The 72,089-nt window shown below is 38.5% G+C and overlaps 1 protein-coding gene and 1 long non-coding RNA gene across 2 annotated transcripts; one reads left to right on the top strand and one right to left on the bottom strand.

The window, feature by feature from the left end:
- Positions 1 to 11,468: 11,468 nt before the first annotated feature.
- Positions 11,469 to 12,104, top strand: LOC119797240. The gene is made up of 3 exons (XR_005282565.1): positions 11,469 to 11,616; positions 11,714 to 11,952; positions 12,034 to 12,104. It is a non-coding gene; the product is annotated as an uncharacterized LOC119797240 (long non-coding RNA).
- A 22,185-nt stretch (positions 12,105 to 34,289) lies between these two features.
- tmtc2b (transmembrane O-mannosyltransferase targeting cadherins 2b) lies at positions 34,290 to 66,447 on the bottom strand. The gene is made up of 10 exons (XM_038306213.1): positions 65,589 to 66,447; positions 62,868 to 62,982; positions 62,392 to 62,477; positions 59,789 to 59,973; positions 58,697 to 58,775; positions 55,642 to 55,763; positions 49,764 to 49,845; positions 48,029 to 48,143; positions 45,037 to 45,100; positions 34,290 to 37,078 (listed from the first exon to the last, which is right to left on the bottom strand). Exons 1-10 carry the CDS (start codon positions 66,352 to 66,354, stop codon positions 36,899 to 36,901), a joined length of 1,794 nt encoding a protein of 597 aa, XP_038162141.1. The 5' UTR covers positions 66,355 to 66,447; the 3' UTR covers positions 34,290 to 36,898.
- Between the last annotated feature and the right edge of the window lie 5,642 nt (positions 66,448 to 72,089).

Below are 72,089 nucleotides of genomic sequence, written 5' to 3'. Positions count from 1 at the left end.
CTCCTGCAGCTACCTCATATCTGTATCTTGCCTTATGTTTCTCTCTAAGGAGGTAATACTGTTAGAACGGGGTAAATAAAGGTTTTGTTTTCCAATTTCTTTACTGACTTCTTGTCAGATTGGATTTCCCTACTTCAACTGCCTATTTATGCTTTCCCAGTAGAAATAGACCTTAATTTTTGACAGCCAGAGTACTCTCCATTTATTATTCCTAACACAAGCTCACCACCACACACCCAATTCCTTTTCAGTCGTTGCCTCCTGACTTGCTTAACAAACCCATGTGTTTATGGTTGGAAAGCCCCACTTGCAATTGTTAGAAATAGGTTGGCTATTGGAAAGAGACATCTTCTTTGTACGGCTCATCTGGCTTTTAAGCAGGAGGCCTTCTGTGTGGACAAAGGTGGAGTTGCAGCATGTTGTAGGCTCTAGCATTGAGTTTAATCACCTTTTACCTCTGCAGTTTCTCTTCTGGACTGAGTTCAGTGTGACGCCAAATATAGTATTTGTCATGCCGTCGAGCATAGTTTGTTGGGTTACTCTTTGTTGATTGATGTTCAAAGGCTAAGGGGAGGTTTAATGCTTTTTCTGTTTATGGATTAATTAGCTGGGTTGGATCTAATCTTGCTTTAGGAATGGCGTACCACTTAATGTCTCTTGCTTTGTGAACTACGGACGACTTAATCTATCCTTTGTAAGAACAATCTACTAAATGTTGTTGGTATAATTAAAGTTAAAACCACACATTGTATGGCTAATTTTAATTATTAAGATGGTGAACGGGTAAAGAATGCAGGCATCGATACATTTTCCTGTTGCTAGGAAAGCCTTCCCTACCAGAAAATCATTAAGAACAAGTATTTCATAAAATGAAAGTAATGCAGCTGAACATAGACATTTTGTATGAAACAGGTGTGAGCAAATGTGCCATTATGAAAACCTGATAGATTGGAAATAATGTCTTGATTTCTCATTTCTTTGACTTTAAAGCCGAGGAATTGACAATGAGCTCAAATAACCATGGAGTGCTGACTCTGCATGTGAAACACATTGAAAGCCTTAGATTAAATGAAAGTAAAGTGTGTTGTGTCACCTACATAGTTGTTCATTGGAGAATGCAGGCATCGATCCCGCTACCTCTTGCACGCTAAGCAAGCGCTCTACCATTTGAGCTAATTCCCCCATATGATCGAACACAAAGAGGCCTCAAAAAACGACTTCTACTGATAAGGGTGGAAGTCAGGACTTCCGTCTTCTTTAATCGTTCTAGGGTCTCTCTTTGATGTCCTCATGGCGAGAACAATGACGAGGTGGCCGAGATGTTAAGGCGATTGACTGCAAATATATTGTGCTCTGCACATGCGGGTTAGAATCCCATCCTTGTTAAAATGCTGCATTCTTAGATTAGCTGTGAACTCAAACTGATCTTTCTTATACATACAACTTCACATCTCCTGCAGCTACCTCATATCTGTATCTTGCCTTATGTTTCTCTCTAAGGAGGTAATACTGTTAGAACGGGGTAAATAAAGGTTTTTTTCTCTCAGCTCCTTGAGATCCTGTTTTGAGTCTTGCCATTTAGTATTTGTTGGTCTGAATTGTAAAGAAGTTTTAGACAGAATAACTTATATTGTAGTCACAATCTATCCTTTTCTCAGTTTGTTTGTGTTTTCAGCAGCTCCCATATTCAGAGGTCACCATAACATGTCATAGCTTAGAGCCTTGTCAAATTCTTTTCACATCAGGTAACCTTCTTGATACTAAGGGACTTGAACCATATCCCCTTCAAATCATGCAGAGACCTGGGGCCTGTTTCAGAAAGGAGGTTAAGTGAAAACTCTGAGTTTGTTAACCCTGAAATGAGGGAAACTCTGGGTTGTCTGTTTCAGAAAGGGAGGTAAGTTAAACCTGAGAAAGCAGAGTAAGTCAAGCCCGTTTCTGAAAGAGAGGTAACTTATACTCAGAGTCAGTTACCATGGCAATTTACTCTGTGAACCTAACCTGGTCGGGAGCAGGTTTTCTTCAGAAAATCCAGAGTTTATTTTGGTCTCCTCCCCTTTTTTAAAGAGGAAGTGGTGTTTAAACACCTCATTGATTCTTTGGGGACATATTCATGGCTTAGTAGAAGTCAAATGAGAATGAACATTTAGACCTATGTCAAAAATGCTGCTGCACTGCTAGACACTGAATGCCATTTAGTCATTTAATATGTCAAATGTTTGTAAAGCCAGGTAGCTACTCTACTCCCATGATGTGCTCAAGGCTTACCTGCTTGAAGTATGTTTTTATATTTCATTTTCAGCTGCTGCCATGTTCTTTTGATGCCTGCAGGATTGCACCTATCCATGAAAACTAAATTAGGTTTAATAAAATACTGTTCTTCCAGTTTCACCTCTGATATTATAACAGTTGGGTAAGTTACTCTAAAATATTTCTTAATTACTAACTACAAATTTTATCTTCAACAAGTCTAATTAGATTAATGTACCGTAATAATTACTGTCTCTAGAAAGTATTGGTCTACTTACTAATTTGTTTTACTTGCTTATTAATTACTTTCTAAATCCCAAATCACCCTCAACCACTTGAACAATACAAGGAGAGACAAGAAACTGCACTTCTAATGCTTTCAAATAAACAATATTCAATTGTATGAATTAATCTTAAATTGACCAAAGTGTGTAACTAGAGGGAGAAAGTTCAAATCAAAATATACCTTTTAAAATTTGATATTAAATCCACTATTGTTTTATAGTCTTTAATTTAATTACAGTATTTATATGACTTAAGTAACTTAATTCATTACACCCAACACTGTATAAAAGTAATTAAAATGTAAACTTACGCATTGACTCTAGCAGCTATTTTCACCCAAGCTAACTCTCTCTCCTTCGCCGCTGCAGCCATGTTGCTTTTTTTTAAAATACATGTTCAGATTCTGCATATGCTTGCATAAGCACATCCAGTTCTGCTGGTGAGAAATATGCACACCTTTTTTTGTCTGACGCTGTTGCCATGGTGACTCGTAATATCTGTGCTCCATTGATAATGGCTTTTTATAGTTGTGGTGCACGCGCTTAACTCAGAGTCAGTCAATTTAGAGTTGATTGAACTAACTCATTTCAGCTGTTCTGAAACCCAAAACTCAGAGTTTCCAATCTCAGGATAAGTCAACTCAGAGTTCAAGTTTTAATTCAGAGTTGGTTGAACTTCCTTATTGAAACAGGCCCCTGCCCCGACTTACCATTGTAAATAAATGCTGATTTGGAAATAAAAATCACTTGCACTTTCTGGATAAAACCATAGCAATAACTTTTGTGGTCTGACATTTTTAATGCAACTTGGTATTTTCCATGCTAGAAATGTATGAAGTAGAAATGAAAGATTCTAATCAGGATTTAATAATAATAATAAAAAAAATACAGCCTTTACTTTAAAAGTATTTCTAATAACAACAGTGTTTTTTAAAGGATTGATGCAGTTGTATTTTTTTACACCAGAGGCCTGTTTCAGAAAGGAGGTTAAGTGAAAACTCTGAGTGTGTTAACCCTGAAATGAGGGAAACTCTGGGTTTTCTGTTTCAGAAAGGGAGGTAAGTTAAACCTTAGAAAGCAGAGTTAGTCAAGCCCGTTTCTGAAAGAGAGGTAACTTATACTCAGAGTCAGTTACCATGGCAATTTACTCTGTGAACCTAACCTGGTCGGGAGCAGGTTTTCTTCAGAAAATCCGGAGTTTATTTTGGTCTCCTCCCCTTTTTTAAAGAGGAAGTGGTGTTTAAACACCTCATTGATTCTTTGGGGACATACAGTATTCATTGCAAACATTTCAGTCACGTAGAGCGCATCAAAGGGAATGAAATGGCATGTCCTTTTATAAAGCCAGGTAGCTACTCTACTCCCATGATGTGCTCAAGGCTTACCTGCTTGAAGTATGTTTTTATATTTCATTTTCAGCTGCTGCCATGTTCTTTTGATGCCTGCAGGATTGCACCTATCCATGAAAACTAAATTAGGTTTAATAAAATACTGTTCTTCCAGTTTCACCTCTGATATTATAACAGTTGGGTAAGTTACTCTAAAATAGTTCTTAATTACTAACTACAAATTTTATCTTCAACAAGTCTAATTAGATTAATGTAATAATTACTGTCTCTAATAAGTATTGGTCTACTTACTAATTTGTTTTACTTACTTATTAATTACTTTCTAAATCCCAAATCAACCTCAACCACTTGAACAATACAAGGAGAGACAAGAAACTGCACTTCTAATGCTTTCAAATAAACAATATTCAATTGCATGAATTAATCTTAAATTGACCAAAGTGTGTAACTAGAGGGAGAAAGTTCAAATCAAAATATACCTTTTAAAAATTTGATATTAAATCCACTATTTTTTATAGTCTTTAATTTAATTACAGTATTTATATGACTTAAGTAACTTAATTCATTACACCCAACACTGTATAAAAGTAATTAAAATGTAAACTTACGCATTGACTCTAGCAGCTATTTTCACCCAAGCTAACTCTCTCTCCTTCGCCGCTGCAGCCATGTTGCTTTTTTTTTAAATACATATTCAGATTCTGCATATGCTTGCATAAGCACATCCAGTTCTGCTGGTGAGAAATATGCACACCTTTTTTTGTCTGACGCTGTTGCCATGGTGACTCGTAATACCTGTGCTCCATTGATAATGGCTTTTTATAGTTGTGGTGCACGCGCTTAACTCAGAGTCAGTCAATTTAGAGTTGATTGAACTAAATAATTTCAGCTGATCTGAAACCCAACACTCAGAGTTTCCAATCTCAGGATAAGTCAACTCAGAGTTCAAGTTTTAACTCAGAGTTGGTTGAACTTCCTTATTGAAACAGGCCCCTGGACATGATTGTTTCCACAAGGTGCTTATCATGGGAATTTAAAATGATAATACTGCAGAAATGTGATAGAATGTACAGCGGATGTATAAACAGTAGGAGGCATGGCAAATGGGCTGTGTTAAATAATATGTATTTAATGCTCTGAACTTCCATATCAATGCATTTTTGCACCATGTTTTTTGTTTATATTTGATCACTGCTGCACTTTAAGAAATAAAAAAATATCATGAAAGCTGTACAAAATGAAGTTTTCTTTTGTATACACTCTGTGTATACAAAATCACAACAAAAGTTGTCTTAGTCTAAGTCTACAGTATAATAGAGAAATAGAATTAGCTTCTTTATCAGAATTTAGCCCTATGAAAACTGAAGACGTTTCAGAGCATATAAGATGATGATTAATTTTCTGTCCACCTCTAGCTTTCATTAAGTCCAGCATGAAAAGGTTCCCACTTCTTCACAGGGAAGCACAAAGACACACAGGACAAACCCCCATGCCCACACACTCACAGCTAAGGGCAGTTTAGAGAGAGACCTAACAGTCTATGTTTTTGGACTGTCAGGGAAAGACTAATCATACCTCAAGGCAAAGCAACCCAGGATAGACGATGAATGCAACAGTAAGCAGTTAACCACCAATTGAATCTCTGGTTGTTTTCAGAATGCATGTAAAGAAAACACACTAAATCCCCTGATGTGATGACTGATATGACAAATAAAAAACTGTTATAGCTCCAAACTTCTCAGTTAGAGGTTTACAAAGTTTCTCTGGGGGAAGATATAAAGCGTTTACTCTTGACATTATGAAAAATTTGCCTCTCAGGAACTGTATAATGTTAACATTGTGGCTGTGACTGTTTAGAAGCTGTTTACAAACTTTTGCGTTAAAAAACCTTTTACCCGAGCAGCGTATCCTGTTTCTGGGATTTTTCTTCTAACACCAAAGACCTGTAGTCTCAAGAAGATTGAAGAAGAGAGGAGAAAACTACTAATGATGCCAAAACAATATTTGGATGCCATGTTGTGCAATGTTGGAGCCCCTGAAGGAATAAACTCCCCCTGCGTATGAAATGAGCTCCAATGCTGATGTATTTAAGTCCCATTTAAAGTACGTCAAAGTTGTTATTGCATTAACATTGAAATAAACTAATTAGATACTGAGTTCTGTTATATGCTAATTCAAGTGACACTGATGAAAATGTAACTCACAGAGGTGTTTGTATTTTATCTGCAGTCTTACTGATTATAATTCTTTCTCAGATATTCGGAACAGCAGAATCATCATCTAAAAAATCTAGAACAGGAGTTCTGAGAGATGAGGTTGATTGAAGGGATCTGCTTGTAATACCAAAATGAGAGGACTTCTATTTCAATCTGAATATTGAAGAAACTTGATACTTGTATGGGTCAATCAGGTCTAAAAAATTATTGCCATGGAAGCATGGAAAAATACGTAAACACACAATCTCATACACAAACACACATATGTCAAACTTAGGTAAGAAAACCTTCTGATCTGTGACCTGTTGCTCCTTTCAACCCCCCACCCCCACACACCCCCGAGTCAAATTTCAGTATTTTTCTTTTCTTTTTTTAAGCAAATGTCCATGGCTGTTAGCAGCAGACCCTCTTATAGGTTTTTGACAACTGGGGGCAGTAAAGCAGATAATAGTAGACTTAAATGTGGTTTCCCTGTTCCAGATTTGCATGATGGATAGTTGTTGTGGTTGAATGGGACAGGTTGCCCGCTGTAACGTGTCTCCAAGGAACTTCATCAGCCATTGCTACTGTTACAGAAAACTAACAACCTAGGCAACTCTGCTGTATAAGAGCTGACTAAGGCCAAGTAAACAATTTAAGAAAGAAGATGGATTTTCTAATATTATTGATAGAAAATTGTATGACTCAATAAAAACCTATTTTGAACAAAATTTATTTTTCCTGTGAAATTTTATGTAAAATAAGCAACATGTAAATCAGTTCACTAGGGTTGTCAGCAATGTACCATCTTGCGATCCTATTTTATCTCACAGTAAAAACCCAATGGCTGCAGGAACTACATCTCCTTTTGACTAATATTGGTTTATTTGGAATTATGAACACATTGAGATCACGAGGACATAACATAAAAAAAAAAAAGGGTTGATTATTTTAACTGGGGAACATGCAATTCTGTAACGCATTACCCTAAGTGCTAAATAATTTCATATTCAGAAAACCCAAATGGAAACTGGAAAACTGTAAAAATAGATACAGTCCTGCACTGCTGAATACAACAGTGTGTCAGGTTATGTGGAGGCTTACACACAACCTGACGGAATGAAGAGTAACCAGCAAACAGTAACTGCAAGGAAGGAGAATAAATGGCAAACAGAACAAAGAATGTAGTAATCAACTGATTGGGAGCAGTTGCGGACAGAAGGATTTAGAAGGGAGGAAGGGGAAAGTAGGCTAACACAAGGGGGCAACAAAGAGTAAACAAGAAATACACTATGACTCAAATACAACCAGAAGAACAACTAGAATGACACAAAATGGAAATCAAACGAATTACCTAGAAAACACAGAATGACATAAATCAGAGTGTAACTGAAAACTCAAAAAGAAACAAACAGAACCAGAATGCCCAGAAAGAGCTGAATCATGATACAGTGAACACAGTAACGTTGATCAACAAAAACTACCAAATGTCTGTGTAAATGTAATTAAATGTGTGTGAAGGTGTGAAAGTAATTGCAGGGTAAATGTGTCTATTTTTAATGCATCTTAGCAAAACAGTATCTTTTACAGATGTGCTGCACAAACAATCATACACAGCCTGATTTTATATACAGTATAGTAATATCACTGTTTAGATTTTTACAAGCTTGTTTATCTACTATATTTGGTAATTACATTTTAGTTGCAAAATGCTTCCAGCACAGTGTAACTCAGGTGTGAAAACCGGCCTTAACTTAAAGCTGGTTAATAGTGAATGATTTCTACATAGCAGTATACGTATACACACAGTATACAAGTATACGTGTGTTATAAGGTTTGTATTTTGCAAGCATATTCAATGCTAATTTTTTTTTTTTTACAACTAATTATTTCTTTATTAACATTTCATGTTTATATTGAGAAAAAAATGACTTTTTATGTTAAGTCACTCAGGTTAATCAAGCAGAGTTAATGTACACATGTAACCAATTAGATATCACCTTCAGCTCACTGAAATGACATTGTTTGCACACAAACTTTCTACTTCCTTTTTTCCATCTTAAGCTGAGCACAGAAATGCTTATTTAGGCTACAAACAACTATGAATGGTGCAGAACGGGAGCCGCAGGTGAGTTTCAGAACGTCAGTGTTTGGGGCTCTGTGGGAGGAAAGAGGAAACTGGTTAAAACTAAGAAAGTTAGGAGAATCTGCGTAGTTGCTGATTTAAGCGGGGGACTGAGCAGCACCACAGCGGAGGTAGGTTCGAGGAGCAGCTGAAGAAATCAGCGTGAGTCCAGGAAAGGGGTTCCCTTGTCCAGCTCGGTAATACCCAGGGGGCTTGAGGGGAACGCTTGTGCAAAATCTGAGCAGTAGGGATTCAGAGACCAGTCTTCAGAGCACGAAAACAGATGGAAGAGCAATCCAGAGCACAACAAACTGAGGGAGGCAGGAGATAGGTTAGAAGCAGGAATCCAAAACATCAGGTTAACGAAGATCTATCGACTGGACAGAGGCCTAGGCGTCTCTCTTTGGCGTCTTTCAGCTGACTCCTCTTAAGCTCCCGCTGAGCAGCCCCAACGAGCCACAGGTGCAGGCCCACGCCCATCTGTCAACAACAGTCACCTGTGGGAGAAAATCAGCAGAGCACAGAACACAGTACCCTGACAGAAATATGCTGTTACATTTCTATAATGACAAATCTTTCCAATAAATCAGCTCTCTTGTATCTGTGTTTTCATTGTGTCTGTTTGAGTTAAATAAATTGAGCTCTGTTCGGATTTATTTTAGTAATACATCCATGTGGTGATTCAGAGGTTGGTTAAAAACAGCTTTTCCCCTAACTGACAATGTGACTTTGTGCCCCTAATGATTTACTGTAGAAAAATTGGGCTTTAATGTCATTTATATTGACTAATTATGCTAAATGCTTTTGGAAATGCCATTTTGTTTGTTGGTTGGTTCATCCTTGGTTACATTTTTGCATGGTTAGAGTGAACCTTACAACTTGTGTCATCCTAATTAGTACTGATACGAGTGAAAGTTGGGGTTGGAAAATTTTGATTTCTCTTATTTCATATATTAATTTATCCTATTTACTCACTATAAAAGTCTTCACTCAGTCTGTTTCACCTGCAAGGCCAAACAATTCCCCTGCGTGAGGGTGTTTGTAGACAAGGCATAGCTTCTTCCCAAAAACAAGCCAGATTCTTTCTCAAGGATTATTCATAACATGTTACTGTTTAACCAAAGTGTCTGTAATTAGTTTTGACTCTGACTAAGTACAGTGCTGTAAAAAAGTCTTTGCTCCGGTACAGATTTCTTCTATTTTCCATTTCATTAAACACATTTTGACATCCAATAAAGGATAATGTAAATATTAAAACTATTTTTGACAGATAACTCTATCCATTGAGGAAAAAACAATCACAACCAAAATTAATTACATCCTAATATAAGAAAACTGGTTGTTGTAACCTTGGTAGTAAAAGACATCAAGACTTTCTGATATTTGTTTATCATTATTGATTTTGCTTTAATCTAGTTCAGCAACATGTAGGGTTTTTTTTCCCCCAGCATGACTTTTCTGTTAATTCACCATTTCAAAATGTCTGTACTTTGACTGTCCCAATTTGTATGTTTTAGTTTTCTAAAGACTTTTTTTTGTGTGAGCTCTAAATTTCCTCACCACTAGGTTTGATGAGGGATTTGATGGCCTGAATTTTACATCAGACCTATTAGGATTTACAATTCCCTGAAATGTCCCATACTGTTTTTATACTCTTTATTCATATATAGTTTATATTAAATAGTTGCTAATGTGAGACTTGCCTTTGTGTTGTTTTGGGTCAGCAGTGGTTCTAGATGTGGACCTCTCCTAAAAAGCCCATTTCTGACCAGTTATTTTCTCATTGTTGTTTCATTACCTTTGAACCTACAGTGAGACCTGTGGAGCATCAAATGTTGCTCTGCATATTTCTGAGACCTCCTTAACTAGTTGATGATGAGTTCTTTGAGAAATTTTGTTAGGTTGGTCACTCCAGGGAAGGTTTTGCACTGTTAAGGATATGATCGACTGGATCTAATTCAATAATGAGATAATCCCCCCCCCCCCCCCCCCCCCCCAACACTGTTGCCAGTGTTTATGTTTGTATTTGACACTGTCTTTATTTCATAGTCCTGGTAATTTTGGAGCCCAAAATGGAACTGAACTCTCAGAAAACATTTGATTACAGCTAATCCAGGATTTTTATTATTGATGTGGGTCAGATCAGTTTGGCTAGCTTTTGTCTCTTGAAAAATGAAAGTATTATTTTAACACTGCTGCTTGTATTTAGCTATTTTTGATAGACACTTTTCAACCTTTCTGTATTTATTCTGAAATTTACCAGCAAATTCATCTTTTGCAGAGCACGTGGCAAACAGATAGTGATTAAAGAATTCCTTGTTTTTCTGTCTGCACGGCTGCATGTCTTTTGGGGTTGTTTTGCTGAAGAATTTATGCAATCAGCCAACTATGTTAGAAGTACAGCATCAGAAGTGACTGCAACCTTCACACAGTCCTGTTTACATAAGCATGAGACAAAATATCGTAAACATGTCAAACTCAAGCTGTGTTTAGGAAATCACAGAAGCTCCGGGAGATAAACAGAGTTACAACTGCACAGAACACAGCCGTGACTGTGACTACAAACACTTCAATGGTTGACATTTTCTGTTTGGTTTGCTTTTTGGCTTTTCAGAATGACAGCATCTGTTTTAGACAACATACCAGGCTTAGCCAGTGAGTCAGAGAATGTGAGAGATTTTTAATTAAGTTTGTCTTGTCTTGTACATGTGGAGAGGAGTTAAGATGGTACAAGCTCTTCAAAATGTTTGACAAATGGAAACATGTCCATGTTTTTTGTTTTGTCGTGTTCTAAATCTTTAGAACAAGAAAGTGTGGGAAACAAATGTGCTCTGCTCTAATATTTTTTTTGGACTGTATCTATCATCTGTTTTAAATATGTATCTTCTTAAGTTACTAAAACTAACCCTTTCACAAGTCAAATATGAATTAGCTATCTCTATATTTATGCTGCTATAGGCTTAGACTTCTGGAGGACATAGGGACCCCTATTTAATCCTTCTGCTTCATTCTATCTCTAATCTCCCACTCTGCAAAATCTGTTAGTTCAATCTCTAACATTATGCTCCCTCTGCTTTTTCTCATGGTAGATTCGCCTCGTCTGCTCCTGTTTGGCTGTGACACCATCAGCTGTTCTGCTGCCATCAACACCTTTGTTTATAGATGCGCAAGATTGGCCTGTTTTTCATTGTAGTCTTGTTTCTCTGACTGTGACTGGCTGGATGTGCTCTCTTCGTCCTCTGACGGTTTGGAATCCAGTTTGTGTGGGTTGTTTGTGTGTTTTTCTCTCCCTACTACCAGGTGGTGCCCTGTCCTCGTCGGGCCTCACTGCACACCTGTGGCTCGTTGGATCATTACTGGAGGAGTATTTGAGCAGTGGTCTGTCACTACCTCGACGCCAGAGTGTTTGCCAGGTTTGGGTACTCTAGCCAAGCTGAGATTAGCAGAATCTAACCTAAGCTTTGTTTCTCTGAGTCTTATCTAGTTTTTTTTCTTTTTGCTCTTCGGCAGGAAGCCTTCCTGAGTAACTGGATACCGGGAAGTTCTCCCCCTGGAAGGATTAACTGAGTATACACTAAGCAGGAGAAAACCTCCACATGATCCGTTCAAGTCCTCATCGGAAATCCAAGTGACAGTCCGATCCTTTAGTCCTCTGGGTCCAACGCGTGTCTGTCTGCCCTCCAAGTTCCCTCTTCTGTGAATTAACCTCCACAAGTTGGATTCAATAATTGACTAGAGCCCCCTCTAACGTGAGTACCTCTCCAATAATATTCAAGCCTCAGTCAAATTTCCTACGGTCCCTGAACTGATCACGGTGATCTCCCCTTCAGACTTTCCAGTTCGGGTTCACCAGTCCGCTGAGTTCCCGATCCAACTTCTGTTATTCATCTACATTTAATAAACCTGTTAAACTTTTCCCTTGGTCTCTGAGTGGTTCTCTGCATGTGGGTCAGATTGCTTAAACCAATCATGACACTGACATGGGAGCTGGCTCAGAGCTCGTCTGCCTGGCTGTGTGTTTCCTGGATGGGGCTGCCTTTTACAGTTGCCTTTTGTATCTCTGCTTCTGTGTCCTTGAACCCCAATCAGCCTTGGCAAATGGCCGCTCACACTGAGCCTTGTTCTCCTGGAGGTTTCTTCCTGTTAAAAGGGAGTGTTTCCTCTCCACTGTCGCTACAAGCATGGTTAGTGTGAGGGATTGCATTCGAGTCAATGAGTCGATGCAATTAACTGGTTTTCTTTAGATAGAAAACATTGAATCAATTTGATTGTATGATCTGGTAAACTGTAAAGTGCCTTGAGATGACATATGTTGTGAATTGGCGCAATATAAATAAAATTAATTTAATTCAAAGTCTAACATACAAGATAAAGGCAATGAGAAATCCAATATGTAAATTGAAGATATTAAGAATAAGAATCCATTTCTGATCAATATATTGTATCTTTAGTTGGTGGTTTCCTTCACCTTAGCTTATTACTAGCTTATTTTTTGTTTTGTTTTTCCATTTTCCTTTCAAAGGCAGCTAAAACTCTCTAAGAGATATTTATTAAACCCATAAAAAGATTTAGGTTTTGTTAAACTCCTTGTTGCAGAAGCAATGTTGGAGGGCTTAAAAGGAGATTTTAGGAGTAAAAGGGGTTATTTCCCCCTCCAAATAATAGTTGATTGAGAATGCAACACGTGCTCTCACAGCCTAAGGATGAAAGAGAACAGATAGAAGTAGCTGCAGCAATGATCAGGAACTCTGCTGAGCAGAGATGGTGAGAAAAGAAAATAACTTTAGCCGTCACCAACACCATCCATCGATCTTATGTTGCTTATCTGTCCGGGTCAGGGTGGACTAGAGCCTTTCTCTAGCAGTTTATGGGCAAAAGGCCGGGTGCACCCTGGATAGATCGCCGGCCCATTGCAGAGTCTGTCACCAAATTAATTTTTCAAAAGAATTAGAACTGATATTATACAGCAGTAATATATCATGTACCTGATAATAAAAACATTTACCAATTTTTCTTTTTCAAAACACCAGTAAGGACCTAAGAATGAGCTAAGGTTTTAGGATGAAAAAGTACCTCCCTGTAGTTAGAAATTGACATACACTCATCAGCCAGATTGTCCTGATTTTGTGATTAGTACACAGAAATGCTCATCTTTTTACCTCTGTTAGAAAATCATTCAATAAGTTTTTATCTTCACACATAATCAAAAGAAAAAACACCATTCAAATAACCAACCAGAATTATTCTAGGAGTCTGGAACTTGTCGCTGCTTGGTTGACTTCTCTTGCCTGCGCCATTTTCTTAGAGATACTATGTAAATATACCGCTCTTGCCACAGACACTGTCACAGTGTCTTCAAAGCTGTAAAATCTTTAGTGTATGTGTGCTCATATTCTCCACTATGTCATAATATCAAAGTGGATGAGAATTAATTAGGCTCATTAGGAGTTTACAATACATTAGCAAGATCAAGGGCTACAGATGTCATATTTTAGGGATAAAAAAAAGTATCAGTCATTGTTTGTTGATACAAAACAGAAGAGAAGACAGATGAAGGTCTGGAGACCAAGAATCTTGACCTATGCTTTCCCAGGCTGGGGCTCCAGCTCTGGTCTTTATGCCTCTGTCTTGATCTCATTTTGTTGGGCCTTGACAAATTATATCAAGGCCGGTTCAAGACGAAGAAGTATTGTTAGGAAAAAATTATAATGATACAAAATCTAATTCCCTTTATCTTTTTCTGCAGATGCACATTGCATTGAAAGGGAATAAAAAACATCATGGGTCAGAGCTCTGCTGGATCCTGCTATCTCAGACAAAATACATAAATTTTGCTCGTGATGACCATAAAGTCTAACCGTGAGAATTTTTACAACCCCATGGTATTTGGTTCTTTGATTATTTCCGCATTTGATCCATTGTTTTATAAAAGCAAACATTTACATGCAGTCTTGGCTTCACTAGGAACACACCTGCTGTCTCACCATCGGACACGTCCTCAGTTTCAAAATGATCAAATATGCTTTTCACCCTTAGGATTTTTTATTTTATCTTTCTATTATCTTTGTCATGGTTTTGGTTATGTTGTGCTTTACTTTGCTCCATGTTTCCTAGTTTTATCGGTTTAATTCTTATTTTGTTGTAGTTCCTAGATTTATGTTAGTTCTCAGGTTTTTCTGTTGTTTTCCTCTGTTGCACTCTTGTGAGAGTTCCTTTCCCCTTGGCTCCCTCGTTGTCTCCTTACACCTGCTCCTTGTCAGCTCGTTAGCCCTGCCATTGTCTCAGTCAGCAACATACTCTCCCTCTGCAGTCACTCCTTGTTGTTGCTGGTCCTGTCGTTGCTGCTTTCTTCTTACCTCGTCTCTCCCTGGCTCCTTGTGATTATTTTCCCCTGATGTCTCCATGGTTCTGGTTTGTGTTAAATATTAAGTTGAATTTTGGACCCCTGCCTTTTTTTAAATTTTTCCTCTCATTAAAACTACAAGAACTCACATCTGACTCCCTGCCTCTGCATTTGGATCCTCTAAACCAGGCATCCCCAACCTTGGTCCTCTAGGCCCGCTGTCCTGCAGGTTTTAGAGGTTTCCTTGCTCCAACACAGCTGATTTTAATTGAAAGCTGATTAACAGGCTTTTGGTCTATTGCAATCATTATAATCAACTGTGCTAAAGCAGGGAAACCTCTAAAACCTGCAGGAAAGCGGGCCTTGTGGACCGAGGTTGGGGATGCCTGCTCTAAACCACAACCTAGACGTGACAATCTTTAGCTGAATCCATATATTATATGTGTATATATATATATATATATATATATATATATATATATATATATATGAACTCAGGTATTTTCTATTGTGTTCAGGAAATGCTCACTCAGACTTCTGCACCTGTTGACTCGTATGTTCATGGGCAAAAACACTTTAATTTGTCTGGGACAGTTTTTTAAAAATCTTTTTTTAACTTCTAAATCGATATTTTATTTTAAAAATAATAATTTTGTACATTTCTATTTGTTATAAAAAAAAAATGTCATGTTTTTTTTTCAATTCAATTTATATAGTGTCAGATTCACCACACGTCATCTTAAGGCACCTTAGAGAGACAATTCAACCTGATCTTCAAGTCAGATTGGTTAATAGTTTTCTAACGCAAACCAGTTGATTGCATCGACTCATTGACCTGACAGCTATTTAAATACTAGTGTGAATTTTCTTTAATAGGAGGGTATGTAAACGTTCAACCACAAATGTATATTACAAAAAGAATGTTGTTTTTCTGATGGATCAGTCAGGTCAAGGTTACAGGTAGAAAAACAATCTACAGCATTGCACCTATGGCATGGCAGAATAAATGTAGAACATAAACAGCAGTGACAAAGAGGAAACTTGATATTTCCTAAGACCGGATAGAAACTAGTAGGGGAGGGTGCCACTTCCATATTGGTTGTTGTATGTATGAATTATTTTAGATGATCTCCTTTAAGGTAAAGTGTATGATTTATGTTTATCATTATTTTGTATGACACTGATCTCCTGAAGGCTCCAGGTTAAAGCCTTAAAGTAATTGAGAAACTCTGCTGGTTCTCACAAGACTTATCTTCAAATACTTTCCATTGGCCTTCTGTTTCTCTCTCAATGCAAACAAAACATGCTGTCTAACTGGGAATCCAGCTGTCATGGGAAGAGATGGTTTCTTTGACATTTCACCAGTGTTTTTCACATCTAGCCTCTGGAACTAATCGATTATGCTTTCTTGATATGCAGAGGAGGCACCTGCTTCCTAACACATGTATATGTGTGTATATATGTACATGTATATATTCAGATGTATATGCAAGATAAATACTGCAATGTTCCAGTTTTGATGTTTATTGCTTCACAGAGAGAGGGAAGACAAAGTGCATTCTGTCCATGTGAACGGAAAAAAAAGTTGCCATATCCTGAAAAGTGTTTTGCGCCCAAAGGCCCCTGGGCTTTTCCTGTTAATAGAGCACTGTAAATCCTCAGACATGGCCATTTTCAACGGATGGGGATCTGGCTTGTGTCTTTTACTGCCTTTTCTGCTGACGAAGGACACCTGTATAAGCATGCCCAGCCATCCATGCAGGATCAAACCCAAGCAAGGACGCTTGTTTATAACAGAAGCTGTTATATAAGGCAATAAATTCAGAAATGAGGAAATAAAAGTCATGAAGCAGATCTCCAGCAGTTAGTCAGAACCTTTAATGGGTGTTGGTATATTTTGAGAAGTCAAGCATAGGAACTTGAGGTCAGAGCTTTGAATTAGTAGCGACAGTTCAGACTTCTCACATCATGTTTTTAAGCATATTGAACATGTCATGTGCTGGAGTAAAAGCTACAAACCAAATGTAGAATATTATGTTTACAAGAGGGTTGATGGTCTGGAGTACAGAGACAAACATTTAAAGTTTTCATTTCCTGCCGTTTGCCAATATCTTCCCAACATATGGTGATTCCAGTGATAAGATCTCAAACTCATTTCGTCCGACTTCATTTTGCAATATTAAGAAAAAGCTTTGAAGATTTCATCATTTTGATGAATGTGTTTAGATAAAAATATATAAAATGTACAATAGTTTTGTGCTTTAATCTCAGTCATTGAATATTAATAGTTCCTCGTTTAACATCAAACTGTTTTGTCTTGGCATGCCATACATAACAACACATGCAGTTCGATATCATAGCAGTAACTCACCTTTGGTCCCAATACACAAAAATCAAACTTCAGAGCTTGAGGAATAGTCAACTGCTAATCTTAAATATGTAATTTTTTCAAGACATCTCAATTACGTAATTGGGTCACTAGCAGGATCCTTTAGAACTTATAGGTATGAGGTAGCTATCAAGCCCTTAGATGCCAGTGCATTGGGCCTGCCGCTTTAGTGGAATCGAATGACATTTAACTGTAGCCTGTCCCTCTGAATTTGCATCCCTGGACTAGCTGTGGTTTTAAAATCAGCCTTGAGCCCTTTTTTCTCCCTCTTCCATTAGAAAGGCAAAACTTGCTATTCCAGCTAGACATAAAGTTCCAAGTTGTAGAAACTCCCCAGCAGAAGTTCTATTTTACTGACAAAGGTGCGGCATTGCACGATCGAAGAACAGCCTTGAGCTAAAACCCGTAGCTTCTGCTGTTCAATCCCCTTCTGCTGGTGGGCTAATGCAGGACCCCTGCTGAGCTGCTGATGGTGCCCTACAAGCTCAATGTGACTGTGAGGGAGAAAGAAGTTGAGACCCCGTGTTGCTCTGTGCTGTACTGAGTCTGGGAGACGCCGGGCATGCCTCCGGGGTAAGATCTCCTCTGACACCTTTCTTCTAAAGTGGCAAACCAGACTTCGGAATCTAATGGTAAATACTCCTTTCAATTTGCTCTTTAATTGGTATGGGTAAGGACAATTATGTAGTAGATTAAAGCTGACTGGTTCATTCAAATGCAGCAACCATTCATGGATGGCAAACATGACTTCTGTTGATTTGTTCAGGTTATAATCAGAGAAGATTCAACAGGTACATTAACTTTTGCAAGGTACTGTACATCTTCATTTTTGCCCAGTAGACTAAGTAGACTAACCCTGACTTTGCAAATCTCTTCCATGTGTACAGACAAAATAATTAACTTAGAAAAACCTTGTGCTAAAGGAACATCACATTTCTTATATCATTTTGCTGTGCAGTCTTTAAATTAACTCTGTTTGTACAGTTTGCTTATTTTTTTTTATTTATGTATAGTAGATTTGTCTTTTTCTTCAATCTTTTGACAGTTTTGGATTTGTTTCACTGTAACCAATTTCACCAAAGCATCATACCTCCAAGAAACTTAATTTCCTTTCTGGACATCAAAACACTTCAATAATGTGGAGCAGAGTCTGTGTCTCATGCAAAAGCTTCATCTTAATGCCTTTTCTATCAAATGATAACAAGGTGTATTGGATCCAGAGGGAAGGACTTCTTAGCATCACGCACAGCAAACTGGGCTCCAAGCGCTGGGCTCAACACAAAAACGATCAAAGTAATTATAGTTCATCAGCTCATACAAAACATTTGCTTGACTGATTTTTCCAGATCACAGAATAAGATAAATTCCTTTTGTGCTCTTTGAAGTATTTTGTAAAAAAAAAAAAAAAAAGTCCAAAAAGCAATAAAAAAAAACTCGTGAAAGCAGAAGCCAAATTGCTTTTTATTCCCTTAAGTGCCTGACTCACTGTAGATACTTCAAGTTTCATCTCTTACTTTGAAAAGATTGCATTTTAAGACTATACATCAAGAAAAATATGAAATATGCATAAGTTGTAATTTCCTTCAAGTAAAGATAATGTCTTCAGGTGTAAATCTTTTTTCCAAATAGAATGAAACACAAAGTGAAATAATCGAAGTAAAACAAACACATCCCTCAGCTTACATTTAGTTTTTGCCAGAGACAAAAATGGTTAATCTGTTATAGATCTGATGCAATGGGCGACCTAGCCAATGGGTACTCTGCCTTTTGCCCATAGACTGCTGGAGAAACACACCTGCCGTCAGGTGTGTTTCTGTTGTTCTCTTCTATAATGTAATTTTTTTTAGATTATGTGTGCTGATATTGTCCCCCATGTCCTTAATATATACTTAATATCAATATGAATAAGGGTAAATTAGGCTTATTACAAGTTTACAATAATTCAGAATAATCTGAATGTTAAGAAAAGGCTTTACATGTTATATTATAGAGATTTTGGAAAAGTATGAGTTGATGCATGTGGATACAAAATAATACAAACATTTTCCAGGATTGGGGTCCATTTTAGATCCTTATGTCCCGGTGTTGTTGACAATTTGTATCAAGGCCAGCTCAAGACTTTTAAATTTTGTTAAAAGAATTATGATAGAATATGTAAACCCTGTATCTTCACCTGCACACACACATTGCACTGAATGTGAATAATAAGCATCAGCCATCACAGCACTGCTGGATCCCATCATCTTAGAAAAAATACAATGTTGTCATACTAACCATAAAGTCTCGCTGTGAGATTGTTTGCACTACCATGGCATTTGGTTCTTTGATTACTGCCGCCTATGATCTATGGCTTTAACAAAGCAAACATTTACCTGCAGTCTTGGTTTCACTGAGAACACACCAGCTGTCTCACCACTGGACACGTCCTCAGTTTCAAAAACTATCAAATATGCTTATCAAAAGCATGAAGAGTTCCAATAAAAAGGAAAGATAAAACACAGGGCAGAAAGGGATTTATGTCGACTGGCAGGGGTGGACAACCTCTTGCTTTATTATTTAGATATTTACAGCAGAATCGGTCTTGACTCCATTGCTGCCTTTAAAGGCATACAATAACATCAGATAATTTCAACTGGATATAATGGGAGGTTGAACAGTCATTGCTGAGATGTGTCTACCTTCATCTGAATTAACTAGGAAGTATGGTAGAACCATCAGGGCACAGGTTAGGTCCATAATATGATACATGCAATCACATTACATCATATGAATCTTTAATTTATGATTTTTTATTTTTAGTATTTACAATTAAACCAGTTGAATTGTTATCTTTGAATTGACTTGGTGAGTATCACTTTTAAACCAAACTGTAGAAGCCCTAACCAAATCTGATAAGATCTTAGACCCTCAAATTTTGGAACAATTATACAAACGAGTAAAAAACCAAATGTGATCTATAAAATTTCATGACATTAAAATCAAAATAACTAAACATGGACAGCCCTTGTCTATTTCTTAGATTATGTCATGTTGGGTTCAAGGCGTCTAACCCACATGCAGAAAACACTCTTGAAACAGGGAAAAAGTTTAAATAATTTATTTACAATGTTTACAAGTTAAATGGAGCTCAGGTTCTGGGTTCTTCTGACTTGTCACGGGAGGGAAGACACTGAGGAGGGCAGAGCAGTTAGAGTTGATCCAGGAAACTTGCAGTTTACAGATGAATAAATACCTGCTCAAAGAGGATTCTGATCAGCAGGGGGGGAACCTTGTGATTCAGAGGGCTGAGGGCTGAGGGCAGAGGCAGAGGCAAAGACTGAGACAGAGTGCAGGCAGGCAGATTCCAGACAGAGATTTCTATCTCCAGGGTTTCAGGTTTCCAGAAAAGTCAGGATCTGTGAGGCAGAGAGAAACAGGATCAGACAGGTTCACAAAATCACGGTTTCAGATCAGGCAGGCTGGCTCAGGTCTTGCTATACCATTACTGGCAAACACTCTGGCAGGGAAGTGTCAGCCTCCTCCTCCTTAAAGGTACACTATGCAACCGGTGTTGATTTTCCAGCGAGGCTGCCCCCAGAGGGCGAAAGTAAAAGTGCACTGTCGTAAATATGCACAGCTGTTCTCCTGGTTTCTCCTTCAAGCCAGGCGCGGTTGTTTTGAGCTTAGCAGCGAATGACTAATGCTGCGTTCACACTGGACGTAGCTGGCGCGACAGAAGCAGCGAGTTTACATGCAAAGTCAATGGTTGATGCGCAAAAGGTCCCGCGGCGCGTTTTGAGATGCAGGCGCAGCACGTCTGAGCAGCTGAAGCAGCGCGTTTAAGCATCTGACGCAGGGAGAGAGACACGGCGCTGATGATCACTCCTCTTAAACAGTTTATTGACGCCTAAATTAACTGAAAATGCAGAAATCTGCCGGCAGAATATGCAGTTTGGATTATTTAGATGAAAAACACCTACCAGCTGCCGCGGTGAACCGTGAGGAGGCAACCCGGCCAGAGGCTGCTGATGACGGGATCCCTGCTGTCGGCGCATCCCTGGTATGTGGGGGTCTGAGCGGCTCCGACAGAAAAAATATTGAAGGCAGGATAATAATCTGGATGAACTGACTGCACTGATTACGTTTTCAGGTGTATTTTCTCACTTAAAAACATATTAAAACTACTTTATTCCCACTGATCACAGCAAATATAGCTGCAAGGCAGAGAAAGGATAGTGAAGTCAGACACACTTTTGCAGCCAGAGCAGCAAAGCTGCTTCAGCCACGCGTCAGAACTAACTGGTACAAGCAGCAAAAATGAAGCAGCAGATGCGATTTTGCTGCTTTTGCTGCGTGAACGTAGCATAACTGCACAAAGATTGCCACTGTGCTAGCAACGAGAATGCTTTTAACTGGGGGCGTGTAGCAGTTCTCGCCGTAAAGCAAGACTGACTCTCACGAGACTTCTGAGCCTGTGGGTGCGGGTCGGTGCTCCTGCAGTTGCAAGTGCAGTATTTCCCCCACAGACCACCAGGGCGGCCGAGAATACCTTTGTTCAACCTGAAATGACTCATTTAATCATCCATAACGTTATGGAACACATTAATTAACTGAAAAATGTTGCATAGTGTGCCTTTAAATAGGTCTCCTGATGAGCAGACAGGAAACAGGTGTCAGGCGCCCTCTGGTGGAGAAAGCGGACAAGCCTCCAGATCCCAACAGATTATTTTTAAGTTAAAATGTTTTAGCAGAACGAATCTATTAGATTGTAGGAGGTCAAGTTTCAATTATATATTCAAACAGCATTCATGACATGTTCGTTTATTTACTGCATGAATAAAAACAAAAACTCAAAAACATGCAAGTGGTCAGGATAAATATTTAGGAATAAATAAAGTAGAATAAATTAGAATAGGGAAAATTAAAATAAATGAAATTAAGACATGACTGTGCCATATATACAGTCATGTCTTAATTTATAAAATCCATAGGCTATATACGCCGATGTATACTGTATAGTATGTAGCGTAATATTAGTCTGGATATCTTGGACTGATTTGAGGATATTGACTGAGGTAGCCATTAGCACTGTTCCTAACATTAGAAAATAGAAAGTATTTCCCTGTGAAATGTCAATGTAGTAATTCTTTATTAAGTGGATGACGCTATTGTCTTGTTGTGTTTGTTGTATTTCTCATTTGAAAAAGTAATGTGCTGAAATACACTATATTGCCAAAAGTATTTGCTCACCTGCCTTGACTCACATATGAGCTTAAGTGACATCCCGTTCCTAATCCATAGGGTTCAATATGACGTCGGTCCACCCTTTGCAGCTAGAACAGCTTCAACTCTTCTGGGAAGGCTGTCCACAAGGTTTAGGAGTGTGTTTATGGGAATTTTGGACCATTCTTCCAGAAGCGCATTTGTGAGGTCGCACACTGATGTTGGACGAGAAGGCCTGGCTCTCAGTCTCCGCTCTAATTCATCCCAAAGGTGTTCTATCGGGTTGAGGTCAGGACTCTGTGCAGGCCAGTCAAGTTCATCCACACCAGACTCTGTCATCCATGTCTTTATGGACCTTGCTTTGTGCACTGGTGCACAGTCATGTTGGAAGAGGAAGGGGCCAGCTCCAAACTGTTCCCACAAAGTTGGGAGCATGGAATTGTCCAAAATGTCTTGGTATGCTGAAGCATTCAGAGTTCCTTTCACTGGAACTAAGGGGCCAAGCCCAGCTCCTGAAAAACAACCCCACACCATAATCCCCCCTCCACCAAACTTTACACTTGGCACAATGCAGTCAGACAAGTACCGTTCTCCTGGCAACCGCCAAACCCAGACCCGTCCATCAGATTGCCAGATGGAGAAGCGCGATTCGTCACTCCAGAGAACGCGTCTCCACTGCTCTAGAGTCCAGTGGCGGCGTGCTTTACACCACCGCATCCGACGCTTTGCATTGCACTTGGTGATGTATGGCTTGGATGCAGCTGCTCGACCATGGAAACCCATTCCATGAAGCTCTCTGCGCACTGTTCTTGAGCTAATCTGAAGGCCACATGAAGTTTGGAGGTCTGTAGTGATTGACTCTGCAGAAAGTTGGCGACCTCTTCGCACTATGCGCTTCAGCATCCGCTGACCCCGCTCCGTCAGTTTACGTGGCCTACCACTTCGTGGCTGAGTTGCTGTCGTTCCCAAACACTTCCATTTTCTTATAATACAGCTGACAGTTGACTGTGGAATATTTAGGAGCGAGGAAATTTCACGACTGGATTTGTTGCACAGGTGGCATCCTATCACAGTTCCACGCTGGAATTCACTGAGCTCCTGAGAGCGACCCATTCTTTCACAAATGTTTGTAAAAACAGTCTGCATGCCTAGGTGCTTGAATTTATACACCTGTGGCCATGGAAGTGATTGGAACACCTGATTCCAATAATTTGGATGGGTGAGCAAATACTTTTGGCAATATAGTGTATATTCCATGTGATATTGACAAAAAAAAAAAAGCAATTCAAACATTTTTAAAGGCTAAGACACAGACAGGCACAGACACAGCATAAAAGTATACGGTTTTTACCAAAAAGGTATCAACACAATCACAGACTTATGTCATCCATGACACACTGCCCTGATGCAGTATTTAGTACAGACGGGGGCCTAGATGATGCACCGAGTGCAGACACTGTTAGTGTGTGTGGAATGACTCTCTATAATGAGAGTTGTCACATGTCATTGACAGAAACACGGAATAATCTTTGAAATAATATCTTGTTAGGTTTAAACACCAAACATTTTATGCAGTAACCTGTACAAAGGAAAACACAGAGAATTTTAGTATGATTTACTTGCAAGGAGAGTGATCAGAGACTGTTCAGTTACAATTCTCCAAAACCACTCTGAAAAAGTCTCCGCTCTACCAAGCTTTTTATTAAGGAAACGCCCTGGCTACAATGTGGTTCCGACTGCTAAGGGGAGGGGGAAGGGTGAAGCCAGTCGGAACCAGAAGGGAGGGGTGAAACCCAGTCGGTACCAGAAGTTCTGCATCACATCATACAATATCATGAGATAAGAGCTTTCACTCCTTTCTCCGGTGTTAGTGAGTGCATTTCCCCGTGTTTTCTCCTTGCTGACCTTGAGCAGCCAGCACTCCATCTGCACACACTAATAACAAGCATTAGAAAGACAGCAAGTGAAACATTTCAACACTTTGTGTAATACAAGTATACAGGAATATGCAAATGTGTAAATATGAATGTATAAGTATAATATGATTAAAGTAGAATAACTTGTACAATTAATCCAACATTTCCCCCCTGTTTATTCACTTTAAGCTATTTATTTTATCATTTAGTAGTTACTTCTTTTCAGATTTTCAACTATGAAATCATGTTTTAGCTGTAAAGAGTACACTCAGAGGTACTTTAAACTGGTGGGTTACTGTTAATGTCATTGGAATTAGGATAAAAGTCAGGAAAATGCAAAGAGATTTCATCCTCTGCGCTGTCTTCATCATCAGATGGGTATTTTTCAGTGGGCATGAGGGCATATATTTCTGCTTTCATGGGTTGTATTGCTGTGGTAATCAGTCTATTTAGCAGCGCTCTAATACATGGAATACAACAACATCCACATAAGGTCAAGATGGCGGCAAATACAGCTATAGACATTAAAATAGAAAGCACCAATTGTTTGTATTTACCAAAAATGTCTCCAAATCCATCCCACATTTTTGTGTCAACTCCAGAATGGTCTTTCATTTTGCTGTTAAGAGAGCGAAGGCCTTCAAGGGCCTTTGTGAGGCTGCCATCTGCAGCGGTGTTGTTGGGAATAAAGGTGCAACACTGATCTCCAAAAATAGAGCACACACCACCTTTTTCAGCTAACAACATGTCAACAGCAATACGGTTCTGGAAAGCCATCAGAGAGGTAGCTGACAATTGTTCATGGACTGCGGAGAAGCCTTGTTCTGTTTTATTTCCCAGCCTCTGGACGTTATAATGGATGTAGTTGATTCTGTCTACATTTTTATTTAGAGTACACCACCAGCATAAAAAAGATTCAAATCCTGCAGAAACTTAAATTTTGGGCTAGTTTATCCCTCACAGGAACCCCCTTTTGGGTACCCCAAAATGCTATAAATTTTAAAAGGGTAGGATAAACCCACGTCCATGCATTTACCGATGCCCTCCTCCTTCCATAGGGCTCTGTGTAAAGGAAAAAACCCTGTTTGCAGTCTTTAGAAAATTCATCATTTGTGAGTGAGGGTAACAGAAACGGGTAAAATCAAAGTGACAGCGGGCCAAAAATCCAGGGGTGTTACAGGGAATTTGTCAAAAAATTTTGTCATCTCCACCCCCACCACCAATGTCGCTGCGGAATTAAAGGGTTTTTTTAAAAAAAAAGGGGGATACCATAAAAATACTGGCACTTTGCTTTTCATTTAGGGGGCCCGTTTGGGGCCCACTCCGGTCCTGTTTACACAGTAAAATTTTGGGCCACAAAAAACTTTTTTTAAAAAATTTGGGTTTTTTTTTTCTCAGCTGGGGGTCGGGGTAAAATGTTTTTGGGAATTGGGGTTAAAAAAAAGGGGGGAAAAAGGTTTTTTTGAAATTTATCAGTTTGGGACTGTAAAATTCCCTTTATATTTAGAAGACTTTGGGGAAGTTATGGTAGCAAAACCACACTAACAGGGGTCTAGCTCCCATGACACACAAGACAATCATTAGACACTGTTTTAGCTGCTTGTTCTCCATTAAAAACCAGTTTTTTGTTTCCCCAGAGATTCCAGTGGGTAAAATTAAAACCCAAATTCCCTTTTGTTTTAAGCGGACCATTAATTTTTGAATTTTTTATCGGTTCACCTTGGGCAGAAGTAAGAATCCCTTGGGATTCCATCTCCTTTTTGTGTAATGAAAAAACCGGGGGGACCCAAAAACAAAGGCCAAAGGGTCGGTTCCCCAAAACCTTTTCATAAAGAAATTTTGGAAGAACAGCCCTTTCCCTTTTCAAGGGTTTTTGGGTGTGGATTTTATTTTCAAAGGGAAAAAAATTTTGGGAAACCCTGGTTTAAAAAGTGAACCCGATATTCTACTCATTCCCAAATTTTTAGCTAAAGGTTCCCCTCCAAAATTATAGCCCCTTTTTTTCCCCGTCCATGGTTCTAAATACTCTCCCCCAACCATTAGAGTTCTTTGAACTTCGCGAGGAAAAGGGAAAATCCTTAAAACCTTGGGCCCAATTTTTCCCGGGGGGCAAAAGTTTTTAAAACTTTGCGAAAGTTTGAAAAGGAATAAATCACCAAAATGTTACCAAATAGAGTTATAGCAAGGGTAGACGTCCCTTTTTTCAAATTTGCCCGGGTCATGGGGCAACAAGAAACCTTTCCCTGAGTAAAAGAGCTAAAAACAAAACTAAAATGAAAAAGAGGCCAATTAGGGTCAAACTTCAAAAAGTGTTCTAAAGGGTAATCTTTTTAAAACAATGGGCTACTTTTTCCCATGAACCCTCTCGGCAGAATTTTTTTGAACCCCCCTTTAAACCCGTTTTTAAAATGGTTTGGAAAGCTAAAAAAAAACAACCCCCTTTGTAAAATGGACCCCTTTTTCCCCCTGGAAAGGGCGGTTTTTGGAACCAAATTTTTATTTTATAACAGGGACCCAAAAGTAGAAAATTTCAAAAGGCAAAGGGATACGGTAAGGGTTCCCCAAATAATTTTAAAAAAATGATTTTACCATTTTCTCATCTGATCAACTATCACATTCTTGCAATCCCCTTTAGAAAACAAATCATTAAAACCAAACAAATTGAAAGGATAAAAGGTTTAAAAGGAAAAGCACCTTTTTTGGGCTTTAAATTTCCTTGAAGATTAAAGTTAGCACATAAAATTAAAAACATTCTTTACAAAAGTTTTTTTGCATAAAAAATAAAACCCAAAACTGTAAATATGTCCCAAAGCTCAATCAAAACCTACAAAACCCCCCGTTTGAGACATGAAATAAAATCATGACTCCTAATAGCATCGATTCAAAGAATTTTTTTAAATTTTGGGGAAAGGGTTGGTTTAAAGTTCTGGTCACTAAAGGTGCCAACCCGGATTTTTAAGGGTAGTTTTTGGGTGAAAAACATGTTTTTTTTCGTTGAAAAAGCATTCCCCCTTTCACATGTTTTTTTAAAAAGAAAATGTATGTTTTAATACAATGTTTACGATTAAATTAAAGGGCAGGCAACTAACAATTATTTTTTTAAATCGAAAGCAGGTTCCCTGGGTGTTAATTTTTTTTCGGGTTAATTGGGTTAAACCAAAATTTTTGTAAAAAAAGAAATTTCTAAGACAATTTAAACCCGGGGGAAAACCCAAAACATCTCCTCCTTAAAAACTCCGGGACGGAAAGTATTGACAGAAAAAAAAACATTTAAATTAAAACGTAATTTTTCAAAAAGTTTTTTAAATTTTTTTTAAAATTTTTGGTATATTTCTGATCCCAATTGGTTACCTGTCGGGGAAAAACCCGGTTTTACATGTATATTATGTTTAGAGTCTCTATACCCATTTAAAAGATTTAAAACACTAATTTTTTTTAAAAACCCAATAAGGGAAATAAAAAAAGAATTTTGATTCATGTTTTTTGGGCCACAGAAAAAATACCTGAATGGGCAAAACAGATAAACTACAGCCCAGATGTTTAAAAATTACATAGGGAAAATTATTTAATTTTTAAAAAGCAAAGTATGAAAAATATAAGAGTGGGGTTTAACTCTGCACGGGGTTCTAAAAAAAATTCAATAAGAAAGTTGGGTGTAATTTTTCCCCTGTCTCATTGTTTTAAATAAAATCAATTTCCCAAAAATTTTGGAAAAACAGCCAATTTTCCCCATTCCCTCAAGCCGGGAAACTCCCAAAATTGATAAAAAGCACCCAGGGGAGTGGGGGGTTTCTTTTTAAAAGGTTTTTTAATTTTAGCAAAATGCTCCTTTTCCCTTTAAAAAAATGAATTCCCTCATCCGTACTGATGCTCATATCAACATAAAAAAAAAAAGAAAGGCACATAATGCCCTAAATACCAAAAGACAAACCGACCCAAAAGTGTCCCTACCAAAGTTCAAATCAAACCACGCCCTCGGGTGCCATCCTTCATTTGCAGGGGCCCCTTTTTTTTTTATTTAATTTTTTATTTTCCCAATTAAGTTTTTCATATCTTTATCAGGACCTGGAGAGTCTTTGTGCCACATGGTAATATGAAGGTCATTCGGGTTTCCCTGGACTGCTGTACAATTTTAACAGAAAAGTCCCCTTCCCTCCTGAAGCCGCGCTTCTCCATTTTTAAAGGAGGTTTTTTGGGGAAAAAACCAAGTAAAAGGTAAAAGTGGGGATGCCCCCGCCTCTATCTAAACAAAGCATAGAGCATCCCTGCCTAAGGGGGTTAACTGGACATTCATGTAAAAATCAGTTTCCAGACAGGGGCCCCCCAGGAGGGGTCCCCCTTTAGGGTCTCCAACCACACAAAAACTGGGGGCCCCTTGGGACAGGCCTTTAAAAGACCCTTTGGGGGGGCTAATGGGGGGGGGACTAATTACAGTTTTCAGGTCCCCCCCCCTTGGCCCAGCCCCCTTGGGAAATTTTTTGTTTAACAGTTTTTTCCATGCACCACTGTCACACAGGAAAACTGTTGGGGTCTATTACCATGTATAGGGGTTTTTTACAACAAAACCTTATTTTTGTTCATATTAATTTTGTTTTTATAAAAATGGGTTTTGGGTAAAAAGCCATCGGAAAAGGGGGTGATTTAAAAAAAGGAAAAAGGGGGCAAAAAAACAAAAGGGGCCCAAAAAACCCGAACAAAAAGGGAAAGTCTATTCTATTTAAAAAATTTTTCTTTTTCTGTAGAATGGGGGCTGTTTTATTTGGTTTTTTATGGTTTAGGGGGGGGCCCCTTCCCACCATCCCAGGGCCCCCAAAATTTTCCCAAAACGGCCCCTGCCTATAGGGCCCGGTTTATGGGCAGGGGAAAAAATGGATTTTCAGGTGGCCCCTGACCCGCCAAAAGGATTTGGCAATCCAAAAAAAGGGAAAAACTTTAATTTTTGGTTTGGGTTTATGGGGTGGGGTGGTGGGGAGAATTAAACCCCCCCCCCATAACTTTTTACCCAAACCCCCCACAGGGCCCCCCAGAAAAGGGTAGCCCCGGGGGAGGTGCAAGGGGCAAGGAAAAAAAGCCGGTAGAATTTTTCAAAATTTTGGACTGGGAAACTGGGGGGTGAAGCAGGGGAAACAGCAGGGAGCACCAATTTTATTTGGGGCTTTCGTAAAAACGCTTGTTTCTTTTCTTTAATAATGCTTTAAAAAAAGGGACCTACAGTAAACCCTCTTTACGATGGGGATGGCCCAAAAATAAAGGGGTTTTTTTAAATTTGGGGTTTTGCGGCTCCGGGATCACAAAAAAAATTTAACAGAGTTCCCCCGGGGCCATCAGAACTAAAAACTGGTCTAATATTTTTCTTTTAAAAAACAAACTTTCTAGGTTTTAAAACATCCATTTTTTTTTCCCCCCTATCTCTCTAAAGGGAAAATGGTTGCTCATCTAGTCATGCTGAGCTTCCTGCTTTTGTGGTTTAGTTTGACAGTGTCTAGCTATGTGGCCTTTTTTTTCCACATGACCAACACGCTCTGGAATTATCAGTTGAGCGTGGTCCAAAACCTCTTCCCCTTACACGGCCTCGGCCTCTGCCTCGGCCCCTACCTCTGGACTGCTGATAAAACACAGTGTCCTCTTCCTCCTGATAAAACACAGTGGATTCTTTATTGTGATTCTTTTTACTTTTTATGACTTTCTCTGCATGCAGGGCGTGATTTATGTACTTTTGGAGTGTTGCACCACTCATCTCTATGTGGTGACGATTTACCCATTCTTGAATTATACATTCTTCCACATCCTTCTTTGGAGAGGGAATTCCTTCTACTGCTTTTCTAACATCTTCTTGTGTCCAGGTTCTGTATACCATTACTGTGGCTGGTTGTTGGGCATTCCCCTCAACCTGGCCTGCTAAGGGGTTTGGTAATTCTATTAAAGGAAGCGTGAGGACTGCTCCTTCACCTTCCAGGTTCACAGGCATCACTCGGGGTGTCCGTGGAGACAGAATGTCATTAAATGTTGTCGCTAAAGTTTTTGACCAATCCCCTACAGAACCTTTGGACCTAGTAATATATCCCTGGGAGGTATCAGCTTGTGGAGGGGCTATTTTCAATGGTGCTTCTACATGTTGTGGGGGAGTATATCGAGGAGGATCCCCCGTGGGTGAGAGAGCTGAGGGATCGGCTGCAGCGGCAGCACCTCCCATTGGTGGGAGATTATGTATTTGATGTATCAGGTTAGAATAGGGCCCTGCATACTCATCATCCTCCTTTCTATGAAACATAACTGATCTTTCCTTTTCCTTTTTTCTTTCTTCACTTTCCCTCTCTCCCTCTTCTCTCTGACCTGCCAATTTCATCCAGACCATGGTTTGCATGTAACCTTCTTTTGCCATCAAAGTGTCTTTATTTTTGCTCTTTGTTTTTATTTTTTGTTGCAAATCTTTTATGTTTGTGGTGCTCAATTTGCCATTAAAACCGTAGTTTTTTATCCAGTGACACAATGGCTCTAACGCTGATGGGTCATCATTTTCGACTGCTTTCCAATCTTTGCACTGGAGTTTCTCTAATAACTTCTGTTTTTCTTTACTGTGCCCTTTTCCCATTTTGAACTAAATTTGGGCCCAGTGGGTTTTTAACACCTGTCGTGTTCTAAACACTGGGGCTTCAGACAAGATGGTGATCAACTACTTTTTGTGGTAAAACTCACTTCAACCTTTACAGGTGGAGTTTTCTTGTCTACAAACATCCACAAAAGCTCACCATTTAACCCTTGTCTTTTTGGTATGAAATACAGATATCTAGTGATATCTATATTTCCTTTCACACACACACTCACACACACACACTGCGCAGTTAACTTTTACCTTATTTTAAACACAGAGGACGCCGCTATCCTATGCAGAATTTAACTAGTTTACAACTCGGGGAACCTGCCCTTACAAACTAGGGGAGCCTGCCCTCCCGCGGACTTTAACTGTTTTAAAATTTCTGTTTTACCTGATAGAGTCTAGAATTGTCAGGGTTTTAGTACAAAAGGGGGACCTCGTTACCCCACGCTGAGAGGACTTCAAAAGGGGAATCTCGTGACCCCACGCCCTTCACTTCTATCTTTTTTTTTATTTTTTTATATTATTATATTTTTATAATTTTTTTATATTTTTATATATTTTTCTTCCAATAATTCACTCACTCCTTATTAAAAGAAAAACTACTCACAATTCTCTGCGTCCTCGAAATGCTTCAACCGTCGGACCCCAGCTTGTTAGGGAGAGACCAGTCCTGTAAAGGGTCTGTTTGCTGCGGCCGCAGGCTTATCTGGGTCTCACTTACCTGCTGGGGGTCGTCGGGTATCTTGCAATCCGGCTCGAAGGACCAATTAATGTTAGGTTTAAACACCAAACATTTTATGCAGTAACCTGTACAAAGGAAAACACAGAGAATTTTAGTATGATTTACTTGCAAGGAGAGTGATCAGAGACTGTTCAGTTACAATTCTCCAAAACCACTCTGAAAAAGTCTCCGCTCTACCAAGCTTTTTATTAAGGAAATGCCCTGGCTACAATGTGGTTCCGACTGCTAAGGGGAGGGGGAAGGGTGAAGCCAGTCGGAACCAGAAGGGAGGGGTGAAACCCAGTCGGTACCAGAAGTTCTGCATCACATCATACAATATCATGAGATAAGAGCTTTCACTCCTTTCTCCGGTGTTAGTGAGTGCATTTCCCCGTGTTTTCTCCTTGCTGACCTTGAGCAGCCAGCACTCCATCTGCACACACTAATAACAAGCATTAGAAAGACAGCAAGTGAAACATTTCAACACTTTGTGTAATACAAGTATACAGGAATATGCAAATGTGTAAATATGAATGTATAAGTATAATATGATTAAAGTAGAATAACTTGTACAATTAATCCAACATATCTCAAGTCAGAAAAAATTAAAACAGTTTGCGGAATAACTCCCGACTTAACAAAAGAGTTTTGACTGGATGGAGCAAGTGTATTTTGAAAAGAAGAAGAGTCAAAAGGAAAGAGACAGTGTGAGATGCATGTGGGAATTCCAGTCCAATAAGGAAAGCTGGGCACCCTGGTGAGCTCAGATCATGGGAGCAAACCCTCCATACAGACATGTGAGAAACATCACACGGCAGACTGTTTGGTTCACAGGGACGGGCCCTTTGCTTGTCAGCAGGGTCTGAGCTGTGGGGGCGGTTCAACGGCCATGTGTGCACACTGTGTTACCCCTTCCATATGGGAATATTTACATGTCAGCTTTGTTGTTCAAAGATCAAAGCAGGAGATGCATTTGAGATAATTTTATGACACATCTTAACAAATTTTCAGGACACCCTGTTTCACAGCATGCAGGAGCTTCACATTAATGTTAACATTCATACAAACTCCCTCACAAAAAAGATTCATGACAAGAAAAAACGTTTCATCATCATCACCATCATCACATTCTTATCAAGTATAATATTCTAAACCCCCCAAAAATGATGTACAAGATTATCTACTGTACTGCTGCCCTACCTATAAAGAAAAAAATCTCTAAGATGTGGAAAAACATCTCTGATCAGTGGTTTAATAGATCAAGGTGACTGAAGGGCTTTAGGGTCAAAGATGTACGGTGCATTTATGATCCAGTCACACCCAGAGGCTGAATAAGTGGAGCCTCTTGCACAACCAGTAAGGATTCAATAAGGTTTACAGGGTCACCGGGAAGTGACAGGACTCCCTGAAATCCACATTATTGGATTTGTTTAACTTTTCTATTATCTCAAGAGTCTGCTAATTTATGCCATGATTTTCGCGATGATGAAACATTTGTTTTCTTGTCATGAATCTTTTTTGTGAGGGAGTTTGTATAAATATTAAAGTTAGTGTGAAGCTCCTGCATGCTCTGAAACATGGTGTCCTGAAAATTTGTTAAAATGTGTCATAAAATGACACATATAATCTGATTCTGTAAATTGGGCTGCTCAGTGGCGCAATGGGTGACACTGCTGCCTTGCAGCAAGAGGGTTCCGGGTTTTTCTGCATGGAATTTGCATGTTCTCCCTGTGCATGCACAGGTTCTCTCTGGGTACTCCGTCTTCCTCCCACAGTGCAAAAACATGACTGTTAGGTTAATTAGCTTCTCTAAATTCTCCTTAGGTGTGAGTGGTTGTTTGTCTCTGTGTTGCCATGTGATGGACTGGCGACCTGTCCAGGATGTGTCTCGCCTCTCGCCTGTAGAGAGCTGGAGATAGGTACCAGCTGCAATTGGAATAAGCATGCCGGAAAATGGATGGAAGGATTCTGTAAATTGGGCATGTTTTGATTGTTTTGAATCTGACAAAATATAAGATGCTGATAGTTCTTCCTATGGGTTTTTCAATACAAATTTTGATTATGCTAACTGCTAGTTGTTTGGGTTTTTCTCTTTACATCTGTAGCTTAGTGTAAGTGAAAAATATTCACATTTCTAGCATGCAATAATGGCAATTTTATTCCGATAATAATTGTAACTTTTATGCATACTTTGCTATAAAGTAAAATGTTTTTATTTTACAGTTTTTTCTTCTAAGGGAGGGTTTGGGCTTGTCTGGAGTCACTAGACAGTGGCTGCTGATTTTGACCTCATAATCTGGAGGTTCTTGAAATAGCTCATTTTCCAGACACCAACAAAACAAAGAAGCATCTGGATGTTTTTAGTGTTCGGACTGATTCTTGAAGCAGTAGAACCCAAATTGAAATACAAAGACCTACAAAAAGTGAATGTTGCATGTTTCTTCTTGAGTTAATATCTCTTTCCCTTTAACTTGTGCTGTCACCAGTTCACTCTGCTGAAAAAAACAGCTGTTTCCCTCTAATCCAAATTGTTCGCATCCTGGAAGTTGATATGTGCAAGTTATGTCTACACTGTGGAATATAGAGGTTATGAATAAGGACTGTTGGAATGTATATATGATGTTTTTATACAAAGTTATAGATAGCATTTAACAGTTTTTCTTTTTAACACCAGCCGGCGCAAAGTCTACAGGTGGAAATCAATACTCCAACCTGGTTTATCTCTTGCTGATATTGTTGCCGTTTACATAAATTAACTAAACTACCTCACATTAAATATTTAACATACCACACTAGTTAGGGCTACATATGTCCCTAATTTTTGATTATTTATAACCAACAACTAGTAATGCTTATGCAAGTGAGCAGAAAACCATTAAGTGCGTGGAGAAAAAATAAAGACATGGAGGAACAAGACTATTTTGCACATTGTTTCATTCTTTTTTATTTTACAAAAAGATGAGGGTAGGGCTACAAATCCTGATAATTTATACAAATACACATTTAAAAAATAAATTTTAATTTAGTAAACTCTCTGTGAACAAGTTTCTGCAATAGCCAACTGCTTGAGATCCCTGAGCAGAGACACAGAGAAACACTTCTTTTTACACCTTCTTAAAGACATAAAAAAAACGTGCGTTTCTTCATCAACACTTTAAATATTTACATCAGGAATGAGTTTGTGTTTGCTTGTGTGTGAGTGGCAACAAATCAAAGTGAACTCTTAACATTTCTTTATCTCCTTTATAGTAAAACAGCACCGGGAGACAACTAATGAACTGCTTTGAATCAGAATCTCGCTGTCCTGAAGAGGATGTTCAGTGCAGAGCTAAGTCAGGTAAATCAACGGTATCTATATATTTTAAGTAACCATTTAAAACATACAGAACTTCCATGAACTCCTTTTCCTTCATTTTACATGTGAAATAAAAAAAAAGGCAAGACTAATAAAGACCAACATATGTCTGGTGAAATTAAACAAACAAAAAAAAGGTAATCAGTTACTTCATGATTTTGCCACAGTCATTTTTCATTTCAGGCCAGGTTTGCCAGCTGGTTTTCATATTACAAGTGATTTTATCGTTTATACTGTTTTGTCCCTTCATATTTTATTTCGGTCAAACTCCATTTTTCAGATATCAAAGTTTGTTTGGTTCTGAAACATTTAAGTGACAAATGCAGCCAAAACCGCAGAAATCTGTAAAGGAAGTAAATACTTTTTTTTTCTAAGAACTGCATAAGATAAAAAATTCAGTAGCCTTAAGGTGCAGTAAAATAAAACACAAGCGTCTTTCTTCTCTGTTTTATTCATATAATACGCTGATAATTCTATTTGTGAAATAGTTACATAAGATTTAAATTTTGCTTGGAACATATATCATTTAGTGAAAAGTGATTCAGCTGCTATTTGGGGATATATGAGTTAAGTGTGCATCTCCCAGTCGGCGCTATGTCACACAGACTGGAAGCTGCAGCCCCTGGTACAGTGATCACCATTACAAAATGTGATTTGTTGTTGGGAAAGCACTGCACATACTATAGGTTTGTAATCTATAACTGTGAGAATAGGCAGTGATATTTAAAAAACGCCACAAAACCTGGTGCTACACCACAGCAAGGGTCCAGCTGGAAGTCCCAGAAAAGACAAAACAGGTTTCTTAGAACTACAGTAAAGGGAACAGAGCAACAACCAAGAAGTGTTAAAACGAAGACACATCTAAATATGTATGACTTGGGCCAAGAAATAACCACAAATACTGTACAAGAAATGAAGGTGCTCGGTCATTTACTAAAGACTGACAATAAAGAGAAGGAAAAGAAAAGTAGACAAAATTTATACATATGAGAGCTAAGGGCAGCTGCAAGTAGACTGAAACCCCACAAACTACTGTAACAAGCAATGAATTCTCAAATCATGGAGCTACAGTTTGATGTGTTGTTCTGTAAATTAAAAACCTAGTTGCTATATATTAGACTTTATTAAAACAAACAAAATGAAGGAACTTTATTTTAACACAAAGGCATTTAAATGTTTCTCTTTGAATGAGCTGTGACTGTGCGTTGGTCCATGTAACGAAGAAAGTTGGACATTAGCTTAACATTTATATTTGGCTGAATGAACTCTGTTTTAGGTCCTGTAGCACTTCATGGCAACTGGGAAGGCAGTCCACCAGCAACCTGAAGCTCTAAGCTTTTTGTTTGAAAGTAGTTTAATATAAGCTTCTAAGCAAGTTGCTGCTGTGGTTTATCAGAATGTGAAGAGTGGCAAAAAGTTAAGTAAATTGCAGGTGCATTAATGAAATAATTAATCCTTAAAGTCATCAGATAATCTACTTCCCCTCCTTTACTTGCCAAAATTGGCAAATTATAGCCTTTTCGATGCTTTCGAGACTCTAATTGTGCTTTAATACTTACATTGTTTTCCCTTTTTATGCTTTTCTTTAAACATCAGGACAGCTGCTACATTTGAAAAACAATACTGAGTTAAAAAATAAAAAAGCAAATTTGAGGATTTTAATGAAAAGGTTAAAGTGGTAATAATATAGCTTCAAGGTACACATTTTAAGAAGTTAAACTATGTCCTGTTCTTCATTTGACAGTACCGTCTTTTCTTCATTTTCAAGTAAAAGCATGTATTGAAACTAAAATCTGACAGATACTCCCTCAGCACTCCTCTCAGTCTTTGTTGTAGCTCAAACTGCTGGAGTGATGAACTTGTGGCCTCTCTTCAAGTGTTCTTATATAAAAAAATTTAAGGATTCCGTGAGGACAGTAAATCTGCAGAAAGGCATCCAAATACCACATAGCGCCTTCCAAACTGTAAGCAATACTGTGAAAAGCTGCAGGCCTGAGATGTTTGCAGAGCTCAAAGGTGATTAGGGAGGCTGTGCAGCACAGTTGCTTCATCTCTGCAAATATCCTCCATCTCTGTCTTCTCTCCTGAATGAGAAAACACAATGAGGGCACGTAGGCCGTCGTCCTTTCTGGGTCTGGTGCGCAGATGGCATGTAGGCGGCTTGGGAGATCTCAGGGGCTTGTGGTCCTCAGGCCCTGCTTCTCCATGATGTTCCAAAGCTTACGCAGATTCGACTGGGTGATGGTGTCATCTGGTTTTAGCTGAAGAGCCCGGAGATAATTGGCTTCAGCTTCTTGCAGTTTACCGTTGAGGTGGAGGATTGCTCCAAGGTTCATCAAAGCTGCAGGGTACTAAAGGAAACAGAAAACCTAATTTCAGAGCACAATCATCTCCAGTCATCTCCAGATGTCATCAGGACAGCTTGGAGCTTTGTGAAGTTTTACCTCATCTTTAGCAAACTTTACATCTTAGGCATTATCAGCTCATATGGATTCTCAGAGTTCTGGTTATGTTCTCCATGTGTTTTTCATATCCCTATAGGCCAAGCATGGCTATGAAACAGATTTTTTGTGTGTGTACTTGTCTTAACAATGGTGTGGGGACTTCAGTCTGTTTACAATGTTACATGATGGGGACCTATGTCTTAATGGGAACCAAAATCCTGGTCTGTTCTTTGAGTTGGGGTTAGGTGCAGAGTTAAGGTTAGGGATATGTTGGTAATAGTTAGGTACAGGGTCTGGATTAGGCCATATAAAATTAATGTAAGTCAATGAAATGGCCCCATAAGTCATGAAAACACTGTGGGTGTGTGTGGGGGTGTTTTTCTCTAACAAAACAGTTTGGTATGGCAAATCTAACAAAACCCTAAGGGAGAAAGTGTTTTGGTCTTATGGAACTACCTTCAAACAGACACAGAACTGGACATCTTAAAAACACCTCCACGCCCACAGCAAAACATGGCGGTGACAACATTATGAAGGGGGTTATAGTGGGGTTTCTATCACTTGGAAGTAAATGAAGGGTGGTTCAATAGAGCTCCTTCTGAGTTGGTCTTCTTTTACCAGTTTCTGTCCCATTCCAAGCTTAATAGAGATTTATTTTCTTAGCAGAATAGGAAGTTTAATCATACACTAAGATCATCAAAAGGAGGATCTAACTGAGTAAGCTGACTAAGTAAGAGTCCAGAACCAAATTAGCCAGAACCTCTGTGAGGTCACCTTAATAGATATGTGAATGGGATACACTATATGTCCTCATAATTTGAAGACTTTGAGGAATTCTAAGGCAGGGTGGGCAAGCATGACCGAGATTATAAATGAGTTAGTACTGCCAGTCAATCTGATTTTGAAATCTAGAGATCTATAACTATTCTCCTCAAGAGCTGCAATACAAACAAATACAAGCTGTAAGCACAACAATGGAGCTTCCCGAGAAACATCAAAAAAGAGCTACAACACAAAATATGATGTGTTGAGACTGGAGACATAATGTGATTTAATTCACACATCAACGGCTATTAAACAATGCACATGGTTTGTTCACACTGAATATTTGTGCAAGAGATAATGTATGGTTCAAAGTCTTGTCAATGAGTGAAGACTTGCAGGGATCACAACCTCCAAAAAGAAAAATGTCGTAGTATTTCCTCCGAGTCATCTTAGCTTTTGTTACAAAGATTTCTTCCCTGTTGATGATTACAAACGTTACATGATATGCTCTTTAACGGTAATAGAACGCTGAGTCATCAGATCAGAGCCCAAATGATACTGGTCCCTTTTGTCAGATTGCCCAAACTCTGGTTAGAGTTTGGTAAGTAAGTCTCTGCCTGTCCCTCCGTCTGGTCTGTGGCTATAGATGTCAAAGGGAGCAGCCAGCTCTTTGAAGTGGCTCTAGATGTTTATTCCTGCTGGTGCCAATGGGCAAAGTCATAATTAGTGTGACGGATGAGTCATGAGGATGTAAGTACAGGAAAGTGCCTCTGGTGTAATCATGTCAAGACCAAGAAGTATGCAGGCCAAGGGAGGGGCAACATCTGATCACTATTTTGGTTAGAGATGAGGAAAAAATGCCTCATCCATGAAAGAACTCCTGGTCTACTGCAGAGCTTACTGTAATTTCTGAAATTATATTCTGTAGAGAAAAATAATTAAATTGCTGCTTTTTGAAAAATTGGAAGTGGATTGCTGTGTAGTTTTTAATTAAAAATCTCCTGCCTCCCGAGGTAATATATTGACCTGAAAAACTGCTTCCCCATAAATGCTGACATTAGGTGCCTTATAAATATTCATTGGCTTTGAATTTATTTAACGGCTTGCCTAATTGTAAAAACAAAACATGCAAAGAATTCTATTGCTATTGATGATGCAGAGACCTGCAATAACAGCAGAGAATAGATGTGAAGTGTTTGGTAAGTAAAAGTCCAACATGAATAATCAACATGGACTCTACACTAAAACTGAAAAAACTGTAATTTTTACCCCAGAACGTCTCTTAATAAATGCACTTTTATTTAGGGAATCAGGGAGACAACTGTGGAACAGTTTAAAGCAGGGTCTGGTTCTAAAACAATACCCTTAACTTTGCACTTTTCTTAAACCTTTTCTTCAATCTATCATCTGAGAAATTGAGAGGAGTTGGACCACCAAGACATGGAGGTTGTGTTTGGAAAAATCTATTTCCCATCATTAATTTCAAGTATTAGAATATTGATTTCCTATATCAATGTACACCTGAACTGACAAGCCAGACAAAGAGAATGTGAATCAGAGAAGAAGAAAAAAAGGTCCATGGTCAATCGCGATGGTCGAAGAAATCCACATCTCGGGTCAAACAAAACAAACACTATATGCATCAGCCTGAACACACCATGCTCAGGACAGGACATGGTGGTAGCAGCCTCATGCTGAGAGAATGGTTCTCTTCAGCAGGAAAATGGTTAGTAAGAGGAATATTGCACACATAACCCAAAAACATAAATAAATAGGCTTATGAAAAGATTTCAGGAGTTTCATTACTTTAAGAAAGTTCTTTCAGAATGTAATGCTATATATAGAATGAACAGGAATTTTTGCAGTTGGAGTTATATGACATTTTCACTCCGAAAGTGTGCAAATACTAAGTTAAGACTGAGAAATGGGATGACTTGATGATTGAAAAAATAAATGGCAAAACCATCATCTGCTTTTCTACGGCAGAATAACACTGATGGATAAAGTAAAAACAGAAAGACAAATGTTGCCATTTAAATGTTTGGCTGACATCACTAAATGCCTTTTTGAATTTCCGACTTTGGCTGCCAAGCCTGCTTTCCTTCATGTTGCAGAGGAAGCCGCAGTTTTGGATTTAATGGCCCTGGTAATTCTTAGAGTGTTCGTACAATAAATAACCTTAAGTGTGACCTGAATGGCTTTAGGGGTAAACCACAAAATAATACATGGACATGAATTTATACACATAGTAGTAATAATAGTATCACAAACACTGCATCTTTAGGTAAAAGGCAGATGTGTAATGAGAAATTTTACCATTGGTAAGAATTTTTTTAAAAACTCAAAAAGTAATCGTATTTTATTCTGAATTTGCACGGTTACGGGGTTCAAAATGACACAATATTCATATCCCAAGGGTTTATTTGGGAGCGCAAATTTCAGACTGGACAACATATTACAGTAGTGACCCTTGACTCAGGAGGGTATGGGTACTGTGGCTTTTGGAAAGGAGGGAAAGTCCTAATTAAAGGCTACAAAGTTTTTGTTTGAAGTCAATTATATTGTTTTAATTTCTTTCTATGTTTTTAAAGATTTTAGTCTAGGCTCAGAAAATTTCAGAGGAACTTCAGGTAAATATGAGCCCTGGACATATAGACAAAAACATATATATATATATATATATATATATATATATATATATATATATATATATATATATATATATATATATATATATATATATATATATATATATACACACACACACATTGTATGAAGCAAAGACTATTTGAAGTGAGATTTGATCTTAATGATTTTAGAAAGAATTTGAAGTGCTGAACACATGGGAGGTAACCAACTGGCTCTGACAGAGATTCAAACCAGAGTTGTCTGATGCAGAAAGACCCAAATACCTTGAATAAAGGGAATAGCCATCTCTCTGTCAGGCAGTACACACACAGATTATCCAATTATTATACTTAAGAGAAGCAACCTAACCGTGTTGCTACTCCAACCAGGGGTACTCATACCTCTAGTGGTCCGCGAGTGCATTGCAAGGGGGTACATGGAAATATTTGATTTCTTAGGTAGTAAAATAATATAGGGCAGGTGTATTTTTTGTCAGGACCCATTTGAAAAATTAAACAAGCTTTCATCAACCAAAAATTATGTTTTTCTTTTGAGTTTGCCTTGAGCTTTGAGACATATCAAAACCAAGCAGAGCCTGGTATCAGCTGTTTCTCACGCTAGTATATCGGAGTTCGTCAAAGCAGCTCAGGTGTCTTGATGATGTCAAAGTAAAACCTATTAATTCGTCTGACAATAATTTTTGTTCTGTATTTTGTTCCCAATTCATCATATTTGATTAGATTACATTGTTGGGCTGATAGCTCTCTTTGCCACTTGGAGAATTTAAATCAACTCAATGAAAATGCTGGTGACAGAGGATAACTTTAAGCTAAAACCTTTTAAAAGTTAACATTGATACTAGGTCTCCACCTGATTATTTGAAGTACAAAGCTCTCTGATTTTGAGCTTGTTTTGGGTCATTTCTAAATTACTACAAGACCTGGAAGAGCACAATGCCATCCTGTTGCTTGAATGGAAGCCAGTCAAAAATGTAAAAAGTTAGCTCCAGTCTTAGCTAACTTTCTGCTTTAACTTATGTAACTTTAGAAAAGAAAGTGATCTTATATGGCTATGAAAACAATAATAGAACAGGTCAAGTCTCTTCCACACTATAAGCAGTTAATTTTCCCCCATGCTTTGAACCATGCAGCTGTTGTGCCATATGCCATGATCATACTTTTTGGACATTGGGAAGCAGTGTCCATATTTCATCCTGATAGGATGACCAGAGAAGAAAACGCAGCTTTGGTGAATAACAGCTGGGGGACTTCAGCAGCCCCCCTTTTTCAGCCAGCAAGTCACATGGAAGTCACAGAGGTGTGAAAACCTACCCCCCTCTGTGAGGACAGAACAAAACCACAGAGCACACAGGATTCTTCCTCTTTTGCTCTTCACTTTTTCTCCCTCGTCTGATCCAGCCTGCTTCTGCTTCTGCTCCTGCGCTCAAAGCTGGGGCCCACTGTGGCCCACAGTGGAGATGCAGGCCCCAGGGAAACCAGATCCCCAGAACCATCAAGGATGAGTCAGAACTCTTCAGAACCTAACTGCTGCAAACAGAACCTTTGCAACACATTTCTCTTGAGTTTCAGAACTTACAGAGCCAAACTGGATGAAGACCATGCCCTGGTGTGAGACTGAGGGGACCCCTGCTGTGAGACTGAGACAAAGAATCCCTGACTGCAGAGCTGCAAAACTGGATGAAACTCAAGCTTTCCAAACGGACATGGAAAAAGGTTTGCAGGTCTGGCATGATTAGGGACAGAACAAGCAATGTGTGTTTTGATGATGCTAATCATATCGTGTGTTTACTGCTGAGTAAAGACAACGCTAGTTGATGCTAAAGAATGGACTGCATGCTACGCTATGCTACAGGAATATGTGTTGAGCTGTTGCTAAAGCTTAGACAAGCTTTATTCACTAAGGATTTAAACACTGATGTAACATTAGTGTTCATGTGTTCCTCAGATGCTCGTTACATTTCCATTACCAAGTCTGACCAAGAGTCATTTAGTGGAATCCTGATGTCTATTCGCTGCTAGCTATTTCAAAGAGGGTAAAGAATCATTTAACTAAAGGTTTTTGGTTCTTGATTAAGCAAATCATTCAATAAGACATTATTTGGCCAAATAATGTTTTATTCACCTCATGATTTGCATTGTGAATTGGTCTGAAAACATTCCAATTTCTTTAAAATTAGTGAAAAGCTAATTTGATCATATCCCAAATTCTTCCAGATAAACTTTGGTTTCAAACACAGAATCCATCTTAAACTGTAATATGTTTTTCAACCGTTTTCCCCTTCCTCTTTGTACATAGTAGTTAGTTTAGTTTAGTTGAGTTTTACTAGTCTTAGTTGAGAATGTTAAACTGAAATACGTTTGACGTGGAGCTGAATGAATTTTGTTAATAAAATCTTATATTTTGAACAGAAGTTGTGGTGAATTTATTCCATGTATGTGCAGAAATAACTGTTTGACCATGATTAGTGCTCGAATCACTCTTTCATCTATTGTTCTAACACACAGTTAGTAGGACTGTGTGTCATAAACAGTATATAACAGCTGAAATAATATCTGATTAAATAAGATATTTTACCACCCCTACAGGGGAGGGCAATAAACATCTTAAAGTATCAGAAACATAAATTCCCAGCGGGCTGGGAATAGAATTTAACTATAGAATCACAACACAGCTTATACAAAGATGCGGCTTTTCTGTGGATTTTTCCTAGCAGCCAGAGTGCGAAAGGTCAAAGTTGGAAATCAAATGAAGTGAGGTGCCCTCTATATGGTAATCCAACATTAATTAAGCAGAACTATTCACAATATAATCGTCACAGTACCTTGCTGCAGGACAAATAATCCCTTTATATTGTACTTATATTACAGCAATGTGTAATGCAGATGGCTTACTTGAAAAAGGAGATAAAACCGTCCAAGTTAAAAGTTGTCTTAATATTTTCGGGTAGAAATCACAGAATTTATTTCATCATTCATCTCAGAGTGTAGTGAATACTGCTGTTTGCTCATCAATATCAGGTGTCGCATTCATCAATACTTGTAGGTCTGAGTGTGGATACATGGCCGTTTTTGTCATGAAACCTGATGGGTTCACCCTGCCTCTAGTCCAATAACCTCTGGACTTAGGTTGCGCTCCCACAGTCTATAGATTTTACTGTTTAAAAATCTGTTTTCACTCTTTTTTTTCTACCTTACATCTTCAACAAGACTGAGACCAGAGGAGGCAGTAGCATATCCACATGTTGTTTTCATATTGCTGTTTTTTTTTTCAGTTTGAAAGAAAAAGTGTTGCTGAACTGAAATATTCCTGAACTCATGCAGAGAATTTCACAACAGCACCATGTCTGTTTTTAATATGATGCCCCCTGAAGGTACGTATATTACAGATATTCATTGTATTCCTCTGCTCTAGCCTGTCGCATGAGGGGAATTCTCTCTAAATATGTTACGTCAAAGAGGAAACCTCCATGTTCTTTGAAGCTTGACAGTATAACAAACAGTAATGGTTATTTGTTGACATATGTCAGTGTTTGTAAAACCTTCTAAATCTTTATTTTTATAAATTGCCCATTTTTTTTATTTATGATTGCATTCAGTTAAGTAAAACAAACTAACTCGTTATACATTAGGATTGGAAATGTTTTTTTTGTAATGTACAGCTTTAATTAATTTTCAGTTTAACAAATTTTGAAACCTTGCTTATCATCATTATAAATGATATAAGCAGTTCTGGAAGGATCTGTAGATGGGATTTGTAATGATAAAAATATACCATTTTCCAGCATTGATAAATGCCTTTGAGAGGCTGCAGGATTGGATATGTTTTCTCTCTGGGTTTCATTAAATGTATGAAACATAGGGAAACACAAAAAAATCTGAACAAACTGATCCTGAGCTGAACTCCGTGACTTGGGGAAGTTTTCCTGGTTGTGTTTGACAGTGTTTGTGAATATTTTACCAGGGTTGTATGCACACAAGGCCAAACCATGTTTCCTGCAAAACATTGTAAAGATGTATTTGATCATTAATCCACAGCTGCCCGTTTTCAATCAGGGCATAGGAACAAACAGGATGACCACACACTAAACATACGTCCCCTGTCTGCAGGGCCCTCACTTAAACAACTTGACCCATCCTGTCAGAGCTCCTAAAGACTGAGCCCATTCATTCTCAGGATGCCACAGTCCCCTGGCTGAGTGTTATTATCATCATTCTTTCCAATCTGCTTACTCTGGCCTCTCCTTTGAACTTGTTGATGGATGTTGCAAAAGCAAACCTCTTAGCTCAGGAAAAACCAAACACTCATTAATCTGAGAGGCACTGACAATGAATCGCGTTGTTAAAGGCAGGGCAGCCAGTAATGATATTGGAAAGCCAGTCTGACTGTAATTGCAGAGCGTCCATCAAAGTAAATAGTAATGAGGAAGAATAGCGAGTCAAGGTTTTACTTACGTTGGGTCTAAGACTTGCTGCTTGTCCGTAATACTTCTCGGCTGCCTCATTGAGTTTGGCTTGTCTGAAAAGGGAAAAGAGGGAGAGGTGATCGTTTGTCATTTTTATTGCTGCTGGCTCTGGATGAGGCCTTGAACCCTCAGTGTTTACTGGTTCCCAGAGGTCAGGGAGAAAATAACATTGAGGAAAAGCATTAGGAAGCCTCATCCAATGGTTTGTGGGTTTTTCATCGGTTGGCAACATTTAGGTGATCTTTTGAGTCCAAAAGGACTTTCTGGTCTAATTAAATCTCAAATATCCCAAATGTGTTTTAAAATAAAAATCTGATTAAAGTATTAGAGTTTGAGGGTTATAACACTAATGAGTTCAGGTCCTACCTAAAATATTTACATCTTGTTGATTTAGGATCTTTGAATTGCTGTTTATTAAAAAATTAAACCACAGTTGAATCTCAAAAAAATCTAACCTAATCTAACCAAAAAGTAATTTATTTCAGCAATTTACTTAAGGAAGAAACCCTTGTTGTATAGTAATATGCACAAATTGAGCTTTATTTCAGAGATCACATCTCTCCTATCCTAGCTTCTCTTCACTGGCCTTTTGTTAAATCCAGAATAGAATTAAAAATTCTCACATATAAAGCCCTAAATGGCCAAGCTCCGTTTTATATCAGAGATATAATTGTTCCTTATGTTCCTACCAGAGCAATTCACTCTTAATCTGCAGGTTTACTAGTGGCTCCTGAGAACTGCTACCTTTTCGGGACTCGGAAGTCCTTGTTAAGCGTCCAGGATCTGATAAGAATCCTTTGTTAATGCTCTTACACTTGTATTCTATAAATATTAGGCTCTGTGTGAAATTTATTCATGGCTGTCACTTATGAAATAAAAATATTTATCTATTTTTTTCAAGAATTAAAAAATTTTTGCACTAATTGTCTGAATCAATTATATGCAGTGTGTATTTGCATTTAGTCAGTTTTAAAGATTGTCATTTGATATTTTGAAGCATATTTAAAAGCAAGGGGGAAAAAAAGATGATTACTGTAAAATAATTATAATGAATAATGACCTGGATAAAAAGAAAACACTCTATTGAAATGAGACTGACAGAGATTTTTGCAGGAGAACTTGATAGAATTATTGCCTAAGGAAAAAAAAACACCTTCCAGCTGAAAAGCAAGCAGCAGTTGAGCCATAAATGTAGTAATCATATTTGTTGTCTTTCTTTAAGGTCTCTGCTCCTCTCCGTTGTGTTAGATTAAAATAACTGGAGGTCCGTCAACACCAATGGTTCCTGTTTCTTTGTTAATGCTCTGTTCTCTCCAAAATGATCCACAGCTGCAGGCTTTTCCCTAATGACAATAATCATCTAATTGCAAATAATTTACCTTTGACAAAGTCAAGGACAGAGTCATGGATCAAAGGCTTCTGGACCCACAGTTTCATTTAGGATGTCAAAGTCTATTAGCTAATCATTGCATCAGACACCTAAACCAGTGTCCTCTAATAGCAGTGTCAACAAGATCAAACAGATGGACTGTCAAAAGATCTAAGGAGGTTGAAGATTTGACACTAAAAACAAGAATGTATAAATAAATTGTCAGCTCTTGCTTTCGATCTGTCTAGTCATATTTCATTTGATGTTTATTTTTTCTTTAAGCCTATGAGGAACCCATTAAATGTGATAAAACAATCAGCTGATATTGGTGAGTCCTTCTGACTGAAACATTAACACAGTATTACTCACTCTTTAGTTCTTATGTTTTTTTTTTTTTAATCTTTTGTCAGTTTCTGTGCTCACTCAATAGAAAAAGCCAATGTTGTTTTTTTTAACTCTAGAAAGTAATAAGTCTTTTTTGAACAGCAGTAATAAAGACATGCTTACCAGTTGTGGTTGCTTTGTCAAGCTACATTTCAACATGCTGCTATAATTGTGCTTTGGTGCTCGCTATGTCCATAAAATGAACTAGGCTTTCCAACGATGTCTAACATGTCTATGTTGGTTGTCCCCATTGACAGAATTTCCGCACCATGCACCTAGGAAAATTTGCAACAACAGAGGAAGCTCTGCACAAACAGAAAATGGTGCAGGAGCAATAGCTCCTACCAGCGAGGGTTTTATAAATATAAACTTCTAAAGAAAAACTACAGTCACAATTTTAGTTGAAGAGAATTGCAATTTAGATTTTTGGCAAAAACATTTTGCCCTAATATTCCTGTTATGAGCATGCACTAAAGCCTGCCGATAACAGCTTAAACAAACTCTTTGTTTGGAACCAAATTGGTCAAAAACCCAAGTGAGCAATAAATGGCATGACCATATTTGTAAGCTTTTGTGTCTCATTGTCTCTTCCCTTCTCTTATCTAGATTCTGTCCCCATCTAAAGATCTTTCCATGTCCTTGTCCAAAAAAAACCCATAAAGAGCATAAGCTGCAGAGGAGCAGGACCCCAAGAGAGGAACTTAACCCAACCGGTGCCTGAGAAGATGCTTTTACTACCAGGGGCAGAAGGTCTTTAGACTGCCATCTTTCAGAGGTGTAGCTCTTAAAGCAGCAAAAAGATAACTAACAACATTTTTAACAATGGTCTTTGTGCTGATTAATGTTTCATTAAACCAAAGTGGTAACAAATAGAGAGCAAGCACATTTCTTTAGAGTATTTATTATTTTCCAATTATGACTAATTTTCACCAACCCTATCACTCACCATGATGAGTTAAAGCATCATTCCTAGATTCTACTCCTGTTCAGAGAGAGAGGGATCACAAAGTCCTGCCAAGAAAATCACCCAGGCTGAGGAATGGAGTAAGCCCATGGATAAACCGTGCAGACAGTAGAGTTTGCTCTCTCATGCACACACTCCTTTCAGCCCCGCCAAGGAAAACCATTCATCTACTCAAAATGAAATACCATGCAACATCTGTGCGTGTGCACATAGACTAGGGAAATCAAAGGTAAGAAAGAAAAAGGTCTGTACTGGGGCACTTACCTGAGTATGTGAGCGGCACTGAAGACCACATCAAATTCCCCACTGTCGAGGCGCGCAGCCGTCTTTGCCATCTCTGCTGCTTCCAACAGCCGTGACTCTTCCAATAAAAATTGACCTACGAGTGTAAGAGAAAACAGCAGCCCTGTAAAAACATGAACAAATCCCCACAAAGGGATCCACAATGTAATAATATCGACATTGGCACTGGTGCAGGGAAACCAGGCCTGCTCCTGTAAAAATATGCTTTAACACTAGATATGAATTTTACAAACTATCCCTCTTTGGTCATTTCTCGGAGCTGTTAGATCAGATTAGTCGACCTTGATAGATCAGCATCTGATTGTGAAAATACTTCTCGGAAGAAATTTTTCTTTTAAATGTGCGCCTGACTTGCAGTGGACCTCTGTGGATGAAGCTAATAACATGGAATTATGGAGGCCTGATAAGGCCACAATTTAGGGGTAATAAGGTACAAAACAAAGGTGTTATCACCATGTTGATTTTTGTAAACCCTATCACTTTGGACTAGTCAACCCCCCACTGCATTTAATTAGATAATCTTGAAAAAGTAACGAAGACTATAGCCTATTATAAAGGTCTACGGTGAGGGAAAGACTAATCAGGATTCTTCTCTCATTTCTGACCTTAAAAGCAATAGAGGATTTGGATAAAAAAGAAACAAAAAAACAACAAAAACATGTCTTGAAACTCCCAATGAATTGGAGCACACTTTGCCAGACATTAACCCCTGCCACCAAAGCTTAAAGGGAAACGCTGTTTTTTTTTACATTGGCCCCTTGATTTTACATTATTACATCCTGTTCTACTCACCCATATGAGTTTGTTTCGAAGATATTCGGTTTTGTAATATATAAACATAAAAAATATAACCTTAGATTTCTGGGGGACAGGGATTCTCAATGATTCCTAACCCTGACAAACATAAGTTTAAGGTCAGCTAAATCAACATTGGGTGATTTTTGACACAAGTAATACCTTAGTTTGAAAAATATTAGTGGATTTTTCAGGTCAATATACAACACTGAGTATATACTGATGCTCCATGCAGGCTAGCCTTTTCCAAACTCCCCTATGTTACTAAAGATGGTCAGGTAATGCGTAGAAGAGCTTCCGACTTCAAAGTCCTGGAGCTTATTACTAAAAATCAAAAAACACTAAAGGAAACATGTAAGAATTCAGTCAGTAAAGTCTAACTCTGTTAGATTTCATTAGTTTTATTCAGATAGCTTAAGCTGTTTTTTTTTTCATTTATATTTATCTGTAATATAAAATTTAATTCAAAATAGTAATGTTTTGATTGAGAGCAATGACAGTAAGCTGACATCTTTAATAGCTTTTGAAGGAAAAAAAATATGAAAAATTAAACTGTTAACATTTCAGAAACCTTGCTCTGTTTTAGCAGGATAAGCATTTAAAAGGGATGCTGGAATCGTCACGTTCCATTTTCACCTCAAACTGGAGTGAACAATCAGAGGAAATCCTTGTATGTGCTAATAAAGCTCTTCTAAGCATGTCCTGAGGGAGACTATTGGTGTTTAGAGGAAGATGTGACAAAAACTCCACCAACACTGCTGCTGAGCAAGCGTCCAAAACCTGTAAATTCCTGCCTTTGTGCACAAATGTGGAATAAAGTATGCCTTAAACTGCCAAATCAAATAACTGAGTGAGAATAAAGTTGGGATGTGTCAATTTGGAAGAAAAACACAAATCTCACCATAATGCATGTAACAGTTGCCCTTTGTGGGATCCAGTTGGATGGCCTTCAGGAAGTACCTCTCTGCTTCTGTTTTCTGCCCCTGAGAGAAAAGGATTAAAAATGGTCTCATTATTTCTTCAACCACTTCTAGAAAAACACACCAAGGTCTGCAAAAGAGCTACAATTCCTCTGCATAAACCTAATGCCCCCCCCAACCACATACCTCCTTCAACAATAAATCCTAATAAACAGACATGAACAATATGAACCACAAGTGTTATTTTCTCATGCTCACGTATCATCCTTCAAAGGTGCACAGTTCTCTTCTTGGCAAAGCAAATCAGATCATGGCTCATTCATTACACACTTTAATCTGTGCACAAAAAAAAAAAAAACACTTCCAAAGCTGCACCGTCAAAGGCCAGTGTGTGTGGCCCGGCTGCTCTGAAACAAGGAAGCATGCCGTGTATGGAAACAGGGAAGTGCTGCAGGGAAGAAGAGAGTAAAGCCAGAGACGGGGGCAGATGTGCCTGTAGGCATTTGGAGACTAGCATTATTATTAGGATCACATTATCTGACTGTTTTATTCAATTGTGCTTCAGCCAACAATTAGGCAAACAGGTCTCTACCAGAAGTTCAGGGTAGGTCATTGACTACCGGCCTGTTACATTGACTACCATCATGATGAAGTACTTCGAAAGGCTGGTTAAAAACACATTGTCTCCAGTCTCCCCCAACATATGACCCGTTCCAGTTTGCCTACCGACAGAACCGCTCCCCTGGGGACGCCATTCCTCTGCTCTTCACCTGAGGCTAGCATGCTTGAAGGAGAAGGACACCCATGCTGTTCCTGGACTTTAATTCAGCTTTCAGCACCATCATCCCACAGTATCCGATAGGTAAACTGGAACAACTGGGCTTCAATACACCCCTCTGCAATCTCTGCATCATCCTAAGCACAGGCTCCCCTCAGGGCTGTTTCCTGAGCCCCCTGCTGTTCACCCTGATGACACATGACTGTGTCCCCAGGTTCACCACCTATCACATTGTGAAGTTCACAGACGACAACACGGTGATGCAGCTCATCAGCGACGACAACAACCAGGACTTCAGAGAGGAGGTAGAGCAGCTGGGGGGCTGGTGTAGAGATAACAGCCTGATCCTGAAGATGGAAGTACCAGCCTAAAACCACTCCACAGCTCATCAACAACTCACCTGTCCAGGTGGTCAGCAGCAACACATTTCTGGGGGTGCACATCGCAGACAACCACACCTGGGCTGTAAATACCACCTAAATAGTCAAAAGGGCACAGGAGTGCTTGTACTTTCTGCAGAGGATGAGGAGAGCCCAACTGCCCCCACCCATCCTCACGACCTTCTACAGAAGTACCATAGAGAGCATCCTGATCAGCTGTCTCACTGTGTGGTGTGGAGGCTGCAGCATCTCAGAGTGTGTTTTGTGATTTTTTTTGGGGGGTAAAAAATACATTTTTCGGCCAGAGTTAGGCACCAGCCCTACCACAACATTGATGGAATAAGCAGAATATATACATAGATACAGAGGATCATTCCTGCCCACAGCTATAAACACCTATGACAACTCGATAAAACATAAAATCAAAAACCCTATGAGTTACTACAAAACTTAATTTGTCTTTGGTATTAATAAAGTAGTTTGAGCCTTAGTTTTAATACACATTTTCCACTGTAAATGTCTGTGGCTCAGTTTTCAACACTGTAGTTAAAAATTTGCGGTAGTGTCGAAATTAGGATCAGAGATGAGTTTTGAAAGGCAATACATCAGTTCTTGCATTCCCAGATGGGATGGGTCCCTTAGAGGTTCGGCTACTCTAGTAATAGCAGAACTAAGCTCACACACTTTAAAAGAGTTACAGTGTGGAATGATTGGAGAAAAATTACAAGTAGCATATTTATAATATATGTTTTTAAAGTGATGTTAGAGGTTCTTTCTTCATCAACAGGTAGGTTATTCCTTTCAATCTAAAGCAGAACATTTCTTTTTATTTTCTTAGAGAACTCAGACTCAGAAAAAGGTTTGAACAGCTAGCACCAACAACATCAGCCAAATCGCAGACGTACAGCAACTCTGAGATGCAGAAGTAATTATGAATGAAGCCTGCTTCATATTAGCTGAGCAAGGAAAGGAAAGATGGCTGTTCTCAGTATTGGTCCTGAAACCTATCCTGTCCCCCTGTGGTGTCGGAGGAAGCATGGAGAGGTCAGGGTAGAGGGTCAGCTAAACTGATCTGTATGATTAACTTCTTCTTCTTTTCCCTCAGGATTTTCTCAATCTGTAACATAGCCGCTTTCCTTTCCTTTTCCTTTCCTTTGTCAGATACCTGCTCAGCTTCACCATCCAAACCTCATCCCTCTCTGACCCTGCAGCTCCTGGGGATGTGAACCTTGATGGGGAGGATGCAGGGGCAGAGGGCAGGTCAACTTCGTGCACGTCTTTTGATCATGCTTAAATGCTGCTGACATGAGAGATAGCTACAGGTTTGCTTATAATTTAAGTACATGTACAGCCAATATGGTGAAGTAGTTTACAGATTAATATAAGTGAAACAAACATATAATAATATAAAAATATATGGTTTTCCCTTTTGACAATATATATATATATATATATATATATATATATATATATATATATATATATATATACACTATATTGCCAAAAGTATTTGCTCACCTGCCTTGACTCACATATGAGCTTAAGTGACATCCCGTTCCTAATCCATAGGGTTCAATATGACGTCGGTCCACCCTTTGCAGCTAGAACAGCTTCAACTCTTCTGGGAAGGCTGTCCACAAGGTTTAGGAGTGTGTTTATGGGAATTTTTGACCATTCTTCCAGAAGCGCATTTGTGAGGTCGCACACTGATGTTGGACGAGAAGGCCTGGCTCTCAGTCTCCGCTCTAATTCATCCCAAAGGTGTTCTATCGGGTTGAGGTCAGGACTCTGTGCAGGCCAGTCAAGTTCATCCACACCAGACTCTGTCATCCATGTCTTTATGGACCTTGCTTTGTGCACTGGTGCACAGTCATGTTGGAAGAGGAAGGGGCCAGCTCCAAACTGTTCCCACAAAGTTGGGAGCATGGAATTGTCCAAAATGTCTTGGTATGCTGAAGCATTCAGAGTTCCTTTCACTGGAACTAAGGGGCCAAGCCCAGCTCCTGAAAAACAACCCCACACCATAATCCCCCCTCCACCAAACTTTACACTTGGCACAATGCAGTCAGACAAGTACCGTTCTCCTGGCAACCGCCAAACCCAGACCCGTCCATCAGATTGCCAGATGGAGAAGCGCGATTCGTCACTCCAGAGAACGCGTCTCCACTGCTCTAGAGTCCAGTGGCGGCGTGCTTTACACCACCGCATCCGACGCTTTGCATTGCACTTGGTGATGTATGGCTTGGATGCAGCTGCTCAACCATGGAAACCCATTCCATGAAGCTCTCTGCGCACTGTTCTTGAGCTAATCTGAAGGCCACATGAAGTTTGGAGGTCTGTAGTGATTGACTCTGCAGAAAGTTGGCGACCTCTTCGCACTATGCGCGTCAGCATCCGCTGACCCCGCTCCGTCAGTTTACGTGGCCTACCACTTCGTGGCTGAGTTGCTGTCGTTCCCAAACACTTCCATTTTCTTATAATACAGCTGACAGTTGACTGTGGAATATTTAGGAGCGAGGAAATTTCACGACTGGATTTGTTGCACAGGTGGCATCCTATCACAGTTCCACGCTGGAATTCACTGAGCTCCTGAGAGCGACCCATTCTTTCACAAATGTTTGTAAAAACAGTCTGCATGCCTAGGTGCTTGAATTTATACACCTGTGGCCATGGAAGTGATTGGAACACCTGATTCCAATAATTTGGATGGGTGAGCAAATACTTTTGGCAATATAGTGTATATATATATATATATATATATAATTAAAAACTCATGTGTTCTTGAGAGGATTTACCCTGCAGGTTGGATCTCTGTTTCCCAAACAAAGTCAACAATGGATATTTATTAGTGTTTTTTTTTTTTTTGTCACAGCTGCCTATATATTTTATATTAAAAGAAAAACACACTTCCATTTCTCTCTCTCTCTCTCTCTCTCTCTTTTTCTTTTTTTTTTTTTTTTACAAAAACCAACATCAGGTCACAGAGGTATTTTCTATCTAATTTTTTGTCCAAATGATAACCAGTCAGGCTGCTGAAAAATCAATCCAGTCTGGTGATAGAAGCATCATTTCTTTTAGACTTGCAATGATTTGCCATCAAACAACTGCTCGGAAAGAAAGAAAAAAATCTTTTAAGGAGGAATCAATTTTTTTATTTGATTAAAACATTTCCTCCTTAGCTAATTATAGTGAATTAAAAGTTTTAAGAACCCACTGACTCTGATCTGCTAAAAGGTAAAATCTGCAAAAAGATGCAGAATAAAACATGATGCAGACCTTATGCCAAACTGTTCCCTGCTGAGAAATTCCTGACACAAAAGAACCCTCAAAAAACTAATTCCACAGTTTTTGGTTTTGCACTTTAGTTTCTGCATCGATTTTTTTCGGCCAAACTCCCAGCATGCTAAACGTGGATTCTCAGAGGTGCTACTGGGTGGATAGTGTTACCAAGACCTTAACTGTTCCCCGTGTTTTCAATCCAAAATCTGTTGGTAACTGGGTAAAACATCTGCTGCAAGAATGAAAAGGAAACAGCATCGACATTTACTTTTGGTGTAATAAACAAAACTTACAATGATTTAAAAATAACACTAAATCTGTAAGATTATAAAAGGCAAAACTAGCCAGCAGGTGTAATCTAGCCAGCAGGTTTAATGCTAAAAAGCATGATTCTTATATGCATGTAAGCTAAAAACTCCCACCATTTTGAATCCATTGAAGCATCAACAAAAAGTATAAACTTAAATGCCCTCATGAGTTCCATAAAAATCAAATAAAGTTTTGAGATGTTCACTTTGCTCCGTTATTTATTGCAGTATACTGTACAAGCCAAAACAAAGCAGCCCATGGGAATTGGTATCGCAAAGAAATAATCTCATCAGCACATCTGTAAAAATAGAGTTATTAACAAATTTGCTTCTGTTTATTTAGGCCCAGAGAGAGAAACAGAGAGAGGGAGGGATGAATAATAAAAGGATAGTCGTTGGAAAACTTATCTGTGAACATTTGTGATTATTTGGGTGCAGAAAGGAGCCAGCAGCTGTTTTTTATTTATTTTTTTTATTTTAGTGTTTCTTTTGGTTTCTTCAAAGCTGCAATTTGGGCTAGATTCAGTGAGAGAGGCTTTAAAACTTGAGCCAGGCCTTCCAATACCAACCATTGAGAGCTACTATCCTGCAATATTTAGATGCATCACTGCCTCAGCAGACATGAGGCAAATGGCTCAATGCAATCATCAACAGTCATTCAGCACCACTGATAATGGACACATTTCAGTCAGGAATGTTGGAGAAGACATGCATATAAAATTTGCAGGATTCTAACTAGAGGACTGGAGTAGAGCACACCTAACCACAATTAAACCAAGAATACAAGACAAAAACTCTCCATAGAATTTCAAACCAAATCTTATGCCACTGCAAAAGAAATCTTATGCTCTTTGACAGAGACAAGTTTTATTGTATTTTTTTTGTATACACAAAGGGTATACAAAACAAAATTTTGGTTAGCGCAGCTTTTCAGACAGTAAATGAACATTTTCATTCCTTAAAGTGCTGCAGTGGTCAAATGTAAACATTGCGGGAGAAAGAATCATGGTGCATTAATTGTACTGAAACTAGTTGACAAATTTTGTGATCCCCTATAACTGAGCATGACACAGATTGTTTATTTGTGTGACTAATACTTAAAATAACGTCTTACTGTCATGGCCAGGAGTTTGCCATAGGTAAGGTGTGCAGGAATGTGGTCCGGCTTGGCTCTCAGAGACTCTCTGTACCAGTGTTCAGCTTCAGACAGCTTATTCAGGCGCATGTAGGCTTCTCCTGTCAGAGCAAAGACAGATCAGAAGGTTCTAAGTCAGAGGGACAGTCCCAAAATTATGGTACATTTTTTTTTAAACCTTTTTTTTTTTTAAATAATTCATATATGAATAATATGGCTCCGATAATTTAGTCTTTTGTATCAGGCTGATAATTACTTAATTTTATTACAGTATCTCAAATGCAGTTTGCAAGAAACTGAGATTTATAATGGATTAAAAGTTGTTTTCTCAAAGAAAAAATCTCAGTGTTTCCATTCTTTCATTTCTTTCTTCTTTCCATCTCCATATATCTAACATGGAAGTTTTGAAACTTAAAACAGGGCCTTACACCCCAAAATGAATTTAATTAAGGAGCATGCAGTTATTCCAGTACATAATTATTTAACTAAGTGTTTAAACGGTAATTATTATCTTGATATTGTTACTTGCAGCCAATTCAAGGGTTTTAATCTGTGACCCCTTGTTTTAAAGATAGGTTTCAAAGTAGTCACCATCTTGGCTCCCTGGTGGCGGTTCTGTGTCTGAGATAAGCACAAAAACTAACATGCAATTAAAAGTGACACTGAGTCCAAAGAGCTGAAAGCCAGTTTCACAGCAAGAAACATTCCTGAGGCCACCAGAGAGTGTTGGAGTGAGACCAGCAGGGTGCAGATTACCACCCAGGTCCGCCTCTGATGAGCGCTTCTGCTTGTTGGCGTCTGACAAACAGCATGAGACGAGCAAAGTGAGGGAAACTGGAAACAGATATGAGCCCGACAGCCAAATGTGCAAATCAGTCCAGTAAGGGAGCGCCGCTAAGGAGCAGAAATCACAAATCTTTGGCCCAATGCCTTCATTTGAAACGCAGCGTCGCCCCTTAATGGTGCCGGGAGCTTTAATCAACATTTTGACATAATCTCAAAAGCTCTGTCACATTGTATTCTGCCAACACACACACAAGCCTTACGGCACTACAGAGCGTGGAAGACAGGCATCCCAGGTTTCTACTGTTTGTGTGTAAATGTGAAAAGGAAAATGTCTGAAAGGAAGATAAAGAACTGATATAATGAAGCTCAGAACATCTGGTGCACAGCTGTAGTTGAACAACCTGAGCTGTTCTGAAGCGCAGATCAAATCAGTTTAACATTTTAAACAAATCCAATTACTGCCCGAGTAAAACAAGGTTTTCTGTCAGATCACCCATTGTCCCAGCTTCATTGGAAATCTTTCACATCTTTTACTTCTGTCAATACAGAGAACATACATACATGGTTGTCCACAGTGAAAATAACCAAGCTAGCCACCAATTCTGTAACTTTATGAGGGTTTCATAACTGTATGTATGCATGGGAGTCTGATCAGGGTCAGGATCAGAAGCACTTTGTTGCTGTAAAAAAACAAAAAACAAAAAAAAAAACTTTAAAGTAATGCTGCGTTCACACCGGGGGCAGCTGGCGCGACAGAAGCAGCGAGTTTACATGCAAAGTCAATGGTTGACGCGCGTCAAGGCGCAGCAAAAAGTCCCGCGGCGCGTTTCGAGCAGCTGAAGCAGCGCGTCGGGCGCGTTTTGGCATCTGACGCGCGTGACGCGCCGCAAACGCGTTGCTGCTCGAGATGGAAAAATTTAATTTTTGCTGCTCGACGCGCTGCGTCAACCAATCAGAGAAGCTGATCTGGGAGCTGGCTGGGAGAGAGACACAGCGCTGATGACACAGACCTCTCTGATTACTCCTCTTAAACAGTTTATTAACGCATAATTAACTTAAAATATATACATCTGCCGGCAGAATATGTTCGCTTTTATTATTCTGGTGCCTGCAGATCGGATTATTTAGATGAAAAACACCTACCAGCCACCGCGGTAAACCGCGAGGAGGCGACCCAGCCAGAGGCTGCTGATGAATGGATTCCTTCTGTCGGCGCACCGCTGGTATGTGGGGGTCTGAGCGGCTCCAACAGAAATAACATTGGGAGGCAGGATTGTAATCTGGATGAACTGACTGCACTGAGGAAGTTTTCAGGTGTATTTTCTCACTTAAAAACATATTAAAACTACTCTATTCCCACTGATCACAGCAAATATAGCTGCAAGGCAGAGAAAGGATAGTGAAGCTCCGCCCAACGCGCGTCAGACACACTTTTGGACCGCGCAGCGAGAGCAGCAAAGCTGCTTCAGACGCGCGTCAGAATTCACTGGTACAAGCAGCAAAAATTAAGCAGCAGACGCGATTTTGCTGCTTTTGCTGCCCCCGGTGTGAACGCAGCATAATAGGAAATTAGTCTACTAAACGGTGATAAAAGCTGATTAAAGCATAAGCAAATAAATAAAATAACTTGAAATACATTTGATGAGCTAAATAACCTTATGAAAAAGCTTTAAAGAAATCTTTTATCAAAGGTACCCATTTGCATACATTTCCTCCACATTTGGTTTGTACACATCTTAAATTGACCTACTGGAACCAGTTGTTTTGTGTTTCTTAATCTTAATACATCTCCAGATAGTTTGCTGTACTTTTGGACTATTCATCCTGACAGATCTGCTGTAACTGGGTCAGGTTTGAAGACATAGCTTCAATAATTCATCACAATGTGATTTTCTCATGATGCCATCTATTTTCCGAAGCACACCGGTCCCTCCTTTAGCAAAACCTTCTGCAGACTCTGCAAACTGCAGTAGGGAAAGTCTTCTCAATATTAAAATCTTCTTCCTTTTTCCCTAAATGTAGCAATAATCATTAAGGCCAATCTTCATCAGAACCATTAATTATGAATTTTCTTTACAAGCTCTGTAGCTTTAGTTTTGGAGTAGATTCATACCTTTTCCTTTTTTATCTGCATGTATGTATGTTAAAAAAAAGCCATTATTTTTCTGATGTTCAGTATAAAATGTGTTCTAAGCAACATTGATGTTAGCTTTTATTCTCATGATTCTAAAATAAAAGCATCACTCACCCAACATGTTGTAAAGGCTCTGCGGTGCAAATTGTCTTGGCATTTTCTGTATTGCTTCTTTAAACGTTGAGATAGCCTCCTGTGAATGAAACAAAGAAAGGAGAAAAAAAAGGTGGGGGGGTGTTTGTGTGAGGAATAAAAAGCAGATAGAGCCTCCAAGATAAATCTGGCTTTAGGCAAAGAAGCTGTTGCTCCGACGCAGCCGGGGCCCTGATGATCTCAATACACAGCGTGGAATTGGGGGTCTCTGGTTGGGTGGTTCATACATAGCTAAGCACAAAGGGTCTATACTCTGTTTCACGGCTGTTAGGACAACTAGAACACTTTGCGCTATAGACTGTTACAGTGTGCATGTCAAGCAATTGACCTCAGAGAATTCTAGAGTAGAAATGGAACCGGGAACCTAAAAATGCTTTTACTGCTTAACTAAATGTGGCTAGAGGCCAGAAGCTCAAGACTGGTTTAGGTCTCAATCATCCCAACGGCTTCTAAAGTTTTTTATTGAATCAGCAAGATCTATAACTGCAGTTTTGATCAAATCTACAGCATCACTGCTTATACACATATAGATGCGCAACATTAGAGAAATAACTATTTTAGATGGTCCAGTGGGTTTTTAGGGGGATAAAATAGATTGAATTTAATAGTAATAGCCTGAGGATTATCTTTGCAGACATGTAGCTAGAGTCCCCTATGACAGAAACAATAAAAAAAACATGTCTGTGTGTAAAGCTGAGTGTTTTACTACATGTCCCCTAAAGGCTCTTTGCGCAGCTCCTTGCCTTTTGTTTCAGTCTGCTGTAGTTTTAAATTGTCCTTTATGTAGGAAATGAAAAGGACTCCTTCAGCTCCCACAGCAGCAGGCGGCCGATTTATCAGACAAACAGCCCTCCTTCTGTGTCTTCATATTTGCAAACTACTAAAGAAAGATAAATCTACACAGGCATATTTAGTATGATTGAAGGATTTAACAGATATTATAAGGGAGTAGATGTTAAAAGAAAAAAAGGACTAAATCTCAAAAGAATACTAGTTAAGAGTTTTTGTAAGGATATGAGATTACTAAGAATGTAAGCAGGTTTGCTCTGTCACCTCCTGATGTCCCTGCTCATGCAGCAGCTTGCCCAGGTTGTAAAGGCAGCTGGTGACCGAACTCTTGTGGGCATGGGGGTCCTTCAAGTTCTCATCAGGGATGTCGGCGCAGGTGAGGAAGGTCCGTTTTGCCTCGTCCAGGAGACCCTGGTTCATCAGAATGATGCCTGTGTTCAGGTAGGCCGCTGGTGAAGAAAGAAGCAGAGCAACTTAATATGATAGCTGAACCCCCTTTATTATAAACTGACTAAATATAAATCTCAATGCAACCAACTAAATTGATTCCCCTGAGCTAGCTGCATTTGAAATTGACCTGCATGTTTTTATGCCAGAGGCTCTGAGATGATACGCGTGGAATGTTGTTGGATAAATGGCTCGATCTAGTAACACTCTGCTCTACAGGGGCTCAGTGATGGCTTATTATTGATTTCTAACAATCATACAGTATCCCTCTATTGTAAATCCATTCTTGTGGTCACCAGCATCATCATTTTCTCAATTCAGGATTAGTTTTACTTCTCCACCTGACATGGCAGCTCAAACCTGCTTACAAGTTACAATGTAATCCTAAACTAAAATATTTTTTTCCTTTTCAAGCTGGAAATGATAATAAAGTAATAAGGTAATAAGTAATAAGGTTGTGAAGATTTTCAACAGAGCATCAAAATATGTCATCTTTCCTCTGGACAATGGTAGTCTCTGCTTTTTGTATTAAACCAGTATGTCTTAAATGTGCCCATGCTTCCTATTTAAAGTAATAGTTCATTATAAAAATCATACAAAACATCCTCTTCTCAGGATGCCTCATTTTGGAGTTATAAGTGTTTTTTACTTTTAAACAACACTTGTTGTTTAAGGGTATATAAAAAATAAGGGTATATAAAATCAAAACCAATAAAATTAACTAAGAAGACATCTTGAGTATTTCTGAATTTCATAATCTCTGATTAAATCTGAATAAAATTTAGAGTGACCATCTAACACATAATTTTAAGCAATCTGTGATCTTTGGAAGTTGTGTTCTTTTTGGAAAGCACATAAAAATTGAAAACCTTTAACACTTTTCGCTGCAAGAGGACCACATTTGAATTACATCATGATAAAGATTTCAATATATGAACCAATAAATCTTGAGTTAGATGATATTTAATATATGTAATAACTGGTTATTGGGCTTGTGAAAATAAAACTTTGAAGTTGTTTTCACCAAAATATGTTTCAAATCTCACCCGGTCTTGTGGTGGACTTAAAATCATGTTTCCTCTCTTCTTGTGAGCTGGTTATAAATGGATTTATATAACACTCCGATAAGGTGAGTAAACATTCAATCTTTTTTATCACTCTTTAAAACCGGATGAGGCGAACTGGAAGTTGTCCAAACTTTACAGCTTTTGTTTAAAGGCTTTTTGTTGAGTTATTCGGAGGCTCTTGGACTTAGCTTCCATTGATCAAAGATGAGATGTACCGATCAATACTTATCGGACAAGTTGTGTAATTAGTCTCAGTGGACCCTTCTCTTAAAAAGCCTGCTGGTTAGAATGAATAAACTGGATGCATTAGATCAATCTGCCAGGCTTCCAGATGGCAACAGCATAATGAAGTCAAAGAAAGTGGTTTGGGAGTTGAACAGTTTTCTCTCTTTTTATCTTTACTAAACATTTTCTTACGTCTATTCTATTTCTTTTTTTCCCAGCACATTCTCAGCCTGTTCCACTGGGTCCAACATGGACGGGTCAGTGAGAAGTTTCTTTTGTTAAAAATGGCAAAGAAGCTAAACATGGAAACACATTAAGTTAAAAGTCTTTTTTTTTTTTTATTATTTCTAAACCCTGCTATGGCTGCTGTGAAACAAATGAATGATTCTTTATCAGAGAAAAAGGTGCAGACTGATAAAAAAACCAACAATGTGTCCTAGTTTGTTCACAATTAGGCAGTGAGTAATGGTGTAACCTTGAAAAGAACAATTCAACTGTCACATTAACATTCTGCGTTCAAAATGTCAACTACTTCAGGTAATTAATTAACCCTCTTATCGGCATCAACAGATTGGATAATTGCATGGTGAATTAGAATTTCCCACTTTAATTGCAAGCTTGATTAACTGTTCAATCAATCCAGCGGAGAAAGGATGAGATGTTTAGGATAATCTGTTTTTCTGACTCATACTGAATCCTGGAACCGCAGGGAGGCTAATTTGACTGCTGGTGATCAGGTAAGATTATGAACATTTTGTAGAAATTACAAAGGCAGAAGTTTATTTGTTATTGATAAATATGTGTGTAGAGAAAAAGCAAAAAAATAAAAAAATAAAATACAAAAAAAAAAACAGGAGAGAAGAAGGAATAAAAATACAGAAGAACGACGGCCTGAATTCTTTGTAAATGACATCATGCATTTGCTTGATCTGTTGACACAACAGGGCTTTAAAAGCCAGTCACACATCTGTGCTCGAATGTTTAATTCAGCCGTAGACCCGCTGCCCTATGCGATCCATTACTTTCCTTTTACATAACCACAGCCTTTGTTCACTGTTGCCTGGACACAGCACAGCCACAACCACGAGGTCTGGAGGTTGTCAATAAAAAGACAAGAGCTGTACTTACAAGCCAACGTTGGACGGCTCCCAATGGCCAGCTTATAGTAGTGGAGAGCCTCTGAGAACTTGTTGCTTTCCTGCAGCAGCAAACCTCTGGACCAGGGAAAAACAAAAGAGGAAAGAGAAACGAGACATTTTAGAGTGTAAGTTACAGGTATTTAGAGCTGAAAGTCTATTTAAAGATGACATTTTATAAAAAGCGGCTAAGATTGCAAAGCAATCTGGGTGCTGTTTGAAAACTGGTTGATGCTCCTTCATTTCTCCTTAGACTAAAGCAGCATCATTAATAATGCTGTCAAGAAAACAACACTTTGGGGAATAGAAGACAAGAGGGCAGTTCCTCTGAGAGAACAGCTGTGATCAATGCGAGTGTAAAAGGAGACAGTCTCCACTTCCTCAGACACTTTACTAAAACACTAAGACAGCGGAAAACTGATGTCCAGTAAAAACAAACCAAAACACGGTTCAAAAATGCATACTCACAAGTTATACAGCATGTCGGCCATGTTGCTACGATAATACAGAGCATTCCTGTAAGCCTGCTCAGCCTCATCCATCTTCCCCTGGCTCTTCAAAACATTTCCAAGGTTGCCCCAAGCTGAAAGGTTCCAGAGGAGAAAAATAAGTATATAAAAATTTGATTTCTTTTTTGTTTGTTTTTGTTTTATTTGGAAAAAAAACCCCTCAGACTAATAAAAGGAATGAAAATGTTAATAAGGTTTGTCAAACTGTTTATAAGTCATCTCAGGTTTAATGTTTTAACTTAAAAAAAGATGCAGCTCTGCTGCAGCTGGTTCTCTCCCACACCAAATTCGATCCTGTGGAGTGCTACATGTTAAAAGTAGTGTTTTCCAATGACTGCGGTTGAAAAGAAGACCACTACAGTGGCATTGAGCTGGTATTTACCAGCATGGAAAAGTAACCAACAGGTGATACAAGCTTTTTTTCTCCATGGCATAGAGTGGAAAAGCACTTAGTGATGAATAATAAGTGTAAAATAAAAGTCAATGAATGCATCATGGCGCTGCTTTAGTTATTGTAGTCGTGAATCTACATGTACATTATGTCAACACTAATTTCATATTGAAATGAAAGCTAAAATAGGTACAGACATTGATAATGGTTATCAGTTATCAGTGTACTGTCTGGGATTTTTTCGTCTGTATTATTTGTGACCATTTTGTTTTTAAATTTAGTTTAAATATATATTTTTTGTTGGAAAAAACAACAAGGTTTTCTTCTTTAATTGACGTTAACAGTGAGGAAGGCTGCTACTGCTCCCTTTATGTATTTGTCATTAACACACGGCTCTTCAACTATCCTAGGAGAAAGCAGCTGAAATACCATTCAATAAATGTTACAACACCAAAGACAAAGTTCTGTGTTTAGAAAGGAAATTTCTATGAAGGTTTCGTCTGCACATGGTTCTTTTTAACTGCACAGAAATATATTAAAAGCAAATTTATTGACACGTCCTCTTAAAATAAAAAAGAAACAAGCCAATGTTGGCATAGGCTACCAGCAAAAAGTTATGCATGAAAAGATTCTCCCACGAAAGATTATTTATGTGTCATGTATCATTAGAAAGACTTAAATAAGGTGACGTGTGATCAAAAGAGTACAATTTTCTGATCCTACAGCAGGTGTTCCTGTAAATAAAAACCTTAAAAGGGATAATTATATCATAAGGGAGTCACTGGTGTTTGATTTAACTCCTGAACAATCACAATGTCAATGTGGAGAATATATAGCATTTTTATCAACCAATCAGTAGCCATCATGGACGATGATCCAGTTGGCTGAGTATTAATATGCAGAATTTCAATGCATTTCCATCGCATTGGTCATTTCTTTTTTCAAATATTGATACAGATGATTGTGATTTAATATCAATTTAAATGCTGTGCAGCAGAAGCTAGAAGGATCCTCAGGAATTCTATTAAAAGGGAAGATAAAATAATCAAAAGCAGACGATTTTCTTAAAAAAATATAAAATAAGAAAAGTTATAATATATTGAATCTCAGTTATCATCACAGAATCATTTCAGGAGATATAAATATCACAAAGGATTGCCTTGATAAAATATTTATTGGGACATATTTCCAATCCCATGCTTGTAAATCCTGCATGCCACAGATATATTTGGCCTGCTGGATACACTGTTAATGCACTTAGTGCCCACATCTGATGCATATTTTAATACTACAGATGCTAACGCCCCCAAAGAGTGCTGGAGACAACATGAAGAAAAAAACAAAGAAAAGAGTCACTTAAACATGGGTTATTGGAAATTATTATTTAGTTTTCCAGATATCATGCAGCCCTATTTTAATTGAACGTTTTAGGAAACTATTGAGCAATTAATGTAAATAAATTAAATTTTTAAAAACAATTTGAGCCTCCATTATTTAACTGCAAATCTAGATTAATCTGGTTCCCTAGCAGCTTTTATCACTTTTTCTATTTGAAAAGGTTCTGTGGATTTCAGTAACCCAAACAGTTTGTGTGTTTCGGATGTTGGGCTCTTTTCAAATCTCATATTAGCTTTGTTGAATGTAAGGCGGGACATTGCTGCTACCGTGCTGGCCTGCCAAAGCAAACAGCTGTCATGCCTCAGCTCCGCTGGAGAATCTGAAAGGGAAATTAGCAAACTCAACGTGTCCTTCTGTTGCTTTGTGAGGCCCATGCCCGATTTCTCTGCTCAGCAACTCAGCAAACTTAGCTTTGAGTTCAAATCTGTCTCTGATTAGTTTGACTGCCTTTGAATATTTTAGCGCAGGCTGAAAGTGACAAACAGGGACGGCAGACTGAGATGGAAATCTGAGCAAGGAAAAGGCATGTGATTTCTGAAAGCATTCGCAGTAAGAATATATGTCATCAAGACCTCTGTGTTGAAGAGATCCATTTACATTTGCAGTTTATTCTACCTTTACTCCCGGTGCACAAAGATACCAGACTACACTGTGGTGATCCTGAGTGATGGAGACATGTTGAAGCCAATTCACTTTAAATTTTTTAGTAGTGCTGAAAATTGATAGAGACCGTGCACAGTAACACATTCAAAGCCTAAGGACTTACTGAAGTTATTCAAGCAATAAAACAATGTGGTGGGTGTGCATAGATTTCTGTAAAACTCTTTATGTTCGTAGATCTAAGCAATGATATAAAATAGAGTCCAAGCATACCGGTCAGTATAGACTTACCTTTAGCAGGGTTGACATAAATCCCCGACTTGTAGAGCATCTCCTCATTCTGCCAGTCTTTATTCCTCAGAACAGTTTTCACCCCAAACAGAACCACCAACACTCCACTGCAGAGGAGCAAGGCTCTCCTGGAGGACCTGCATCGGACTTGGATGCACAGGGACCTCAGCCCCACAGCAACCAGCAAGCAAAAGCCCATGCTGGGGATGTACAGTACTCTCTCTGCTATCACAAATCCAACATAAAAAAACAAGTTTGTTGCAGGTAAAAAAGGGATAGCTAAGAGGCCCAAGGAGAAAGCCACAACATTTTCACTGGTCGGCAGTGTAGTCCTGCTTTCATAGTGGCTTTTGGAACCATTCTGTGCACTAATATTATTAGTCTCTTTAATGGAGTAACTGGTGTGTTCGTGGTTGTTACACTGGTAACTGTGTCCGTTACTGCTCCCATTTCTGCCATTAATATAATTGTGACTTTTTCCATTGGTTTCCTTGGTCTTGGAAGTTGAGTGTGTCCATAAGCCAAACCAAGCCAGCAAAAGCAGACCAATGTAGAAAATAAATGAATAGATGTTCCTCAAGTCCGTAAGGCTCCTGATCAGAGGCAAAGCATCCATCGACCAATCAAAACTAAGCCTGTCTGGGCAAAGGAGCAGCCAAAAGTTGATGGCAGGTAGATAGAAAAAGGTTAGAGTCCTGGTGAGGAGTGATGGCGAGTCAGCTGCCGGGTTGTCCGAGTTAGAGAAGTTTGGGGGCTTGTTGCCCATCCAGGAGAAGCGGCATGCCAATAAGACAACCCCCCACGCTGCCAACAAAAGCACATTCACCAGGAGGTTGCTGTTCTTCCTCTGTAAGACAAAAATTAGATATCAGGATCAAACATTTAATCTACCTATGAACAAGAACAACTACACGACATCATGTAAGCAGGTTTCCTAGAAATTTTAAAGCAATACATTACTTTTATTCACACCTATACATGTCTTGCCTTTATCGTTTGCTGAAGACAATATGGGTTATTGCCTAGGACACAGTTCTGAACTGAAATAAATTTCCAAAAGGTACTCCCAGAGCCACTTTTCTATTGCCCCTTTTTATTTTCAGTTATAGAGAAACATGATAATAATTGACTACAGATTTTCTACAGTATTCTGGATTCTGGGACCCATTTCCATTGTGGAACAATAAAGGGAGTTTCTATTCTATTCTATTCACAAAGTGAAAGATGACATTCTTGTAGATGTATGGGCTGCTTCTTTGTATTAAGAGCAGAATAGTTACAATGAATCAATACACCAGCAGATATTTTTTTTACACAAATATATTTTCCTTTTGCTGTCATGGTCTCTGCAGACATAACAAAACAAACAGACCTCAATGAGCTCTATGTATCAAAACACAGAGTTGATATTCAACACTTTCCCAAATGTGTGGAAATACTGACGGAATTTTTACAGTGTGCCTGGTAGTTTAATAACTTGTTGGCAAAATGCAGAAAAATAACCAAATATATTTCTCCAAAAGCGTGTTCCAATGTTGGCCTGCTGCAGGTTAATAATTAAATTGTAAAAGAAATCCCCTACATATTCTTTTATATTTAATCATTCATTATATTTATATACAAGTATTCTAAATTTGGGCATACTGGCAAATGGCACAATGGTTTTGGCCCAGAGGGTGTGATGGTTTTTGACCCCATGTGCCAAGAGGCTCAGCCAGTTTCCTCTCTGATCATAAACATCACAGCAGTACAGCTTTGGGGCTGTACTATTGATTGCCTTGTCATTTACAAATGGTGTCTGTAAAGAGGGGCATCATTAACCTTTGAAGGCAGCTTCTGTCTGTTAATGAGGGCTGCCAACTCTGGGATCTGATGCCTGGAAGGAAGTTTTAGAGAAAACGTCATGACAACAGCATGAACAAGCAGCGTATTTCAGCAGCTTCTGTAGCAGAAAATGCCAAAAATTGATTGTGTACTCCATAGTAAAGTTATTGTTTCACAGTATCCATAACAATTTGTGGAAAATACCACAAGCCTAGCATAGAAGAGAGGTCATGTCTGTCTGAACGTGACATGACCCTCAGTGATCCAGCTTTTCAGGAAGATCATGAGATGGATGAGGGAGCTGTTCAGTTGCTTAGCAACAACAGGTCATGATTTCAGTCCAGATAAGTAGGCCTACTTCTCATTGATTTCAGCAACAGTGGGTAATATTATTCTCAGCTCCCAACTTAAAAGAAAATGCTTAAAATAAAATAAATAAATAAAAAAAAATGTTTCCCTGAAAACACCAGATCTAAATAAAATATTTAGAATGTTCCAAAACACTTATCTGCCAGTCAAAGTCACAAAGTCTCAAACAGAAGGGGAATGCACTGTATATACTTCATGCATCTTTTCCTCCTTTGTGCATCTTCTGTTTGTTTATAAAAAGAAATGCCACAAGTGAATTTCTCCATAGTAAGACCAATACATTTCTATTCTATAAAAGCTAATCCATCATTTATTTTAAACTGGGGGACGGAGAAATCAAAATGTATGTCCCTCATTGCCCTGCATGTCTTAAAATAAACACACACCAACCCAATCTATGTAATTCTTTCTCATAAATTTATTTCATATAAAGCTACTGGCTAAAAGAGTTGTCTTAGTCCTATTGTTCATTTTATACATTTAGAAAAAAAAAATCAACCAAAGGGGGTTTTCTAATTCTGTTTATAATCTCTTTAATTATCATTAAACAGATAGGAAGATAAGACAGCTGGATATTTATTTAACCTTCACAGTTCACAGGTCAGTAATATGAACTCCAAGTAAAGCTGGTGCTGGTTTGGATGTTTATTTAACAGAGCTTGTGTCATGTTGAAAAAAATGTTTTTTTAAAGAAACCAATCAAATGCTTCTTGCCAAATAATTTCTATTTAGCTGTACTCCACTTTTTTTTTTAAAGCTATGTAGCCATGCTAAAAGGCCAGTAAGACCAGAGGACTGTTTTCTTTATCATATGAGTTCTCTAGCTTTATTTACATGTGCAAAACTCAAGAGTCTATTGGATTGTAATAAAAGGTAAATAAATAAAGTATATACACTATTTATTTGAGCTCAAAATTAAATAATCTGATTGTGATGTGTTTATTGACATCAGAGTGTATTCGGAACAGAAGCAGTCTGTCATGCACAGGGTTGCCATACTTCCCAAAAACAACAGCAAAAGAGCGGTAGATCTGCTAGTGTGGGGTGGAAAAAAAATCAAAAATCAAATGGGTACCAAGAATGGACTTGATGCAGGTTTTGAGAGTGGTTGAGGGATTTTTTTCCTCTCATAATTAAACTTCAGTCTCAGCAAATTGTAAACAGTTACATGCTCTTCTTGCTTTACAGGTTGGAGGAGGAAATGAAAATCAGTTCTGGCTTTATGCTGCTGGGGGCTGCTGCCTCATCCTCCTCATACATGTGTTGTCAGGTCAGTTTGTCTAATCTGTATGTAGGGAATCTTGGGTTGACAAAAACCATCCCCCTCAATCCAAATATAATTCTGTTTTGGCTGAGCTCAATTTAATGCCAGTATCTCTACTGCAGTTATTATATTAAGGATTGTTATTTCAATTGACCCTTTACTCTGCATGTTTATGTATGCCTATTGAAACATACTACTTGTTAAGAGTGCCTTGAGGTTGTGAGAGCCTGGGGGACTCTTAAAGACCTTAATTCTTCGAACAGAAAAACAGAGGTCTTACTTTTAATTTCAGGGTCTCCAAAGGGTCATCCCCTGCAGACCTCAGGGTTCCTACCTTAAACCCTCTGCCATTTACTTTGGGAGTGTAAATGGACAATGATTTTAATCCTAACTGGCAGGTCGGTATAGAGGATAAATGTAGTTAAAATGAACTGAGACAACTAGCTAAAGTAAAGAATGGTTTTCTAAAACAGGATGTTGTAAAAAGTACTGTAATATTGTTCTTCTTTCATCTGCTGTAAAACAAATAGGAAAATAACATCATACCTATAATCAAACACAATGGTGGTAGAGTGATGATCTGGAGCTGCTCTACTTCTTCAGAGCAGGAACAATTTCACATAATGATTCTTAATGTTGCTGCTAAAAGGTTTTATTACAGTAGGTGATGCAAATAATTACTTATTAGCATAAGGCCATGTCAATTTATGTTACTTTTTAAAATGCTGTTAACATTTATGTAGAATTATCAGATGTGAAAAGAAATGTTGTGTTTATACAGATTGAATCAGTGTGATACTAACATTTATTTCATGAGCTAAGATATTAAAGATGTAACAAAAAGAAAAACTAGAAAAAAAGAATAGTAAAAAGGGAATATTTTTTCAGACCTGTATTTATGTTTACTTTTCGCGATTTATGAGTCTGCTTAGAAATTTATTGTTGACTAAAAATGTACCTCCCAGCAAAAAAAAATGTAAATGTTTTAAAGCCAAACAAAATTGTGTTTTAGTAAAGTCGTTTGATAACAACAAAGTACAGCTGTGAGCTTTGAGCACTTTGAGCAGAGATCGCTTATTACACTATTACACACTATTATACTTTAAGGCATGATTTAAGGAAATTCTGTTAGAATTTCCATGGATTGATGAGGGTTTTTACCTGGATTCAGGACCCTAACTATTGTGCACCATGAACCTCACTGTTTTTGGACTAATTTATGCCATCTTTATAATTCTGTAAATCTGTTTAGTTTCTGCAGTGACGAAAACCACAAGAAAAGCCATGACTGAGTGTTTGTGTTTTGAGCGTGTTTGTGTTTGCATGTTTGGGATCCTGACAGAGTTGCCATCAGTAATCTCCTGGAACCACTCCCAAGCATACTCCCTCATACCTGGCTTGGTGACAAACAGATATGTCATCCTGACTGTTCGCAGGCTAAGCACACTCTCACGCGCAAGCATCTTAACTGCATACAGCACATATGTCAGTAATAAGGGCTGAGGGAACATTTCATTTAAAATGATCAAGCTGCATTTGGACATTTCCTTTTTTTTTCAATAAAAAATAAATCTTTCAGCAGCAGTGAAAACATAAAGTCATCCTTATATTGCACTTCAGTCCATAGTTTTTGCCTTAGCGCTGCTTTAGGTTTGCATCACCGAATGCACTGACTTGAAAAGTAAAATAAAAGGTGACAGAATAACAATAGTCTGCCAGCATTGTTCTAGACGTGTAATGAGGCACATACTACAGAGGCAGCACAACCCTGATGTGTTTTTTCTCATGAATAAGTAAATCTCGTGCATCATTCAGTTAAATTATCTAAACCAGCAAATAGCTTCCTAAGTGCTGGAGCCTTATTATGCAAGAAAACCCAGGCTGCCCAGTTTGGTGTCTTTTGTCAATAATCCAGTTAAGTCTGAAATAACTGGTTTAGCACAACCCCAGGGGAGGAGACTAAAGAGAGTTTTTCATTCCCTTCCAGGACATTCAGTACAAAACTGATACAATTTAGGCTTTATTTGGCATGAGAATTAAATATCCTTGCAGATAAAATGCAAAACAGGCCAATTATGGAAACTTTTTGCGCCTATTCCCACCTTTCTTTAGCTGCTGTTGTTTTTTTTTTTCTTTTTTGTTTTTTTTAAAGCATCTTGTTCGTTCTGAGCAAAGGTTGCAGTAAGATAAAAAAGGAAAGAGCTCAGAGAGAAATGTAATTAGTTTGGAGAACATTTTAGGAAGGTGTAGATCTTATTTTTGCAATAACTGACTACTCTGTACCATAGCAGTGGTACTTTTCGAAAGCATTCATGGAACAATTCATCACACAACACATCTAACAAGCTAATCAAGGTGCAGGGACATGCTTGGCTTGCACACCAAAGGACACCTAAGGATGTATTCTGAGAAAGAAATGGCACGTCTGACCTGTCCTCTCTTCTTCATCATTACTGAGATGAATTGTCTACAGAGGGTATTTCATCAAGATCCTGCCTTTCACTGATAGACTTGTAATGGAAGTGAAAATGAGCTCAGGGAACCCATCAAACAGCATCCCCACGTTCGAATCCTTCAGACGCCAACACAAAAGAAGCTCACATTTTCAAGCACACCACATTCCGCTGAATATCTGCATAAATCTGTCTGTTGGTGTGATGGATGGATGGATATAAAGTCTGCTTTTGTCCTTGCTCTCTAACCGCTGGAACAGCTAATCCAGCTTGAACCACAAATTCACCATCTATCTCTCCTCCTTATCAGCTGCAGCTGTTGTGATCCTCCGAGACGGCAAAGTACCTACGGCTGTAAAAGCTGATTCTTAGCAAGCCAAACAAGATAAGAGTCTAATTATTAATTTCCCAACATGTGTTTAGGATTAGCAGCAGCTGGCACATGAAAACCTCTTTAAATAAGCTTTGTACAGTTGTTTATGATATGGAAGCGTTTCTAACAAACTTCATTTATATTAGATACGACTTCTAAGCTGATCACAGATAACATTATAAACACCTTCTTCTGAGGAAGCAAGGACTCTCCTACAA

This window comes from Cyprinodon tularosa, unplaced genomic scaffold (assembly GCF_016077235.1).
Source record: "Cyprinodon tularosa strain WSP-4 unplaced genomic scaffold, ASM1607723v1 ctg576, whole genome shotgun sequence".
NCBI lineage: Eukaryota > Metazoa > Chordata > Actinopteri > Cyprinodontiformes > Cyprinodontidae > Cyprinodon > Cyprinodon tularosa.
This window is presented reverse-complemented; position numbering and strand designations above follow the sequence as displayed.

What these genes read in the sequence shown, in the direction of transcription:
- tmtc2b (XM_038306213.1), bottom strand. Translation starts at nt 66,354, where the DNA reads ATGGGCAACAAGCCCCCAAACTTCTCTAACTCGGACAACCCGGCAGCT. An exon ending in ATGAGCAGGGACATCAGGAG is followed by an intron (nt 58,776 to 59,788) that starts GTGACAGAGCAA and finishes TTTCATTCACAG; the next exon opens with GAGGCTATCTCAACGTTTAA. An exon ending in GCAAACTCCTGGCCATGACA is followed by an intron (nt 49,846 to 55,641) that starts GTAAGACGTTAT and finishes CTTTTCTCTCAG; the next exon opens with GGGCAGAAAACAGAAGCAGA.